Genomic DNA, 70,458 nt, shown 5'->3' on the forward strand with positions numbered 1-70,458 from the left:
GCCAAGTGCTACGGATAAGCTGGAAGTGTCCCCAGCTTTGACTTGGTGTGCACTGAATCTTTGTTGCTCAATCCCTTAGTTACACTGGAGAGCGCAACAGCTCCAACATGGTGATTGTTGATGTGAAGATGCTGTCAGGATTCATTCCCTTGAAGTCCTCAGTGAGGAAGGTAGGATGCTGTTTGTCATACAAACAACATTGAATCATAGAATGATCAAATTAATAAGGTTGGAAAAAACCTCCAAATCCAATGTTTGACTGAGTCCCACCATACCTATCATTACCATATCACAAAGTCTACTCTTTTTTTGAACACTTCCATGGATGGTAACTCCACCACTTCCCTGGGCAGTTCCAGTGCTTAACCACTCTTTCAGTGAAGAAATTTCTCCTAATATCCGACATAAACCTTCTGTTGCAAAACTTCAGGCCATTTCCCCTTGTCCTCTTGCTATTTGCCTGTGAGAAGAGACCAAACCCCACCTGGCTACAACCTCCTGTCGGTAGTTGTAGAGAGGAATAATGTCCCCCTGAGCCTTCTTGTCTTCAAACTAAACAATCCCAGTACTCTCAGGCAATCCTTGTAAGACTTACATTCCAATTCCTTCTCCAGCATCTCTGCCGTTCTCTGAACCTCATTGTCTTAAGTGAGGGGCCTAAAATGAACACAGGATTTGATGTGCGGCCTGACCAGTACTGAGTATGGGGGGAAAACATCCGCCTTCTTATTTTCAAGACCCTTTCAAATGTTTGTAGCAAACTGCAGGCTGTCAGCTTGATTTTGCCATTGTCAGCTGCACGTTTGACACGCACAGTGTTCTCTTTTCATACATGGCTTAAGGCCAGTGCAAGTGGAGATGATGTTATCTAGGAAAAATAGACTAAATAACTTTTTCTTTAGACTGGTGATGGGAACTTTTATTTTCACTGTTTCCCAACAGCTCCCTATTAACAGTGTCTGTGTATAGTACATTTAAAGTAATGCTGTTTCCTTTTTCCCTCAGCTGATCTAAAAACATCTTATAACATTGTAACTTTTTAGGTGTTGGGTAACTATTGGAGATGCTGAGTACAGGCATGAACTAGAAAATAAAGACTATAATAATATAGTGCAGAACTAGCAAGCCAGAAGGAACATATTTTCAATTAATTGTTCCATCACTGTGCTTGAACCAGTGCTAAGTCTCTTCTGAAGCCAGGTTGTACTTCATCAGCCAGACTGGCGAATGGAAGGCCTGGGGACCATGATACCTATGTGGCACAAAAAGGAGGCAGTTCTGTGCTGCTGACTTAGTTCCCTGAGTGCTACAGTATTTCATCCAGAGTGCATCACGTTCACAGGACTGTGCAAGTGGCACAGGGAGACCACCATCAGTGCAGTAACATCTTGGTCTTCTTCCTTCAGCTGGAAGGCCACCCTGTTATTGAGCGCACAGAGTTAAGTACCAACCATGTCCTAATATATCTGGAAAAGGTGAGTATCCATCTGGGGTGAGGATGAGTCAGAAACACAAGCATTGGGACTCTTGGCCACATAGGGCAAAATATCTGGGACTCAAAACTACCATGGCTCTGATAAGAATGGGACCAAATCCTGTACTGACTTCTTCTAACATTTTAGACTTACTGCCACTTTCTTCCCAGCCCTTAGCAGGCTTTCCTTCCAACCTGTGCACAGATCAGGCCCAGACCTCGCCACCAGGCAGAGCTTCCCCCAGGGTTTCCCCTTGCCCTAAGCCAGGCCTGCAGGCCCCATGTTCCCCCAGGGCCAGGGACGGGTGGCAGAGTAGAGTGAGGGGACATGGGCATAGAGGAGCCTGGGACAATGTGGAGCCCCCCCTGACCCTCTACCGCTTCCCTTTCCCAGCTGAGCAGTGAGACCCTCAGCTTCTCCTTCACGGTGGAGCGGGACATCCCCGTGCAGGGCCTGAAGCCAGCCCAGGTGAAGGTCTATGACTACTACGAGACAGGTGAGTGGGGATTGGTAGCGCCCATGGGAGCAAGGGTGGGCAGTGGGATACGTGGAGTGGCACGGGAGCTGTGCAGACCCACAGCTGCTGCTGGCCTGGGCCATCACCTTGAGCTCTCTGAGTGCAGAGGAGCCCAGGGTAGAGCCATGGCTGCCAAAGGTCCTGTGCTCAGGTCTGGCCCCAGAGCACAGCTGTGCCTGTGCTTGCAGGCAGACCTGCTGCTCCTTGTGTTTCTGCTGTCCTGGCTGCTGCACCAGGCTGGCAGCAACAGAGTTCTTTGTCCCCACCCCAGTGTGCTGGGAGAAGGTGCCTGAGCAGCCCTTGGGCACACTGGGGTAGAGACCTGCTGGAACTGCTTGGGGGTGGCTCTGCCTTGCTGCCACTGCCCCCAGACAGGGCTGTGACTTGGGCTCCTCCCACCCCAGTTGAGATCTGTGGAGGGAAGCTGGGGATGGTGTCAGCAGCCTGCTGTGGAGCCTGGGAAAAGCATCTCTGGCACATGTCCCTCTGTCAGCAGTGCCAGGGGTCACGGCAGTTCACTCTCTCCTTTTCCTTGCTTTCCAGATGAGTTTGCCACCCAGGAGTACAGTGCTCCCTGCGCCACAGGTAGGTGCCCATGAACAACTGAGAAGCTCCAGCATGGGCTATTGTAGGTTCTCTTGAATTAAAGTCTTTGTAGACCTTGTGTTTCCCCAGCCTGTGTATACTCAGCCTGTGTATACTGCATTTATCTTCACTGTGCCTACTGCAGTCTCTTGGCATGCCTCAGTACAGAAACCAAAAGCACTGCTGCCACTCAATTTCCTGTGTAAGATCAGATACAGCTTTTATTTTCATTCAGTGAGAATAGCAGTCTCAGTGTCACTGCCTTCATTTGCACAGTGGCAATCATCTTTTCCTCTGTGTTTGTGTCACATTATGCAAATAAGATTGAAGTCGCCCTTGGGATGGAACACTGACACCCAGCATTTTGTGTCTCTGCCCTTTTCTGGGCCACATCTGCTATGCTGCAGACACTGAAATGTACTGAGGAATTGTCTCCCAAATATCTTGGTGAAATTTTCATGTTATCCACATGTCTTTGCTGAGGACCCTTCAAACTCTGCTCGGTGTTATTTTTTGCCTTCCCTTGGGAAATCCAATTGTTGAGAGTGAATGTGTATTGGGATAGCTCATGTATCTCCAGGATAAATCTGCCTCCCCTCCCCTCTCTGTAGCATAGATATTTTGAACATGTCCAGCCACTCCCATTCTGTTATCTGTCTGCAACTGGACATTTTTAGGTGAAGCAGTTTCCCAGAGTTGAACAGGGCTTGAACTCACATAGCCACCAGAACACAGAGATGTCCAGGGCTCTGGACACTGCTCACCAGAATACTTATCTCACTCTGTCCTTTTCCGACCTCCAGTCAAGGCTGAACAGGGAAATTCCTGAAGAATGCATCTTGTCTGAGTCTTGCTGTATCAGCTCATACGTCTCTGCCCCTAGAAGATCTTCTTGTTGAGGGTGGGGTATTGAAACATTAGAGGAGGACACCTCAAAAACACAAAGGAAGTAACACTGTAAATAAATTAAGTCTTGATTCTCATCAGATGTGTCTGGTTTTGTTTTCTGTTACTGTGTCTTGTCTCTCCTCCCATCCATAGCTCTGACTGTGTAATGGCCTGAGATTTCAATCCAGAGCCATCCATGGCAAGGTGGTGTTTGGAAATATCAGAAGGCAGACAGCTTTTAGCAGTTGGGAGATTTGTGTCCATACTTGCCAGTTCTCTAGGAAGAAAGGAAATCCTACCAGATCCATTCTGCAGTAGAAGTTTGTCTCTTTGACTCTAAAAGGATGTTTTCTGCAAGATGATCCTTGGACAAAAACCTCTGATCACATATCACCTTTGATCTCACTGTGAAATCACTGCTATGAGATGGAAGGGCAGTGTGATCTTTCACAGCAGACTAGATAGAAGTGAAGGAAAGACCTGTGGATTTTTCCATTCTAGCAGTGAAGACATTGTCTGCTTGCTTCTAAACAGCTAAAGTGAAAACAGAGAGGAATGGGGATCTTAACAGTGTCATTCATAGAATTGTTTAGGTTGGTGAAGACCTTTAAGGTCATCAAGTCCTACAGTTAACTCAGCACTGCGAAGTCCACTGCTAAATCATGTAGGGTTGCATGGGGTTGTTGTGACCCAACTGTAGGACCCAGCATTAGGCCTCATATCATTGGCCTAGGCTCATTGATCTAGGCTGTCCAAATCCCGCTGCAGAGCCTTCCTATCCTCCAGCAGGTCAACTCTCCCACCCAAATTGGTGTCTTCTGCAAATTTGCTGAGAGTGCACTTGATCCCCTCATCCAGATCATTGATAAAGGTATTAAACAGGACTGGCCCCAACACTGAGCCCTAGGAGACACCACTGGACACAGAGGCCAACTGGATGTAGCACTATTCACCACCACTCCCTGGGCCCAACCATCCAGCCAGGTTTTTACCCACTGAAAAGTGTACCTGTCCAAGCCATGGGCAGTCAGTTTCTCCAGGTCAGTGCTGTGGCAAATTGTGTCAAAGGCTTTACTAAAATCGAGGTAACATCCATGGCCTTTCCCCCATCCACTAAGTGGGTCACCCTGTCACAGAAGGAGAACAAGTTGGTCAAGGAGGACCTGCCTTTCCTGCTTGATTGCCTGGTTCTCCTGTACATGCCAAGTGATGGCACTCAAGATAATCTTAGAATTTCAACCAAGAACCACACTATGAGCCAAACCCCTTGCATTTTTCATGAGAACCTTATCTTCTACCCCTCACTGGAGGCCTGTAGCTGTCTTCTAGTTTTTTTGAATAATTTTAATACTTTTTTTTTTCTCCCTTGCAACTAGGCTTACAGTGCTTCAGCAGAATTCAGAGGAGAAGCCATGGATTCTGATAGTTTGGGTTAAACATTAGGCATGTCAGTTTTTTGTAAGATCACATTTTCTCTAGTCTAGATCTCTCACAGGGACACAAGGGCAATCAACCTCAGTTCAAGAGGTCATATGGAACCATGTGTATTTTATTTACATGTTTATATGTGCAGAGGTGCCTTTCACCCTCCCAATGTAAGCTGAAGAAAACACACCTGTAGGAGTCCCTCTTGTATCTTCTTTCATGTACACAAACTCAGATTGTCAAAAATTTAAGTCACTGATGCAGTAAAGGACCTGTATTTGCTTCAGTGACACTGATGTTCTTAGCATTATTATCATCCATGTGGATGTCTAAAGACTCTCTTTCCCCTTCTTAAGCCAGAATTCCTCACTGTGTGAGGACTGCAGTTTGCTCTGGCCCCTTTTATATCGGTCCTTTTGCTATGGGTCATGAGAAACTGACTGTGCTGAAGTGATATAGCTGACACTGTTATTTAGGGGCAAGCAGGTTCAGAAGTGACAGGTCAACAAACTTGTGCATTCACACACAGGTTTGCAAATACAGACCATCCTCTACTGCAGACTGTAGATGGATGGCAATGGCTCCTTCGTCCTAGTTTGGTTTCTGGTAAGTAAATGAACTCTGCATGGTTATGACATTAGATCTTTACTGCCTCAAAAGAAACAAAGTGATCATCATGACAATTTAATTTAAAAGTCTGTAAAATTACTGGAGTATGTTCCGTGTTTTGCTGCTGCCTGGTTTTAAATTAATCAACACCTGCTGCCCATGGGCAGCCACACACTTGGCATTTGGAGCTCCCTGGCCATTCTGTATCTGTGAAGCAGTTTGATATTTCTCTGCTCAACCAGATTGTGAATCATCAGTCACATTCTTGAATGTCCTCCATAGTATACCATTAGGAAACTTTAGCAAGGTTAAAGGAAGTACTGGAATGTTGGAATATTGAATTTCTATCCCCATGGAGCTTGCATGGCATGCTTCAAAGGCAAATCACAGTGGTCTAAAATTCAAACAGTTTAATTCAGCAACCAAAGCCTATGTTGTTTTCAGAACTTGGAAAAGTAATTGCCTAATGGTAAAAAAATAGATGGCTTTACTCTTTCTAAATCAAAACAAAATGCAATTAGCTGGACTGGAAATAGTGTTCAGCTTTCACTGAAGGTGGTTCATTCCATAGACTTCTCTGAATATGAGGTGTGTAAAGGTCTTGAATGTGTAAATGCCAAACACCACAGAAGACAAAGTGACATAATATTAATATCTAGCAAAATAGATGAAGAATTTTATTTATTCTCAATTACATTTTTTTTGTACAGGCTCACTAAAACAAATCAGATGGAACATACTTTGGATACACAGTGTGCCATGATACCTAACAATAAGCATTTCATGAGAATAAACAAGTCACGTAAGATCTTTCGGCATTCAAAAAGTTAAACCCACAAATTAATGAGACAAAACCAAGAAAAGGGGAGCATTCCTGGAGATATATAAGAGGCCTATAGAGAGTTTCATCAAAGCAACTCTATGATTTAAATAAATGTGCCATTTAGACTAGACTTAGGCAGGTAGGTTACAGGCAAATGCCATTAGCTTCTCCTTGGGAATCTCCCAGAAGCAGCAGACACAAGGTATGGAAGTTTCCACAAGAAGGCCCAAGCTCCAGCTGGAGAACAGGCTAAGTTAGCAGCTGAAGGCATAATGCATGCACACATTCCTCCTGCCACCATACACTCTAATCTTAGAAAAAGGCAGACTGTATCTCTTTCCATTCTTCTACAAACAAGAAACAATCCCAGAAGGGCTGTCTACAGGTAAGATCACAGAGGTTGAATTTCTTTTAACATTAGCTGATCATCCAGGCTGCCAACTTGTGGGAGACATGGACAGCCATCAGCAGAGACCAATTCTATCAAGGTTATGGTTTCTAAGCCAGGGAGAGAAATTGTTCCCAAGAAGTACCTGTCCTTCTCCATTGATTATACAGGATCACAGATGACAAGTTCAAAGAACATAGCACAGATAGAGATACATTAGAAAGGCTGACCCCAACTTAAATCATTTGGTCCTCTTTTTTTTCTTTCTCACTTGTCAGTCTTACTACCCTGCATACAGGCATTCCTGGATGGTATACTCTTCAACTTAAGAAGCCAGGGAGATTAAAGCTGTGACTGAAAGCTGAGCAGGAAAAATCAGAATTGGGAATAAATTGTTCAAAAATCATTGGTGAGTACAGTTAATTTATTTGTAAAGTTAATTTCCCACTCCTTGCAGGCATTATTCATCTGTCACTCTATGGGGTGGTGGTGGTAGTGAGGCAGGTGGGTTCCAGCATCTGGGAGTATTCTTCATGCATTGCCCTGGTCTACTTCCTCTGCAAGAATGAAAGAAGATGGGAGGGGAGATAAGTTAGAGAGATATGTCAGTTCCCCCTCTCAGGACGAACGACAGAGAGAGCAAGATGTGGATATGGAAGCCAGGTTGTGTGAGAAGCACAGAACAGGAGAGTGAGTTGCTGTTTCACCAGGGTTGACAGTTATCCACAGCACTCAATACTCATGTCACCTTCAGGGCTATGTGAGGTTGAGAGAGAGCTGAAATTCATTCTGACCCACTGGGAGAGATAAACAGAGTAGGATTTGTCACAACTGAGATGTACACAGGAGCACAGTGCAAACAGGCAAGGATGTTCCGTGCAACAGTGAGACATACTCTATTTCTTTCTCTGCCAAGAGTGGAAGGAACCTATGGCACTCTACTGCCCTACTATTCAGAGCAGAGAAGGAAACTTTGCGATTGAGATTTGCCTTTTAAGTCAGTGCAGACTACCTTTGTACACCTAGACCAGGGGATGAACTTCTTAAGTAGCAGTTTCCCATTACCCTTTTCAAGGAAGATAAAAACTCTGCCTTTTAACAGAAATGAGGAGGAGTAGCCTAAAATCTAAAGCCTCCCCACCAGTCTCAGACTGAATGACCAGACCACACCAATACATCCTTTGGAAATGCTTTACTATCCGCTCAAGGTCCATCAGGACTTATGTGCATTTTTCCATGAACTGAGGCTATAGGTCCAAAATCAACAGAACACATCTGTACCTATGGACACAGCCCAGGTTAGCAAGCAGTATGGAGTAAAAGTGTGGGAGTTCAGGCTCTTTTCCAAGATACCAGGTAAGAACATGAAAAGAGATAAATTTCACCATTTACCACCAGCAAGTGACAAAGCTTTTGCCTTCCCCAAGTCCAGATCATTTTTTCGCTTCCCTCAGATGGCACAGTCAGGCCCTGTGAAAAACCACTTCCCAGGAACTCTGCTTTACAGAAGCCTCCATATTCCAAACACGTGAAACTGAGCAACTGGGGGGAAGCAAGACCTGTCATTCTTCATATTGGAAGACTCCACATAAGATGAGAGAAATATCCTTGGTCAGGGCCTTTTACAGAAGCTCCCACATTATCTGAGCTCCGAAGCTAAACACATGCCGCCTTGTGTTGCAGAGAACCCTCCCCCCAAAGACCACAGTATTTCTGTCCTGCCAGCTCAGTCTCCAAACCAAGACTGAGGAGTGGCTGCCTAGGGTAACGAGGCACACCTGCCTCCTGAGAGACAACCCTTCTGCTTGGGCAGGAGGTAGCTGAGCAGGAAGCAGCTGTTGCTCCCAGTAGTGGCTACCAAAGGCAAACTTGGCCATCTCTTGGGAAACAACAACAGTGTAACTCACATGCTCTCAATTTCTATGCAATATCTGTGCCTGTAAGACGGGTAAATGTAATCCAAATTCAAGCATGAAGAGAAAAGCATTGCCTGGAAGACTAAAAAATACAATTAAGAAGATGTAAAGAACTGTGAAGCGAAGGGGTCTCGGTACCCTACCTGTGGCGCAGGGAGCACTGTACTCCTGTGTGGCAAATTCATCTGGAAAGCAAGGGAAAGGAGAGAGTGAACTGCCGTGACCCCTGGCACTGCTGACAGAGGGACATGTGCCAGAGATGCTTTTCCCAGGCTCGTCAGCAGGCTGCTGACACCATCCCCAGCTTCCCTCCACAGATCTCAACTGGGGTGGGAGGAGCCCAAATCACAGCCCCGTCTGGGGGCAGTGGCAGCAAGGCAGAGCCACCCCGCACAAGCAGTTCCAGCAGGTCTCTACCCTGGTGTGCCCAAGGGCTGCTCAGGCACCTTCTCCCAGCACACTAGGGTGGGGTGGGGACAAAGAACTCTGTTGCTGCCAGCCTGGCGCAGCAGCCAGGACAGCAGAGACACAAGGAGCAGCAGGTCTGCCTGCAAACACAGGCACAGCTGCGCTCTGGGGCCAGACCTGAGCACAGGACCTTCAGCACCCACAGCTCTACCCTGGGCCCCTCTGCACTCAGAGAGCTCAAGGTGATGGCCCAGGCCAGCAGCAGCTGTGGGTCTGCACAGCTCCCGTGCCACTCCACGTATCCCACTGCCCACCCTTGCTCCCATGGGCGCTACCAATCCCCACTCACCTGTCTCGTAGTAGTCATAGACCTTCACCTGGGCTGGCTTCAGGCCCTGCACGGGGATGTCCCGCTCCACCGTGAAGGAGAAGCTGAGGGTCTCACTGCTCAGCTGGGAAAGGGAAGCGGTAGAGGGTCAGGGGGGGCTCCACATTGTCCCAGGCTCCTCTTTGTCTCCACACTGCCCCAGGCCCTCTCACTCTCCCCTGCCACCTGTGCCTTGGCCCTGATGGCACACAGGGGCTGTGGGCCTGGCTGAAGGGCAAGGGGAAACCTTTCCCCATAATGGGGAGAAATCACAGGGCCTGATCTGTGGAGGGAAAGCCTGCTGAGGGCTGGGACAGAGTTTGTCTCCTATGAGACATACAAGGTTGGTGACAAAGAGGTTTATGATCTGTGTTTATAAGCCTGGAGATGGTTAGCAATTCTCTCCATCACTGTTGATGCTATTGCTGGTGTGCTGCAGAGCTCACTCTGTGCCCCATGGCAGCCCTGAGTTAGTCCTCACCTGCTCTATGTACAGCAAGACATGATTTGAGTTCACCTCCGTCCGCTGGATCAGGTGAAACCAGGTGTTTGAGAGCTGGAAAGAGGAGACAGAAAAGGTTGCTAATCTGATGGAGGTTAGACAATCCTTCTAAGTTTCCTCACACCAGTAGAATCCCACCAATTGGGTGCTGAGAAGTAAAGCACAGGGTACTTCCCAAGGGACTTCTGAAACACTCTCATATGAAGCCCCACACACTAAGTGTTCCCCCAGTTCCCATCATCTCAAGCTCTTGTACTTCCTTGACACAAAAATGGAATGAGGGACCAGCATTGTCATGGCTCTCGTCTATCTCCAAAGGCTTTTGAGCTCCTGAAATTAAACCTAATGGTCTCCTTCCAGCTCTCTTTCTCAGGGCCAAACTCCACATATATTTGAATAATTGCAAGCTACCACAAATGCTTGAGGAGTGGGAAAGCAATGCTGCAGATGGCATCCCTCATTCACCCCTACTTCACAGCTGAGGGTTGAAGGACCTGGAGGAAAAGTTGGACAGGTCCAAGAGGGACGAATATACCAGGAAAAGAACTAAAATCTCCTTTAAATAAGGAAATTGATGCCCTGGATTAAGGACAGGTATACTCCAAAAAATGCTTCACATATGATCCTACCTTCCTCACTGAGGACTTCAAGGGAATGAATCCCGACAGCATCTTCACATCAACAATCACCATGTTGGAGCTGTTGCGCTCTCCAGTGTAACTAAGGAATTGAGCAACAAAGATTCAGTGCACATCAAGTCAAAGCTGGGGACACTTCCAGCTTATCCGTAGCACTTGGCACCACACCAAGTCCTGGCAGTCCAGCACCTTCTTCTCCAGCTAGGCCAGGTTCTCCTAGTCATCTAGGCAGCCTCTCGCTAGCCCAGCTCTAGGCTGCCCACACAATTTCACCACTGCAGGGCCCAGCCCAGCTGCTTCTTGCCCACCGTCCCAGGAATTCATTGTACCTCCAGGGCTTCCGGACTGGCTCACCCTGGGGACAACCAGACCTCCTCCAGCCCCCATGGCTGGACAGGAAGGCTCAGACCAAAACATAGACTCACCTGACATTTATGCCAATGTCAAAGACCTTGTGAGCCTTGGAGTCCACACATGTCTCTGGGACAGTGTACACACGAAGCATGAAAGGTGCATCCTCCCGTGTGGGCTGCACGTTGTACCTCAGGCTTGTCTAGGGGACAGGCAGCAGCCATGTGTGAGCATGTGAGCATGTGTGCGTGATGCCCAATGTTGGAGAGAGGGGATGCTCTCCCCCACCCAGCCTCCCCACTTCTCCCATTCTCACAGCTCCTCCACACTGCAGGTCTTTCCCTCCTTCCCTCCCACTCGTTCTTTCCACATAACTCTGCTCTTCTCCTCTTCCCTTTACCCAGAGCCTTCCCTCCCACTTCTCCCCTCTCTCCTGTCCCTTCTTCTCCAGGTGGAGATGGACTCAATGACCTTTAGGGTCTTTTCCAGCCTAGATGATTTTATAATTCTGCCCTCTCCATGGCTCCAGCCTGGCAAGGGGCTCCCCTCCCAGGATGCCACCTATCTGTATTTCTCTCACCTGCAGGTAGACACATCCTTCACCAGACACCTCCACACTGTACTCCCCTGGCACCCGGGGAAGGGACATGCGCTGGAGTAGCAGCCGGTTGGTGGGATCCACTTGGAAGTCTTGCTGGAAGTTCCCTCCAGATTGCAGGGTCACTTTGGAAGCTGCCCCGCTCTTGGCATAAGTGAGAGCTCCATACAGGGACAAGGCTTGGAGAGCCACCACTGTGTCCTGAAAGAGACAGATCCCAGCACCCAGGGGGGTGCAGTCAGCCTTGCCATAGCCTGCCCTCCCACAGGTCTGCCCTTTCTGTTGGCACCCCCCCATCCATCCTTCACTTTCTCCAGTGTTAAGTAGAAAAGACAGAGGCAAAGATCAGCTTTTGCATGTTCCCATTCCATTCCTGTGTCCTCTGGATAGCAGTTGTAGGTTCCATGACCTCCTTGGTGTGGAGCTGTGCACAGCCTTCCCTTGCACTTTACAGGACAAAGCAGCAATTTTATATGCACAAACAAAGTGCAGCATGAGCCCTCTCCAACGGCACAAACACACATTCCTTGTGTCCCTATCATTCTGCCCCACCGTGTCAAGAAAATCAGGTCATTCATCAAAGTTTCAGTCATTCCCAAGGACACTACCTGACATACTTGCCTCTAGCATTTCAAGCACTTGGCATGGTGGGTACTGCATGGATATACTGCAGGTCTAATGTTCCCACCTTCCTGGCAAACCTTGCTGGGCTCCCACCTGGCTCTCTGACATGTCCCATCCTTAGACATTGATGTGCGAAGTCGCAGGAGGGAATGGGAAGCAGCTCACCTGGGTGGAGGAGAAGCCTCCATTGGGATTCTGCTGACCACTGATCCACTTTGCAATATGAGATGCAAATGACAGCTCCTCCTGGGAAGGTGCTGGCTGAGAGGTGAGGTAAGCAAGGAGCACATAGGCTGTCATCTCCACTTCAGCAGAGGGGGCTCGGTAGCGATAGTAGGGGAGATCAACTTCTGGCTCTTTCCCAGGTCGCTGCCAATGAACAGACCCATCTTCGCAGGAGGCAGGGAGCGTGGAGACAAGACAACAAGCAATTACTACTAGTTATTGCAGGGGACTTCTTGATCTGCTGCAACTCCAGGTGGGAGGATGCAGCCTCCAGGATGCACCTATCATGCAGGATGAAGGGGGAAGGGTTAGGGTTACACATTTTGTGGGTTTACAGCTACTATGAGAATGCTGAGCCTCATGCCTAGATAACACTTTGTTCTAGACTCCAGATTCACATAGATGCTTATGGGCTTAGGCACCTCAGGGAACCAGAGATCTAGGAAGGATACTGCTCTTTCCCTTTTTGAGTAGAGATGCCAGGGTTGGGCAGTGACAGAATCTGTGAGACAAAATGGCTCAAAGAATGTGACCAGGGCTTGACAGTCACTTGCAGGGGGGGATACTTCCCTCAATACCCTGCTACCCAACATTTGAGCAAATCCACTGTCTGGTCTGATTTAAGTAGAACGCTTCTGAATTGTTACATGAATTCCTAGAAGACTCTGAGCTAATGCTGTGGCCTCCACAGTGACCTGTATATTCATTTTCTCCCTCAGCACATCCAGTACTTCTCTGATTTACATGCCTTGTGCTGTGCAAGGTCAACTTTGTTCTATGTTGAGCCCATGCCCTGGAAGGAATGCCCATAAACATTATTAAGCCTTTGCTAAGTGATGCCTGGTGTGGCAAGAGGAGTGGACTAAGGAGAGATGCCAGCAGAGCTATTCTTTAGTTCATTACTGAGGGGATGGTACCTGGTGCTTCCCAGTGAACTCCCTCAAAGCAGAGATTTAGGACTTTGGACTGAGAGGGAGTTCTCAGAAAGGTAATCCCTTTGCACAAATCTTTCTTCTCCCTCCACCTTTTCGTACTCACAGAAGCCAGTTCCTACATTAACAATTACCCCACCAACAAAAGCCATTTTATCAAGGGAAGATGTAAGGCCAATAAAAGAGATGTCCCACCAGGAGTACTCACCCTCTTTCACAGCTTCCTTTTCAAGTGAGTCAAGCAATGTCTTCCGTTTATCTGTTTTCCCTGCCAGGGTAAATGCATATGCTAGCAGTGCCTTGGTGTACACATGGTTTTCTTTCTGATCTGCCGCCGTTTCCAGGCAGAACAGAGCATTCCGCACCACCGAGTCCTGGGAGGAGAGAGAGACTGAGCTGGAGCAGCCAGAGATCACACTGAGGCCCATCTTAGAACATCAGGAATCGGATGGTACCTATGGACCCTTGGCAACCCCACTGTCTGCTCTGACAAATATTGTACTACTGCGTATCCCTTCCCTTCCAGGCCCAATAATCCCTAGAACAAATGGGCAGCCAAAGGCTGTTCCTTATCTTGTATCAATGTTTCTCTAATATGTCTTGTTAATGGTTTTTCCCAGTTTGATTTAAAGACTGAGAAGCAGGGCTCTGATCCTTCTGTCTTGAGAAGAATTACTTCCTTTCTGTAGATGTCCTGAATACTTGCTTTCCTCCTTCAGCTATCGCCCTGAGACTCTTCTGTGCTTTCACCCTCTGCTCTGTCCTTTTCTTTTCATTGGTTAGCTCCCCTTTTTTAGGACCTTCTGAAAAAAAATTAATTTTGTTGGAAGCCGATAATGTAGATTCTAGTTTGGCAGGAAACTATCTCTGCATAAGAAAGAATATTATTTTTTGTATTTTCTGAAATGTTTTTTTGTGAGACATTAACATTAACAATGTATGTCTTTTCCAAGCCAGAATCTCAAGTATGGTTTGAGAGTGCAATTATAAAAAATGTAACTCCTTTACACAGTGTTAAGTAACGGACTAACAGATGATGTGACTCCATGACCTTGCAGCCAGATGCATGACTATTTCTCATTTGTGATGGAAAACTGCTATAAAATTGAAACAATAATACTGCAGAGACAGCATGTCATGATCAGAATCCCAACAGCACATTTACAGCTTAATCTAGAAGTAAACCATGTATTTTTTCAGTGGCTTTGTCCTTTGCCTTCACTGGGTGTCTACTGGAAGATGAAATCTTTTGTGATCATTTTTGGAGATGTAATTCAACTGTGTTTGAGAAAACAAAGAATAAAACCAAAATCAGTTGTGTCTATGCCTCACCTAAGGTTTCATATGCTTACTACTATTTGTAAGGTAAGTGTTGGGGAGGAGTTCAGCCTAATGACAGGATGTGGCATTAGACACACATGGTCAGAACAGTGCTAATAAGATTTTTATGAGGGTTTAATATAGCTTACTTATAGAAATATTCTGTATGATTGTCAATAGCCTTAATGACTTAAGGGCTGTGTTAAATTTAGGATTTCATGCAGCTTAACTTGAAATGCACCTATATCTCACTCAAATTCTGACAAATCCCTTCCTTCACATTCAATGGTGGTTTTAGGCTCAGACAGGGAGTTGAAAAACTTCTTTGTTATCCAATACAGTTTCTGCCTGAGAACTTGTCTTCTAAACACAACACATACCAAAGAAAGAATACTTTTCTGATGAAGTTAATGCCATCCATGTCATCTTACTGACAAAATAATTCCTTCTATTGGTTCTTGCTACATAGGAAAAAACTTGGAAAACAAAACAGTCCCTACCACATTTGAAGTACAGGAATTACAGCAGCCTGGCAACCACCCTGGTTCAGCAGGCCTTCTGCTGCAATTCATACCCCAATTTTACCTGCACCACAGCCTTGTCTCAAAGTGAGGGGATCAGAATCACCAAACCCTCATTGTTCTTAAATAGGCCTCGGGCTTTTCACAGAGTGACATTATGGTACTCTCTATAGCTATACTTTATTACCTATAGGTATACCTTTTTCTTCAAGCATTAAGGATGGGGATTTCCCATAAAAAAATCTAGAAGAGGCAGAGAAAATAAGAATGAACCCTGAGTGTGCGACTCTTTTTTACATGCCTATGCTGTTGTGTCTTCACAACAGAAGCGGTTCAGCAGGAATGTACCATTCCAAGAAACAAAAGGAGATTTTTGTAGGAGTAGAAAACTTTTTGGCTCACTTCAGAGAATTAAATCTTATTTAACTAATTTTTAATCCAATCTGTATGGAACCAATCAGTTATTGTCCACAAAAGAACTCAGAAGAATGTTAAGTAAAATGTTTGTACGGGAGAAAGGATTGGACAGGGAAGGAAAATGGAGGAAAAGTGTTAGTTTAGTCTAGGCTTAAACAGAAAGACTATTCAGGTGGGATTTCTTCTTTCAAAAGCTAAAGAGACCTGATAATCTGGTGGGAAGGAACACTAGTAAGTTAGGTTAGTACCATCTATGGCTCAGGTTGGGGTGCGGACACATACAGTTACAGGCAGAGGAATCTCCAGCAATGCAATAGTGATATAGGCTGTCAGTGTGACCTCGTCATTCACTCCACCCTGCAGGGAAACACAAAAGTAGTTGTTGATCCTACACAGCACCACTGGCTTCTCTCTATGCAACGTATTTACATCCTGCAGAGACAAATCCTTCCTAGTCTCCTGCTCATGGCAAGTCCTTCAGAAGATGCTGCTGACTTCTTCATGTTTCTGTGATAGCTCCTCACTCTTCTCCAACCCCCAAGTGACAAAATAGCTTCATTGATCCCAGATTGACTTATGGTCAAGTTGCAGCCTGACAAAAGCCATATGGAGCCAACCAGGCAGACACATTACCTTCATAGCATTGTTCAGGAGTGTCCCAGAACTGCGGAAACAGCCATTATCCTTCTGCTTTTGAGTAAGCCAGATCAAAGCATCCTGGATGTGCTTCTCATCTATGAAGATGTGAGGCCGGGCCTGGGCAAAAGACTTGAGGACAAAGGCTGTGAGCCTGAAAGTGACAGAGGGAACCAAGACATTCTGAGCAGGTCCTGTATCCATCAGAGGTCATAGGGCCCATACTGTCATAGGGCATTACTGTTCTGGAGGAAAGCAGTAGAGGCTACAAGACTTGATCACAGGGGGTTGGTTGGAAACTGAGATAGCTTAGCAACTCAGTGAGATAGGGACTAATGCTAAATGGAAGCTGTTATTCATAGCCCTGAGGACTGCAGGCAATGGCACTGGGTAATGGCACTGTGGGGATTCATCATCATCTTCTGCTAACAAGAACTAGCTATACCATCTTTCAGGCCACCCTCACTTGAGCTGAAGAAGGGTGTCAGAGGAGGTAAGTAGCTATCAGTGCAGCACTGCAAGCCTAAAAGGCACCTCCCTTAACATCCTTTCTTCCCCCATTATCTCACATGATTATTCTGTGATGTCATGATAATAACTTCATCTCCAACTCCATTTCAACCTCAACAATGGCCAAGCACAAGAGAACACTGAGGAAAGGGAAGGCACGAAAAGCAGTAATGAAAAGCCAGTGGTACTGAAGTCTTACCAGGTATTTCCAACTTGCCCATAATGTGGCCCAAAGGTACTATAAGAACCATCCCAGTGTTTGTACTTCAATTGCCTTTGATACCCTGAAATGGAGAGTGAAAAAATATTTCAGTTGCCACTGTACTTTTCAAGGAGCCATGCAAAGGAAATGTAGCAGATATGGGACAAAATGTCCCCCTTAACTAATGGCAGAAGTGTGAGCTATGTTGCTAAGTATCACAATGGAAGTTCAGGCAAACCCACAGCTCTGAGTATCTCCATTTTTGTGCTGTTCCACTCTCCTAAAACACCTGGAAACTGAGTATCTGTGGTCATTGCTGATCTCTGCCTTAGACTAGATGAGGAGAGGTAAATGAATCTCAGACTTGAGAGAAATGAGAGAATGGTTCCCAAAGGAGAACTGATAAAAAATGTGAGCCCTACACAGGATAGGGATGCAGAAAACAGGGTAATTTTCATTGGAGGAAGTGCAATATTCCTGAAAAAATAACTGAGTCAAACCAGCCCCTTTCTAGTAGCATATACCCATCATGTGTGTATGTGCAGGGGTTATGTCTATCAATATGCCCGAGATATGCTCAAATTCTGCCCTGGTCAAAGGTGAGCAATACTTTCTAAATCTCAATCCTAAGGAGGGTTCGAGATCTACATAAGCAGCTGCCATGATTAGTGGCTATAATCTGATTTATGTCTTTCATATAACCTTTTTCTTACAGAAAGAAATCTTGAGTTATTGCCAGTTCTGGACTTTTCCTGTGTTCCTGTTTGGATGCTGTTATCTCTCATGCTGTACCTTCACTTGAACATAGGATTCTTTCGTACAGGTACTGTATTATATACATCTCACCTACCAGTATCATGTTCCCTTCTAGAGACAGCCTCCAACAGATCATACATGCCAGTGGACAATAGTGTCTTTATCCAGTTGCCAAGGGAAGGGATGAACAGAAAAGCAAAAGCTGTGTCCCGTCTCACCGCTCACTAAGTATCCAATGGCCTTGGATTTGACTTCTTCACTCAGCTGCCCTGTCCTGTTCAGATAGTCCAGGACATAGATGTTGGGTGCAAAGAGGACCATGTTCTGCTCTCCACAGCCAAATGGCATCTGGAGGAGCTGGTGCAGGTTCTGCATGGCGGTGCCCATGATGTCACCTGGGGAATGAGACAATTTACAGTGTAAATCAGCCATTAGACTGAGCACAGCCTGAAGTCACCGTGTTTCAAAATAGCGCGTGACACTTAAAGGATGCTTCACTTACCTAGCACTGAGAAATACGCTCTGGCTGAGCCATCCACCACAGTTTCTGGAAGAACCAAGGAGACTGTCTCTGTCATTGACTTTTCTGGGATAAAAAACCAGATTAATTTGGTTACAATTCCAGATATATGTATATGCATGGGTAGCAGCTATCTCCTGAACAGGGTTTTCCTGCCTTCAAGAAATCCATTTATCTGTAATTTTGTTGATGATGCTTCCCATCCTGAAAATTTTGTGTTGGGCCTTCAATACCCTCACACACAGATTGTCATGGACATCTACATGGCACTATCAGCTGGCCTTGACTGACAAATACACTTTCCAACCTATTTTTCTGGCCTCTTCTGCTTCGGTGAGCTGACCCGGCTTACTGCAGAGTCTGGTTTGTGATTTTACACCTGTTGAATGAAAGGCATTAGAGATAACCTTATTAAATACCAAATATTCTCTCCCTGCAGGGACCTGGCCAGCCTCAGTTCCTAAGAGATAAGCTTCTGTCTCTGTAATTGTTGACACTATTACATCCTCAGGTCTCCTCCTCTAGGAGGAACTGATTTCACTAACAGTTGGACATACATCTAATTTGCTTAATTTTATCACTTTCCTACACCTTTCTTCTCATAGTGGAGCATTCACAAACCTTTTCTTCTCTCTTTGTCTTTAGTCTCTACCATAGCAAAGAAAGTCTTAGAAAGCAGATGGCTCTTACCAGGTGCACAGAGCACAGAGTTGTATGTAGTTTCCACTTCAGTCCCTTCCGGCTTGGGGAAAAGGGCAAGAAGAAAAAGCAAAAAATGAGAAACAACAGCAACAACAACAAAGAAAAGGAAGACATATCAAAAGGGAAACTAAAAGGGACTTTTTGGAAATGACTTAAAAGGTTTTCTCCTCCATGTGCTAAACTGAGGATAATTGAGGACTATAACATACCAGCTAATTACAAGTATGAAATGTAGTACATGTTCTTTCCTTTCTTATTATTGAGAGAGGCCCTGCAGATTCACAGGTTATGATGCAGATAGCATGCAAGGTGCTGTTACCAACAGTGCTAACAGAGCCACAGGACCCTCTTTTCCAAGGTGCTACCCACTATGGCCCAGTGTAGCTGCAGTGATGGCTGAATGCTGGGGACACTGGTAGGATATGTATGCAAGAGCTTTTACAGGTGGTAAAGCACTCCAATGCACCCATATGTGACATGTTGCAACAACAAAAATCTAAATATATGCCATAGACAATTGGTGATTCTATCCTGCTGTTTCAAAAACTCCTAGCCTATTTTTTGAAGTCAGTAAAGAATCCCTCTTTTCTGTTGAGATAGGTGAAAATATTTTGCAAAAAACTCAGGAATTAAATGTTTACTATAAACTATTTTTTGTCAGAATTTATTTTAGGGAGATCCCGGCATCATTTTTTAACCTCCAAATAGGAGAGTTCCCATTGCTTCATTACTATTTTCCAACTTTTGCCCATTGAAAATTTTTTCCAGCATGCAAACAATGGTGTTATTGTCTTTACCTTCTCACATAGTTAAAATTCATTGTCTCTCATCCTTCAATAGGAAAAGACAGAAAAGTATTAAAAGAGAAGGAGAAAAAAGAAAAAGCTTTTTGGATAAAGTATGACAGAACTAAATGCTTCTGTTTGCAAAGGTACCTTCATGTTTATTTCAGTATATCCTTGTGACATGCAACTAAATGAGAAATCCATTGTTTTGTTTGATTTTGAACATTTCAACAGGAAATTAAAACACACACTGTAATTATTTGAAAGATTTTCCTTTCCAGATGAGAAATTCCTGGGTGAAAAAACATCCTATTTCCCAAAGACCTCTCAGCAAGGCTTGGTTTCTGGATGGGCAAAAGGATGCCCCAGAGCCTTTGGCACAGTCCCTTCTCTCTCTAGGATACACTGCCTACTGCAGGGAATATTGTCATCCATATGTTCATGACAATGCAGCTTCACCCCAAGCATGTTTCACTGTATCCACCCCTACTAATTAATTGTTGAGCCTTGGATGCTAATCTCTGACTCCATCCAGTCAGAGCTTGCTGTAGATTAATTACCGCATAAAAAAAATAGGATAGGATGAGCAATCTCTCAGACACCCTGACAGAAGCATCTTTAATACTTGTTCAGTAATTTTCATTCGCCTGCCATCTGGGAGAAAAGACTTTACAGTGCTGATCTTCTAGTAACTTCAAAGAAAAAAATAAAGTGTTTTTTCCTGAAGGTATTTATGAAATCAGGAAATTTTCCTGAAATGTTAAACAGTTATTCATGTATTATATGTACAAACCTATCTGTAAATATTTAAAAAAAAAGTGACTAGCAGATAGGATTGTTGTTCCATCATTACATTCAGGTTAGCAAAACGTTTTCTGAGGTTACATGAGTCCTAGCTCTGCCTTACTGCAAACAGGAATGTCTGCAATGTAAGGAGTTATTATCATTATATAGATTTCACTACACAACAAGCTAGTACCCTTTGTTTGCTAATAGCATCACAGGGAGTCATGCTGTGGATTAATTTTATGACTGGCAATTTATCACGTGAAAAGCTGTGCTTTTATCATGGCAAAACACTGCTTAAGAAAAAAGTGTACAAAAGAATGAAAAGAATAAAAGGTTAGTTACACTGTTTTGAACATTCTTAAAAGTGTAATAAAACCAGTTTGAAACAGCGATGGCAGTTTTGTTTAGAAATATTTGTTGGTTGTGGTGACTGTTCCATATTTCAAAGTCCTAGCCACGTGCTGGAGGAGAAGCATAAGGTTTCTGACTAGTGTTCCATTTACAACCTATCCCTGTTATTTATTACAGGTAAAACCAAGGAGTTCTTACTTATCTCTGATAGGATGTCTCAGAAAACCTGTCATTATGGCCTGCCTTATTATTTCTGTCCCACTGTGTAACGTCAAACCCTGATTTTACTATGAGATAGCAACATTATGAGTTATGGGCTCTACTGGCCTGGGCTAGATTTGTCAATGCTTCTTTTATAACAGCTTGCATAATTAGAGTCCTACAAGCCTTTATTTCTGCTCTCATAGCTAAAAGAGAAAACCTTTATCATACAGCAACTGTTGCTGTTGCTACTTTTCTGTGTCACCAAAATTAGCATCACACATACCTCCACCAGCAGCTGTCTGATGACTGTGTCCTTCCACCCTTTCTCAGGGGTCTCCACAATTGCATTCCCACAGGGTTGCTGGTTCTGTAGAGCCTCAGTGCTCACCGAGAACTCCACCTGCCCTGGAGAAAACAGGGGTCAGTCAGCCCTGCCTGGTAGAGCCATGGAAATGTGGATTTGTGTTTGTGCTAGGCACTTCCTGATACATTACAGAGCTTTTCCAAGAGGAGAACTAAATTTGAGACAGTGTTTTATCTTGATCTTCATGCAGCCTTTCAGGGCACCTCCTTCAAGATGGCCATACAAGCAGGTGGTCCATCAGCCAGAAGAGAAATGATGGGGCGGGTCTTGTAAATCAAATGGTCTTGTTCTGGGACCATCAAAGCAAGCTTTGATTAAAAAATTTCAGACCCAGAAACATTAAGCCAAGGCATTCTTAATTCCACAACTGGAATATCTGAGTACTTTGCATGCATTAAGGGAATTTGTGATTTCTATTTACATGTTAGGAAAGCAATGGCCTGCAACACTTACACGGTTTGTTTAGGACTAGAAATATTACACCCAGTGTAGTGTCTCAACCTCAGGGTTGGACTTCTCCCTTCTGACATAGAGAAGATCCTTCCAAACAGGTTTTGAATTACCCAGCTCCTCACACCAAAGATCTAATGCCCTACACAGATATCTGATCTCAGTATGTTCTTGTTGTCCAGCTTCTTACCTAGAGATCTTGGTGTTACTGCCCAAGCCACAGTTATTCTTTCATTCATGCAGATGCAGTAGGATTCTTCCTGTTTCTCTGCTGGTATAGCCAGGAAATGAGTAGATTCAGCCAGGGACACATTGACCTGTTGGTTGCACAGACAGGTGACATGAAGTTTGGACTTGCAGAGAAGCTGAAGTTATTGGAGGCGATGCAGTACATGGAAATGGGGAGTGGAGCTTGTTATACTGTGAGAACCTTATGGATATTGCAGAGAAAGAACTGCCTGATAAAGAGGGAAATGACTGAGATGTGTAAAATCATAAGGTAAGTGTAGGGAACAGGATCTTTGGAAAGAAAATCAATTCTGGTAAAATTAATAGTACAGACCACTTGTGCCATGAATTAAAGACCCTGCTCATGATTAGTTAGGTGAAAAGATAAAACACTAGTGGTGGGAAACTAAGTAAGGGAACAAGGAAAAGTGGATTAGAGGAACCTGAAAACAGCAAACAAAACAGGAAAGACAGGGAAATAAATGAGAGGGCATTGGAATGACTGGATCAGTGTCCCTCCTTTTTTCAGCTTCATTCCTTTTAGAATAAAAATCTGTATTTATGAAAAGCTTAGCAAAGGTGGTTGAGATTTCATACCAATCATTTTCCAAATTCTCTTGACTTTTTCATTGGTGAAAAAATGCAGACAAGAATAGTGAAGCTGTATAGCTCTGCTCTGTGCCTTAGGGACAGATGCAACAAACCAAAGGAAGTCTGCATATTCCAGCAAATCTGCTGTGATATTTTGTGAGATGAGACTAAAGGCTGAACACAGGTATCCACCCTGGTGAACTTGGAATTTCCATGTGCAATGATGCTATGGTCTGTAAATAACCCAAGTCTCATATTTCTATAGGACAGTGACATAAATTTGTAATGACAAAGGTGGGAGTCTCACTAGCAGAGCTTTAGGTTCTGAATCTAATGGGGCTTTCTAAACTTTGGCAGGAAAACATACTCCTTCTTTACTGATACCACAAGGATTCCTACATATGTACACTTGTATGAAATTATAGTTAGAGATCAGTCATCTGGCTTGGGAAACCATGCTGTAAGTGACCCACTGTAGTCTTCCCTAAGCTGCTGGACTGAGCAAAGTTGTGCAAGTCTCTTACCCTGATGCAGGTGGTCAGGTAGTTGAAAATGGTGGCTTTCAGCGTGAAGGACTCGCCACGCACTACAGAGTAGGGCATGGTGAGCTCAACAAAGAAGGGCTGGAAGGCCTTGAGGGACACTGTTGGAGACAGGCCAAAGCCTGTGTCTGCTGAAGTGCAGAATGCATTGGCTTTCCACTCGGTGATGGTGTCAGGGATGGTCACATCTAGATCAGCATTTCCCTCAGAGCTGGTTAGGGACAGAGAACAAGATTTCAGTTATATTCTGGTGATCGTTCTTCTTAGCCTACTGCATAATATCTGCTGACAGCAAACTCCTGGCCAGCTGGGATATGGGCATTGGCTTTTGCATGTTCCCCCAAAGAATCCTATACTTACTGACCTTAAAAAATCCCTCTGTCTACTAGAAATACCGCTCTCACTGAAATACTGATACTTCCTTTGAGGCTTTAACATATAGGTTAGTAAAAAAAGTAAGGTTTTGGCCTAGTGACCACACTCTACATTCCCTTAAACACTTACTTCACTGAAACTATGTCCCAGATCCATGTCTCAGGAAAGTACTTCCGGACAGTCTCCACAGTATTTTCACCAACCATACCTTCTTCCATCTCATACTCCAAATCTTCAAGCAGATTCATTGCAGTGACTAGGAAATTTTTCCATGACAGGAAAAAAGGAAAAGATGTGTCAAATTCTAATCTAAATCAGGAAGATACTTTCCTTCCAGGTAGTGGTTATTCTTAGATAAAATTTTAAAATTGAAAGCACAGCTTTGAAATCTTGGCCACTGAAAACAAATGCATTTCTCTGTTGCCATCTCAGTATTTAATTTTTCCTAATGTTGCTGCTCTTACAGAGATTAGATGTAGTGGAGCACTATTCCCTCACTGCCAGCAAACAAAGCAGTGCCAAAAGAACCACGTATGATGATGTTATTGAGGGTATATTTCTGTTGCAATACAGAGTCAAACATGAAACTTATTGTCTCCAGATATTAATGTGCCACATAGTTTAATAATCTGGATGAAGAATTGATTGAGTTTATAGATAACCCGAAACCTAAGCCACACTTAGCCCTCCATCTAGGATTTTTTTTTAGATGAATATGGGTCTTTACATCTTTGACCATTTGCAACCAAACGGGAGGATGCTTTCTCACAGTGCTGCATACTTTTGTGCCTTATTGAAAGGTTTTCCATCAGCCTTAGAAGATTTTACATCTTCTCAAAGGAGACAGTTGTCTTGGGCCATACTCTGATGACAAATCCTTCATCTCAAAACCAAAGATCTGATCTGTTATAAATAGAAGGCTAGAAGTTATCACTGGATCAAAAGCTATCCTTTTTAAATCAGAACTGTGATACTGCACTGGAAAAGTCAGTAACTGGAAGTGTCAAAGGTAGGAGTCTTATATAGCCTTTCTAGTCTGAGAACTACTCAAGAAAACAAACATACAAACAAACAAAAGTAGTATCATTGTTATGTCTTCATAGTCACTGAATCTGCAGCAAAGTGATGTGACACACCCAGCCCCTTCTAGTCATGTGAGTGGGAGAGCTGGGAACAGAACTAAATTTCTCATCTTCCAGTGGTAAAATATCGACCATTTGTCTTGGCCCACTGTTGCCCTAGTTGTTCCTCTAGTTATTGCTAGAATGTGGCTGCCTAGAAGAAGAGACTCCTTTTTTAGGTTTCCACAGTTGAACTCAAGTCTGATGAAAAAAAAAAAGCCACTACTTTGTGCTGAAAGACTCTTTTAGTGCCTACAAGATCCCTGCTGTAGGGGCTGGCATGGGAGTCACCAAGCACACACAGTTCTAGCCAGACATATCTGTCTAGCTGGGAAGATGCAGGTAGAGGTAGAGCAGTTTCATATTTCAGGACTGAGTCCAGAAGGGATCGATCCTGAATTAGGTTAGCATATCTGAACAGAATCAGATCTGACTGGTGTAATTAATATTCAAAGATGTAAAGGGAAGGAAAGAAGCAGGGTAGTAAATTTTAGGAAGTTGTGTGGGAGGTGAAATCAAGAAGGTACTAGAACCACTGTAACTCCTTTCCATCATGTGTCCTGGGTAATGCTGGCAGACTTCAGGCTTATGGATCTTGCTGCTAGTGAAGACTTTTAAGCCCAATTCCTAGTAAACAAAGAGAAAGAAGAAAAAAAATATGAAAAAACTGGTTTGGATATAAACTTTATTTAGTATGTCAAGAACAGATGTACTTAAGTCTGGTAGTGATCAGAATAACAAAGGCTTGTATATAAATTCCAGATAGGCAGGTTTAACCCAGATGCTGAGGCTCTATCATGTTACACTCATACTATGGTTAAATTCTGGCATGATCAATGGAATACTAAGGCCATAGGTCTACTTTGAGCACAGCTGCCTGTATGAAAATGACTTGTGAAACACATGGGATTGAAGGAATCCAAAAAGTCTTGTGCAAGACACTTTAGATGGGTATAGGTGGATTTTTGGGTTATCAAAGTAACTGACACTTTATTGAAGACATTGTTAAAGCAGAGAGAGAAAACATGAAAGAATGAGGAAGAGTTTCTAATATTATGGCACTAGAAATAATTTCTCAGGACTGTTTCCTTACTCGAGCCCATTTGCAGGTATCTCTATTAGCAATGAGGAGACCTTTCAAAGTTTTAATGGTTCAGAGAAACACTCAGGTACCAGTGATGGGCTAAGTATGAAGGGCCTGGGCTTGGTTATTTTCTTGCATACAAAAGTTAGCAAGTTTACAGCAAATGAGCTTTTCTGTTTTGTTTTGTTTTGTTTTCATTAAAAAACGCTTGAAGACAGATGAGGAGAGCAGACAATTCCAAAAAGGGACCAAAAAGAAAAATGAAAGGCTGATGCTTACTTTGAGAATGTCATAGGCATCACCTTCACCATCAGGAGAAATGGGTACGTAGACAAATCCATTTACTAACATATTCTCAAGTGACACACAAGGGTTTACATTGTCTTCTTCCAGGTAGTAGCCCTTGAAGCTATAACCCCGGATTTCCTTCAGTGGAAGAAGATCATACACCTAGGTAAATGCAAAAAAAACAGGGGAAAATGTTGCAGATCAGCACTTATAGGGGGAGATACTATCTAACACTCCATTGGTAAATGCCAGCTTCTGAAAAACAAGTGCAGTGAGTGTACCTGTAAAAATACATAGCCCCATTCCTATAGTTGTGTTAATAGGTATTTAGTTGGTTCTTGTACTTGCTCATTACCAGAAGTAGCCAAGACTTACAGAACTGAGAGAGAGCTCATTTTCAGGCTTCATAAGGAGAACACTCTTGTCCACAGCACGAAGGGCACACAGGGACCCTGGTGTGGCATGGAGTTTTAGGTGTGTGTTGGAGGCAGGAAGACCTTCCTTGGGTACAAAATTCAATCTCACCTGCAAATCCAAAAAGAAGTTCAAACAGCCACTTTTCCAGACACTGTTACATGCTATTATACTGATGCTTCTAGCCTTGTGAACTAAGCTCTGCTAGTGTCTTGCAATTCTCATAATATATATTCAGCTTTGACCAATGTAATTAATAATGATGACTGATTTGCTTTTTTATTCTGTCTTGCCCCACTTTTTATAGTTATAGCTTTGTAATTTATTCTGGTCAACAATCCTCAGTCAATATCTGCTCAGGTCACTTAATTAACACATTGTGAATGAATTCTGCCTCCGTTCTGGAACTCATAACTGAACTACTGGTCACAAGACAAACATGGGTTGCATAAACTGTGACATATACTCACTTTATTAGGGAGGCAACTTTCAACCTGGAAATCTGCTGAACTGGCAATGACTTCCCCACTGGGCGAAGTGGTATAAACAAGCATCCGTGCCAGGGGAGCGATTGCTGCCTCAACAGAGAGGGTCAGCTGAAATGTCCCATGAGCTAACAGAGAGAAAAAAAGGCTGATCAACACACAAGAAGTCCCAGTACATGCATTTTCCTTTCCTAGATAAAACAGTCAAGTTCACTCATGCTGAACATTTTTAGTCAGCAGGGGTAGGAATACTGATACATGATTGAAGCCTATGGCTGCTGCTGAAGATACCTGCATTCAAAAACGATTCAAAGAGTGATCATGAATAGCCAAATGGAGTGAGTTGGAGAGCTTTTAGATTCTCCCCAGTTAACATCTGGCATAATTTCTTGATGTTCTCAACCACTGTTTCCCTCAAGCTTCAAGATCTACCAAGAACAGATGAGGGAAAAAAAGGTAACAGACTATTGTAAAGGGAGGCAGCAGTCAAGGTTGCAGAGTGGCTGAAAGAATAACTGGCAAAGTTACTGCTAAGCAAGCATTTAGCTGGAACACTAAACTCTTGCTCCAAGCACAATAGAAAATGCCCCTCTGTGCTCTAAAACTCTTTTTATCTGGGCCTGAATTTTATGTCACAATCTGGACAAGGCGACAGAACATCTCTTGATATTAGCCATGGTGTTAGTTTAGTAACTGCTACTAGTTAGTTTAGTGAGGATGCAGAACTTTGTACGAACATACAGCACCCAAGACCTTTTACTTCCATAAACTGTTTATAGCCACTGCAGCGCAACTCCTTCTCATAGACTTACAAAATATCTCCTGGTCTTATTGTCCAAAGACATTTAAAGTTGCATTACAGCCAGTCTCAGTTACTGAAATGTGTAACCCTCAGACATTTATATGAATAAAATTAAATGTATTGGTTAGAATATAGGTATGTTTGGGTTTGCATGCTTACAAGACAGGAACAATATCAAAAAAATGAAGGAAAGAGAGAGAAAGAAAAAGAGACACACTTCTTTCTGTTCACTGTACATGTGATCCCACAACACTGGTAAGCATCAGCAGTCAGAATAGGGTAGAGTGGTCATCAGAAAGTGCTGGTTTTAGGAAATGGCCAAAACATTATGCTTATTTTTTGTGAAATTTTTTAACATTTTATCATTAAAAAAATAGCACCTAACAGAACTCGGAGAAAACAAAACTAATCCAAGACACTTCATCAAAAAGATCTAATTTTGAAAATTCAAACATTACATTTAATGTTTGAATTGAACATTAAATTAAATGCTTAAATCTAAATAATTTATCTATGTCCCCCCTGCCCCCAAATTATCATTAGAAATACTGAAAATGCATAGTACTGCTCACCATCTCCAGGATTCACAGTCAGATCATGGGTGTCTGCTAATATAATTTCTCCCTTGGCCATCACCTGTGTGACAGAGAAACCATCTGTAATTGTTGCTACTGGTGTTGAAAGGAAGGAGAAGGAACAGTCAGTGGGTTATCTGTAGATTGTTAGTATAAATAGCATTGCCAACTGTGAGCAACACCAAGAAGGTATTAAGCAAGTGCCAGACTAGAATTCACTGGGTCTTGGGAGACAAGTATTCAATCCTAGGAGGACCAGTATTTTCTCACTGATCAGACCTCTCTTGCTTTTGTACATATTACAGGTTTGAATGCATTTTATCTCTGACCCCACATAAGTTAGGGGATCATATGCACATTTCTAACAATCTGGAACAGATTGAGGGTCAAAATTTCTCCTAATTGCATTCTCAGTTGCATTGTGAAATAGTCCGAAGAAAAATTTAATCAGGATTAGTTTCATAACTCCACAGAGTTGGGACAGAAGAGTACAGGCTGCAAATAATAAGAGCTTGGATAAGGTACCTGAATTCAGGCAGTAAGCAACAGCCTGAATGCTACCTGTAATTTCTTCATTTCTAGAAGATGATTCCGTTTTCACAGTCAAAAATGGTTTCTATACAATTACTCTCCAGAGCAAATATATATATTCCATAGCACCATATTTGAATTTTGAGGTGTAGGATCCACTCCTATAAAAATTGAAGGTATCTCACTGTTTGTTTACCTGCTGTATGTGCATACTTAAGACCAGCTTTCCCAGGCTCTAAGGAGAAGCAGGTCTGTTGTCCTTCAATTAGCTGTTAGCAGTCTTGAAAATAAGCACATAGGCGTCTCTAGCAAAGGTTTCTATAGATTCTCTTTTTTGAATCTCAGCCTAAGTCCCCCAGTGTTCTGTACAATCCATCAGAACGGAATTGTCTTTTCCACTGATTTCTTCTGGTCCTCCAAAGGTACTCTTATCATTCTGCTAGTGTCATTAAATGGGAGAACCAGAAAAACAAAGAGAGAAAGAAATCCTATTTGAATTTTCACCTGATTCTTCCTGTTCTTCCAAGCAAAACTGGGATATTATTTTTTGGTTACAGTTCAATTAATCTCTCTTCTCTGACCTCCAAATTGAACAAATTCATAGTTCTCAATGCCAGCGTGCTATAGTCTATTCTGACCACTGTGGTATCCCGAACTTTCCATGATTGCTTGATGTTCATCCTAAGCTCTAAGTTTATTGGGTTTTTCTGGTAGTGTAGTTAGAGGTGTTGCTTTAGTTTCATCAGTCAGATGACTACCAACAGGTAAAATGGAGCAGAAGATATTTTTCCTTCTCATCTTTTATCTTCTTATTGTAGGGTGCTGGTTTCTAACTAGTGGCCATATGTGAACTGGAATTTGGAACGGGGGAAACTGGGAGTGGATTATCATGAAATGAGAGTCTTGGGCGGCTGTGCCAAAGACAGTGCTCTCTTCATCAGTATTCTGTCTCTCTTCTGTTCTTAGTAAAACATGTACACCCTACCTATATCTGCTCACAGAAGACAGAGAAATGAGAAATATTAAGGAAATGTGTTTAGATTGCACTGCAGCAGGTCACACTTTCCATTTCAAACCCTCTCTACCATTAATGGCTATATAGCAGTGCAGTAGTTCCTCATCATGGGACATAGCTATAGATGACACAGTACTTTCTGTGGCCATAGATCAAAGTAGCCACAAATACTTCTTACCAGGTAGTAAATGACAATTTTCTTCTGCTCCCCTATGGCCTCCCGTGTGAAGATATAGTGCACCTGGATCTCTGCAAGGGAGCCACAACTCAATGTCTCATGCTTTGGCTCAATTTTGAGGAAGCTCTTACTGGGGGAGTAAAACCGACTTATTCTACGCATGGCATGCTCATATGATGGTGTGATCCAGTTGCTGTCATAACAGTTCAGTTCAGGTTTATGATCTGCCTGAGAAAGAGGAAAAAAATGTTCATAGCTAAAAAAAACAGGTAACAAGTCACATAAAAGTCCACAGAAAAACTGGATATGTTCTGTATTTCCCATTCTTAGAAGATGGTAGAGAACATGCACAGAAGACACAGAGAAGAGAGGTCACCTGCCAAGAAAATTGCCTTATTTTCCAGCTGGCAGAAAGACTGATGACCCATGGATAGATATTTCCCTGTTGATGAGAAAGACAGAGGCTTACCCCTGTCTGTGCCACTCACTCTGATTTCCAAGGAGGCTTGTGTGAAGGTGGTAGTGTCTATGGAAAAAGAGGATTGTCCCTGCTCATCTGTAGTGTAATTCCCTTTGTATCTGTCTCCATCCACAGAAACTGTGATGGTTTCGTTGGCAATTGGAGCATCAGTGCCATCAACCAGCTTCACCTAACAAAGCAATAACAAACTTCAGGTTTTAGACTAGCAACAGAAAATAATACCCAAGTAGTAAAGCCACTTGTCTTTTTCCTTCTTTCCAGGTAGGATGTTTCTTGACAGAGAACAAAAGAAAAGAATGTGGAAATGTGTGAGGCAAGTCCTGAGTTGAGGGAACAACTGAGGAAATTCTCAGTAAAACAGGCTGATTGGCCCATGGAAATAATCTATCAGGACCCTAAGTTCCTCAGTAGTTTTAATTCCCCTGACCAGCTTCATCTGGGACTTCACTATTTATCATCTACCTCTTGGTTCAGGAACTCTATGTTCTGGCTTGTGCCTTGTCCCAGTAGACCTACACGTAGCTCTTTCTCCTGCTGTTCCCATCTGGTTAAGTGGACTTTCTCGTCTGGGCTCAGTCCTGACTCATCATCTCACATTGTCAAGTGGTCACTAGACTGTTGGTGGAACCTGTTATTGTCACCACTCCTGCTCTGCTCAGTTTGGCTGAGTAGTTGGGACTGCGCTCTTGTTGATGAGATCACTATGCCTACCTGTGTTGTGGTCACCCTTTGCACCTGGATAACATTCCCTTGTGGAATAGTCCATGCTTGTTGCTCCCTGTCAGAACAATGGGCCTTCTCTTCTGTACTGGGCTGACTGCCTGGAGTGTCAGGGTCATGTGCCTCTTAGAGTGCCCCAACTATCAATAATTCATCTGCCTGTGCAAAGGCACAGGAAGGTGGGCCATGTAACCTGCACTCACTGCTCCTCCATCTAATGGGATTACACTCTTGTGTATTTGCTATGCCATTTGTTGTCCATGGTCTCAGAAGTTCCTTACCCTCCCGAAGAGTGGAATCCCTGGTCTGTACTGAGAGTCCAGCAGGTCAAAGCTGATTTTGCTCATGATGGGTGTGATACCACAGGAGCCTGTTCCAGTCATTTCTATTCCTGAGACAAAGCCCAGTAAAGAGGGATTATTAATGAATTTTTAGTCATGTTGGTCCATCTTTCTTGTCTTTGCCAGGCCCTCCTGTTAGGGCCTGCCACCACTTTGCCATATCCATGTGATACATACCTGTGCCCTCTTCTGTGATCTTGCCTTGTACCTCAATGCTCATCTCATATCCCCTACGCTGGAGTTGAAATACCTTGGTCCTCACTAGACCAGAAACACACCCACGAGCATCTGACTAAGCAAGGCATTGGAGAGAAAATTGAAATTCTGTGAACAAAGTTGGTGCCATAAAAGACTGAAATAGAGACCCCAAACCCAACATGCCTAAATTCTGTCCATGAAATCCCAGACTTATGTCTCCAAGACCAGAACTTGTGTTCGGCCTGTTTCCTAGTGTTTCATCTGTACTTTCTCTGTTCTGTGAGGTACCTGACACACAGTTCTCTAAGGCACACACTGATTTCCCTGTTAACTTCCTCCTACCTTAGTTCTGTTTTTCTTCCTGTTTCTTCCATTGTCTTCACTGCTTTCCTTGTTGCCATTTCTCCTGTATTTGACCCATGTACAATACTACCTCATCTTCTTTGTTCCTTGTTCTCTATACTGCTTTCTCTTTTCGTCCTCATCTTTGCTCCTCACTCCCTGACACTCCCTCTCACAGTCACAAAACTCTTTCACAGATTATTTTCTTGGTTTTTGGAACAATAGCAGGGACCTCATGGCCGATAACTGCAGATTTGTCACTAGTCTCAGTGGGGTCAGGATTCCAGTTGTGGAGTTTTCATCATCAATTCTGTTTCCAGTTTAACGACCCCTCTCTGAAGCTTGCCTTCCTCTGAGATTCTCTGCTTTTCCCTGGACAGAGTGCTATCTCTGATGTTCTACTATCTCCCAACAGTCACAGATTTGGCCTCACTTAAGATAACATTGCCCATTAACCATAAGAAAAAATACTACATGTTAATCTTGGGACTCACCTGCCTAGTGAATTCTTCACACACAGATTCTGCCTCTTTTCCGTAACAACTTGAAGCAGAATGGGAAAATTTACGGCACACTTGGACATTCACCAAACCAGGAACAGGTTTCCCATAGGTGTACCTATAATCATAATGTGTTAATGTATCAGATGAAGAGACAATCAGTCACAGTCACACTCAAATGCATCTCCTTAGAGACCTCTGTGGACGATTTCCTAATACTTCTTCTTAAAGGCTGACTAATCTGATATTTTAATGATTCTAGTGATTATATTTCCAACATTTCCATAGTAAGATTCTGCCATTATACATGGAAGAAACATCCATTCTGTTCTAGGGGGGAGGTCTCTGCAGAAAAAGATTGACTTTAGAAAATTATTTCAGCCAGGAATATTCTTGTATTATAAACTGCTGAGGATTCAGTGAAGAAATGGAAAGGCAACCAGGAGCTCAGAAGGAGCAATTTATGAGCTAAAAATGAGAACACTGGGTTTGCATCACCAGTGTAAATTATGTCTGATCTGATATCTCTGAGTATTTGAGGGTTCAGGATTGGCAGAGAAGCTCTAATTGAAGAAATGCAAGGACAGAAAGAGAAAATATACAATGAACTGGGAAGTGAGAGCTGTGGACCAGTTTGACATCATCTTTAAAGGAACACAGAGAAGACCCTTCACTTTGACTGCTCAGACCAAGTAGCAAGCTCAGGATTGACAGAGTGAAATAAACTTGTAATGGATGCCTGGGAAAAGTATAAAAAGCCTTCACCAGTTCTTCTTTTGGTCCTTGGTAGAAAGGAGGAGTGAAGGATAAGCAAGAGAGATTTACTGGAGCTCTGTAACTCACAGACCACAGACAGTCACTGGAAGCTCGTCATCCTTAATCGTGATCATCCTGGGCAGCTTCACCAGGACCTCAAACTTGGGCAGCACTAAATGAGAGACAGAAAGTCTGATATGAGATGAGTGAATGACAGCTGTGTACTATACAGCAACCCAAACAGAGAGCCAGGATCATCTTAATAGGAACCTCTTCGTGCTCTTTAGCAAGGATCTCCTACCCCTTCCCTAGGTTTTCTCAGCCTTCACCATTGTTTGGGTTCAAAGGCAATTAAGGAAGTTTGTAGTCCTTACCTTCTCTTATTTACAGCACATGCTTAAGTGATCCCACTGGCACCAGACAGCTGTGTAGATCCCTTATGTATGTCCATTGAGAAGGACACATTGGTCCTGTGTGTTGTGTTCACAATTCATAGTTTGCAACTAGGACTTGGAGCAGCACATTCGCCACCTTTGTAATTTAACACATTGAAATGTCTTGAATCATTGATTCTCTTGGTTGATTCTTACTGTTCAGGAGGTCCAAAGTTGCTTTAGGCTCACTAATATGTACCATGGGATACTGTCCTGCATGCGCAGGGAGTTCTAATGAATCTAGCCACAGATTCTCAGGGCTATATTTTCAAGGGGAAGAGGTAGCAATAAAGCTCAATATAAAGGGGTACAAGTAAAAGACATATTTTGCTCCTGAGTATTAAATTACATCCCTCTTCATATATTGCATCCTACAACCCTAAGCCTCCAACTATCATGCCCAGGACTGGACTGAAGCATGTAATGGCCTGCTTCCAGGTGGTGCACCTGAGGTGTTTTTCACACTGCAAGGAAATAACAGCAGAGTGGGTACACATCCAGACCCAGGAAGTGGAAAATAACCTTGGGTTATACAGTTTAGACATAAATTTGTCTCTAAAATGGGAGGCAAGGCTCAATGTTTCAACCCCAGAGCACATTTCCTCAAAAGACTGTAAGAGAAATAGCAATAGGAAAGATTCACAGAAATGACTCAAGAACAAATAAAAGAAAAATTAGCCTAGTGTAAGGCTAGAAAAGGGACATACTTCTTTGATCTTGTGGGGTGTTCAGAATGATCTTTGCGGGAGGAGGAACAGACCATCTGTCACCATGGCACGTTGAAGCCTATAACTTTGTTTGTGGTCAAATTATTCACCATGCCTGACTTTGAACCAAATAAGCCAGCCACTTCTGATACTCAGTACCTTCTGGCTCAGCCCCTATGAATCCCATTGCCTGTATATTCAGTCCCTCTTTTCTACATGCTGTTCCCAGGAAATTCCAGATTGAGAGGTCACAGTAAAAGGCATTGCTGTCAACCCCACTTGCAGCCCATACCTCCTCTCCTTACCGTATTCCTCCACACTGAAAAAATGTTCCACAGGGGATGAGAAGCTCTTCTGCACAACTATTTTGTAGGAGCCCTGGATGGGGTCTGATGTGAGGGGGAAGGAGAGCTGTATAAGGCCTGTTTCTAGTTCCACCCCTTGCCACTGGTACACACGGTTCCTCTGGGGATCCTACAGGTGAGAGTAAAAACATCACAAGACAGGAGACTCCTGGGGACAGAGCAGTGCAGTGCCCAATTTATATGTCCTTGCTGGGATAGGCCTGTCTGTAGTTATTCAATAATCTGTGAGGATCTGTAAGCACTTACCTGTCAATTCTGCATAACTAGCACGCAAGAAAGCTTTTTAACCCTGATGGTCCTGTGTTGTCTCCTCCTCAGCTCTACCTGCATGCTTACGAATGATGGGGCCTGAAATCTAGGAAAGACAGACTGGCAAGGTAGCAAGATAAAGAAATTGATATCAGAAGTGGAACACAGAGAAGGGAAGATCTAGACGTTCCCTCCTAGGAAGGAAGTTTCAGTTTCCTTGACTGGCTATACAGCCTGCAAAAAGGGTTGTTTTTTTCCCTGCCTGGAATGAAGACTGTTGAAGTACCAGTACACAATCTGATGAGGAATCAGATGCCTGATATATCTATGGGACTGAGAAATGTACATGTGTAAGAGTCCAAAGCTACTGGTGGGCTGGTGGAGTGGGAACATGAACAGAGGGAAATGTACCCCACATATGGAGCTCTCTTTTCTTGCTCCTAATGCTGGAATTGAAGTCTCTCCACTACTACAGTTGTGTAATGTTCATTATGAACTATCAATAATTAATTCACTCAGCCCCAAATTTCTTGTAGAAGTCACTGAATTGGCACAGTGGAGCTACGTATTTTGATGCCCCTTTCCAGGCTGCTCAGTAGTATAGTTAATGTTTACAGTCTTTCATTTTCTGCCTGCTCTTTGCTTTGTACCTTGTCTGTCACCAAAAGTTCATTTACTCTAGATAGGTATGTGACTCAAGGTATGTGATTACGTGCATTTACTTCACTGAGATTTTATCTCAGTGCTCAGGGAAAACCAGGATGTGAATGGCATCTCCCAATTGGAGGTCACCAGTCAGGGGGCAGAAGCGAGGGCTGTCTTCCCAAGAAGCACTCTGGGAGGACAGAATAGCCAGTGCTCTGACCAAATTCTCTACATTATCACATTTCAACCCGGCTAAAAAGCTCACCCCTTAATGTGAATGACACCACTGGGCTACCTTGGAAGAGGAACTCAAGAAGATGTTTACAGCTGAGCTTGTGATCTTGTTGCCGTGATGTATCTATAGGGAAGGCCTGAAAGCCAGGGTGTTTTTCCTCAGAAAGGTTTTTTTTTTTTTTTTTTTTTTTTTTTTTTCTTTTAGTTCTAAATGACATAAGCAATAGGTCACGATAACAGTTCAGAAATAGTAGGCTCATTCTAACTTCTGCCTTGGTGGTTGACTAAGATAAATTAGTGACATTAAGGGTCTGGATTGATGGACATTTATTTCTTTAGGAGTGCTGACTTTCAGGTTGTTACCTTTCTTCACTCCTGCCACTCTTTCCTTTGGTCCTTAGCTTATTTGTCACAGTTCTTCTGTTTCAACCACACTTGGCAAATAGAAAATCTTAGTTCTGATTGGAAGGAGGAATAAGCCGTTCTGATACGACCTCTAGGCAAGTGTAATTCTGTTCACAGCATGGCTTGCACTGCTTAACTATTTTGTTCCTACAGCACATTTTGCAATCAAAGAACCATTGTTGGAACTTCTTTTGATGCCCAGCTACTCAGCCTTCTTGTACCCAAAGGAAAACGTTCATAAGTCCTATGTTTTCCTTTGCACCTCAGCCTGAAAACACTGCTGGAGACAAGTACATCTCTGCCTGCACATTATTCTGAAATAATAACATGGTTATCCACTTACCTGAACGTAGACAAATGGAAACTGTGAGGAAAGAGCAAAGAAAAAATCAGTATTAGACATCTTAGTTACATGTGGATGGAAGTAATTTTCAGATTTGAACAGAAGGACAGAAGAACAATCTTCTAAGAAGTCCTTTGGGTTCTTCCCTTTTTGTACTTGCTCTTTTTCCTTGGTTCTTGATGGTTAAGAGAATATTTTCTGTAATATTTTAGAGCCCTGACTTTTCATCTTACCACAGTGTGAAAACGTGATGAAGTAAGAGTTTTCAAAGAACTTGTCTGCATGAGGAACTGATTGTCAAATAAGCTAAAAGGGTGGACTCACAACCCTGACCAGTTCCTTAGAACAAAGTTCTTGTCATTCTGCTCTCTGTCTCTAAGCTCGTGGTTGCACCCACTGCCAGGAACAACTGCACATCTGTCACTTCCAATGGAAACTTGTCCTACCCACATTTTCAGTAAGGAGATCCCTGCCCAGATGCTTAGCCACATACAGGCTTTTGCAAAACTGGCTTTAAACATCTGTATGCTTTTGAAAAAGGGGACATGTTTTTCAGCCAATAGAGACAGTGGAGTGTGTCCCAGGACAGAACACGAAATGGGGGAAGGATGGTGTGAGAGAGTGTCATATGCTTTAAAGGTTGTCTTCAGTGGATCTGGATGATGACAATAATGGTGTTAATTGGGAATCAAAACTCCTGGTTAACAACAAGTAATTAAGACTCTACCTTCTCATTCAGTGGGTAGAAGTCTTTGTCCAGAGAGACGATCCGAAACATAACTGAAGGGTGTAATGGAAAAGAAGGAAATTCCACTGTTAAATTTTTAGCCATTACGAGGAAATGTCAGTGTTTCAATAACTTATAACTCAGATTCATTCCATGGATCAACAGTCTCTGAATTGAGATCTTTCAGTAATGGAAGCAATTACTTCAGGCTCTTTCTTTTTTAGATGGTGAGGGGCAGATAAATTTAGAAGGATAATTAGGTCTTGGCTGAATTGAATTGTCCCTAGGGAGTGCCTGTCCTGCTTTGTTGACTCAGGTGCAGCCAAGGGAGACTATGCTTTGAAGTCATCCCAGTTTTGTGCCACCAGTTAAGTAGAATGAATCTGAGCCTATGTCTACATCTGGCTGAGATGCTGTGCCTGGAGGATGAAAAATAGGAATGATGAAGGTACCACATGCCCTAGATCTCAGCTGACAGATATAAGATTTACTGAGAGTTTTAACTTCCCAAAACTTTTAAAGTATAGTGCCTCTGGGGAATTAAGTCCTTAAGATTTTCTGCTGTCATAGTCAACACCAACCCAATTCCCTGTACCTGTTTGTCCGGGTTTGTAGATGGGTTTGTCTGTCTGGATGAAGACCAAGCTCTCAGAATTCTTGACCAGCACTGACTTGCGGCTCTTGAACTGCAGGGTGTCCCCCTTCACCATCACAGTGAGAAATGCCACTGATGTGCTATTGGATTTTGGTAACTAAGGAAAACGAAGAAGAAAACTGTTTTACAGATTCACCCCATTGCCCTAAGCCTTTGAAGGACGGAGTATTAGCTGGGTCAGAAAGTTCCCTAAAGGGACAAAACAGACTCAATGCATGAAACAAGAGAAAAACATTATTCTCTTCCTTCATTTATGCACTTTTTTTGAGAAATATTGAATCTGATCTTACTCTATTGTATCGGTGATTTATCAAAACAAAAATTAACCCAGATTCATTAATTAGGGGGTGAAACCTGTTGCTTACATTACTCAGCAACCGCTGTCCTGCAGTAAAAATTCGTGAATAAGCTCCAGAAGGACACAAATGACCTCATGAATCTCACTATCTTTAACCATTCCCCAGTTTCTACAGTTTTGATTCCACCTCAATACTTTTCCTCTGAGGGTTATATAGATCAAACAAAAATGGGATACATTCTGTCTGTCAAAGTTCCAAAAGACTTCTCTAAGTCCTGCATGCACAGAAACATCATGTGGGACACAGAATTTGATAATGGTGGAAAATTATTCCTCATAAGGCTACCACAGTTAGATATCCACATCAAACTAAGTTTTTTGTTTGTCTTAGCTTAGAAGGCTGATTGCAGTGTGTCTTACTTTTAATTTCTGGACTGTTTGGATCTACTACATCATGTCAATAAACACAAGAGATCATCCCACAAGGATGAGATACTCACAGAGAAAGGGATGCAGGTGAACACATCTTTCTCTGACACCACATCATCAATCAAGCTCCTGTTCTCCCCTTGATGCTCAAGTGTGGCACTCAGAGTCACAGACTCATTCAGGTGGGTCAGCTGAACACAGACTTTCTCAGGAGAATCCGTGTGTATCACAAAGGGCAGTAGCACCATATACTGCCTAGGAAGAGAGGGAAGCAAGAAAGATCAGAAATGTGCAACAGTTTTAATGGAACAGTATTAAGTGAAAGGAAATTAACAAATCAGCATGTCTAATCCATTACTATCCCTGTGAACTGCAGTGCATATAACATGAGCATTCATTTTATTTTGGGTTTATACATATTAAACGGCCTAACTAATTAGCCTAAAAGCCGGAAAATGCTTGCAGTAGAAGGAACAATTTCTATGCTAATAGAAAGTGCTTTACAAAGGATGTTTTGTTTGGCTTCACAGCAGGGAGAAAGGAAGGTTTGAAAGGTTCCAGGCTGTTAATTGAATTTTGTATATCCTACAATCTCCTACTGAGACTCAAAGGCACTAGCTAAAAACAGTTGAAAAACCCCACCCAGTTGTCTGGCAGCTCCAGTCTTTGCCTATCCAGGTTTCCAAATCTTTCACATGCTGAGCAAAGATGTGAGCAGTTTGGGACCTTATTAAGATGAGCACACAAAGGATTTCAGAGTGTAGTGTTTTATTGCAACTCAAGTGTACTTGTGCCTTCAAAGAGCTTTTGACAAAGGTCCCTCACAAAAGACCCTTAAACTCATCTGTCATTCAATAAAAGGGATCATTTTACTAATAAATCAGAATTATTAATTCTGACCCGGATTAATTGGTTAAAAGATAGGACAGAAAGGGTAGGAACCAATGAAAATCTCTGGAATTTGTGTTGGGATCCTTGTTCTTCAGTACACTTCTAAATGATCTGGGAAGTAAAATTTTCTGATAATTGTCCAGGGTAAGAAAATACCTAAAATTGACTTATGTATTTGTGAAAAAGTGTTGTTATATGGTAGAACTGAGTAGCAAAAATGGCAAATGAACTGTTCATAAATGGAAAATAATATCACTAAGTGGGCTATTACCACGCAGACTTGAGCACTGTTTATCACTCTTGGAAAATTCCCATTCAGTAGTGAGTAACAAAAGGACTGTAGGAAAGTGTTCAGAAAGGAGTAGAGGACAAATACAGCTTTGTCCATCCAGCGCTACATTATTGCCTGGGCTCTGGGCTTTTTGGGAAATCCTAAAGCTACTGTGGAGGCAGTGAAACCCAGGCAGCACCTCAATTTCCTTCACCACCAGGCAATAGGATGAAGTGTGGTGAGGAGCCTGGCAGCAACTCTGCTCAGCCCGTGCTGCTTCAGAAGCAATGAAAGGAGGGAACTCCAACCACCCAAGGAGTGACTTACTACTTGTGACTCTCTGCATTCTCTGGTGTTTCCCTTCTTCCACAGCCTTCTCACCACAGCTTCACCCCATGCCTGTTTCCCCTAATCTCATTTTCCCTGTCCCCTGTCAGTGGCACTGGCAATCTGACAATAACATCCAGTCTACCAAAGGGACAGCGTGACCTAGTTTGTTGGGAATTTGGCCTCATTTCTCTTCCTGTTCACTGTTCTTCTGAAATTTTGGCCAACTTGCAGAACTTCCCCTTGGACTGGTTTCCCTGCCTTTCAAACAAAGATATAAAATATGCTGTTTATAGACCTCTCTTTAGGTGTTTTGGGATGTGCTGGTGAAAAGAGCTAGATTAATTAAAGTACTAGGAGGGCTTTAAGTAACTTGGGTCACAAAATCCACGTGTTGACATTCCAGACAAAAGAAGCTGCCTAAAGAGACCTCAGCATCTTCCCTGCATGCAACAAGCTGTTCTGACAGGAGAGGCAGTGGCTCTGACAGAAGCATGCATCAAAGGAGGAATAGGAGACCCTGGGGAGAGTGGCTGAGGCAAAAATGATGAGTTTGTCTATACAGAGAAGGTAATACTGTAGCTTAAGGTGGAATCATGTCTGTCTGTGTATTGACCCTCAGCTACTTACTAGAACAAGCACCTAATCAAAGAAGGCAGTGAATTTCATCAGCTCCATCAGCCCAAATCCATACTTGCCAATTCAAGTGTCATTATGACCTCACATTTCCGACCATATGCAGTGTATTCCCAAGCATGTACACTGCATTGTAAAACAGCTTACAGAATAGGAGAACAATACCTTCTGTTGCATTCTTCCAGAACGACACAGAGAAAGAAAAGCAATGGAAGAAAAAGAAGCAGAAGAAAACATATCTTGCTCAATATCTTACAGAATGACAAAAGTTTTGTTTGCAAAGGACCTCTGGATGTCTCGAGACCAACTTCTCTCCTGGAACAGCACTGTTGCAAAGGACTCCATACATGGAGTTTCTACCATCTCTGTTCCAGTGTTGCACTCTGTGAATGAGTTTTTTTTCTAATATGTAGTCTGAACCTTGTGTCTCCCGTGCAGCCAGCCACATCTGAAATAGCAACTGCTGCTGCCCAAAGAAGTGATATCACTACTTGCACAGGGTACAGTAAGCAAGTCTTAGCTGAAGTTTAATTTTTGTCTTCAGTTCAAGGATGGCTTCCCGTCTGTGTTGTACACAGCACCTGATCTACCCTGCAGCACTTAAAACCACTTATACTAACTAGCAATTCATAGCTCAGACTCCACTGCCTCCCTGCTGGGCTCCTATCTTCCTTCTGGGGAACACAACAACACTCCTGTCTCTCCCACCTCATCCTTTCCTCCTTCTTCCCTCACAAAATCGGGCTCAGATCCGGGACAAAGAGCAACCTACAAGAAAGATGGAGAGAGACTATTTACAAGGGCACATGGTGACAGGACAAGGGAGAATGGCTTCAAATTTAAAGACAGTAGGTTTAGATTAGATATTAGGAAAAAATTCTTTACTGCGAGGGTGGTGAGGCACTGACACACGTTTCTCAGAGAAGCTGTGGATGCTCCATCCCTGAAGTGTTGAAGGCCAGGTTGAATGGAGCTCTGAGCAACCTGGTCTAGCAAAAGGTGTCCCTGTCCATGTCAGGGACCAGATGATCGTTAAGGTCCCTTTCAACCCAGGCCAGGTTATATGATTCTATGTTGCCCAAAGGTCTTAACAGGATGGTTTTATTCCCTTTCCCCCTGATGTTGAGCAAGGATGAATTAAGATTACTTAATTACTTAGTTACATCAGATTTCTGTAGGGAGACCAGAGACCTCTGTCTGACCTCAAGGCAGACTTGGCTGGCTGATCTATCCTGGAAGCATCCAAACAGGGCAGATGAATGAGGAGTTGATAGTACACTATGATTTAAAGGTCCTAGAGGCTGAGCCAGTCATCACTTCACCTCTGACCACACAGTGGGTGGTAGCAGTAATGCCGCACCTTCTGCCATACCTGTTAGCACTATAGTAGTGCTTCTGGGCATGAAATCTCTGCAGCAAGCATTACAAGACCTGTGTGTGTGAGAGCTGCACTTCTGTCAGCACAGCAAGAGGAACAGTGTGTGACAGCAGCTGGAGTCTGAAGAGGGAGACTGCTCCCACCCAGATTAGAGACTTGAGAGCAACACTCTTTGCTAGGGGAGGCTGGGGTGGGCATGCCAGATTCCAGTCAGCCTGTGCCACCCCAGGCTGCCCCTCTCCTTGGGGCCATCAGCAGAGTGTGTGCTGTTGGTCTGCAAAGCCCTGGCGTGGATGTCCAATGGACGGTGCTGGCACCAGACTCTGCCGGAGGAAGCGAATCTAGGTCACAGATCCTCTTTGAGAACGAGTACATCTGATGCTGCCAAGGGAAACAAACTGGCAGGAGAAAAGGGAACAAACCAGCTTGAAAGCAACAGTAGAATGTGGAGAAGTAACTCAGTGATTGAAACGAGGATACTCTAGGAAGGGAAAGTGTCTGGAATCTGTCATCAGACCCAAAACCCCCAGGCCCTGAGAGGTTCTTAGGCAGAAACATACTTAGGCAAAGATGTTGTGAGGATCCAGGTCTGGACTATCAGGCAGCTGCAGGGCAGGACTGTGGGTGCTGACAGAGATTGGGGAGGGAGGGGGGAAGGGCTCAAAGGGGGGCACTGGCAGAGATGGCAGTGGGGAGGGGTCCAGGACTGGACAACTAGGGGGTTACAGAGTGGGAGTGGGGAGCACTGCCAGAGCTGTGCAGGACACACAGGGCTTGGTTATTAGTGGGATTCAGGGCAGGAATGGAAGAACTGGCAAACAGGAAGGAAGAAAACTGAAGGAAAAGGGGAGCACTAAGACCTCCCTCCCCCCTCCGCCTGTGCAGCTTACGGTTCTGTGCTGGGAGAGGTATTTCCAGGAAGGAAGAAGAGAAGAAGGAGGAAGATGTTTGGTTTGCTGGGCAGCTTGTTCTTCCCCATGGTGCAGAGCAGGTCGTGGTGAGTGAAGCAGACACCCAGTCTGGTCCGGTGCTGCTGTTTTCCTGCACCTTGTAATTCTCCTCCACTCTCTGCTCAGTCAGCCTCTTTATAACTGCTCTCTGCAAACAGCCCAGGGGCTGGAGGAGATAAAGGCTTGGGGCCAGGGCCCATCCGGAAACAGGGAGAGGCGGTAAGGAGGAGCTGGAACAGAGGCACAGTATTTGGCCAGAGACTCTGCAAGTGGGGGAAGGGTATTTATTTGGATAATGCTTATATTATAAATCTTTGAATGATTTGTCCCCTGTTTTCCCTACACCATCAGAAATCTGCAGTGCTGGGGATACAAACTATATTCAACATACAGTAATATTCTCTGTGAGCATCATCAATTCACAGCACTCTGATGTAGGGTGCTCTGATCTTTTAAGCCAAAAGCCAGGCTTATAGGTATTTTAAGAACAAAAGAAAACCCACAGACAGAAACACTGCTCATAACACGTTAACAGAATACCACCATAATTTGCTGACAAAGTTGCTATAGGTTAGATAATTAATTTGTCGGGAATATAGCCCAAAATGTGATGGGCTGCTGCTCTAGATATGGAAGTATGTTCTGTTTTCACTGTGAATATGTACAAATATTACACAATGATGTTGGGAGTCATCCTTGCCTCCCTAGAATGGTGATCATCTTCCATCATTCAGTGTCACCTGGAGCGCAAATGTTCCAGGTGGCTCCTCCTTCCCATTGCCAGTTCAGATCTGTGCTGCTCTGAGTCATGTTTGTAACAGATGTTGCTCAGAAATAGTGCTGCTCACTTGACTTGGTCTTCTGCAAACCTCTGGTTGTAGGAGCTTATCTAGAAGCTGAATCTAGTGAGAAAAAAAGTTAGCTAAATTCCAGCATATCATTAAAGAGAAATATTCAGTTCAAACTATGAGCACTTCCTGACCAGCCTAACTAGGTGGGGTGTTTGCACCAGTCCATGGAAAACTGTTGAAATTGCAGCCATAATGCTATCAGCATGCCTTCCAGCGCTGTGCAGTGAAAGGATTCAGTAACACTCCTTATGGAGATTCATGATCTCTGTGAAGATTTCTGTTGTGTGCGACTAACCCAGCAGAGAAAACGCTGCAGCACAAACTACCTTGAATGTGCCTTTGTGAAACCATGTTAATAGCAGAGGTTCTCTGTTCTGCACAAGAGAGCTTATTAGACCACAACAGCACAGGCAGCCCTATTTGCTCTCTGTCTGAAGATCAAGCTTTGAAAAAGAGTGAATGTTAAGACTAAATGTTAGCTGTAACAGCATGTCTTGACTCTGACATACTAGCCAGAAAAATGCAGGGAAGAGCACTGCAAAGGACCAGGAGAAATGTCTGTAGATAAAAGGAAATTTAAGGATGGTGTTCAAAAATCAGGCACAGACTCTTGTAGAATTAAATTTATCACCTTTTGTAAACTGCAAAAGTTAGGAAAACAGTCAGGAGGTAGCCAATGTCTGCTGGTGGGAAGTGTTACAAATATATGTCATATGGAGAAGGAATGAACACATACTCAGTCAAACCAGAAGATTTAGCAGACTATCAGTTAGAGATGGAAATACTGATAAAAAGACAGGGTTGTGTAACTGCCAAGTAATAAAACCCATACAAATCTTTTTCCAGAAATGCCCCTGTCATTTGTCCTCTCCCATCTTTAATAAATAAATTGTGCAAAATAGTGGCTTTCAAAGAAATAGTGTCCTGGGCATTTGCTGGAAAACATGACTCGTGCCAAGTTGTCTGTTTTCATTTAGACTGCTGAAAACTGAAACCAAAACCCAATCTGAATGGACATATGCAAAGTACACTTTAAAGATGAGTATATAATAATTCAAAATTCATAGATCTACAGAACAGTTGAACCCCGGGATTCAAGGTGATATTTGCTATCATCTTCTTCCATGAATTTACCACTCACAAGGTATAAAATACCTGCTTCTCAGTTCCCCAAGAACCACTTACCAGCTCTCTGACACCCTAATTCCCACTTTGCTCCACAAACACTAACGACCCTATTAGCTCAGGCAGTTGGTGCTTCAGCTGACTCCTCTCTCACAGAGCTCAGAACAAGTGGTCTGAACTTATACTTAGCTTGAAAGCTTTTGGGTGTTTTTTCGGTCCTGAAGGGGAGATTGTGTGTTTGAAAGACTGGTTACTTCTTCCAACAAGGCTATATATATCACTGCTGAAAAAGGCACACAACATCTTTGCTGTACACAGTGGTGGTTTCAATGACCTATCAGTCATAATTTTAACCACAGGAAAGATATTTCCTCACGCAATAATACTTCATATGTGTCTGTGGTCACTGTGCACATGGCAGGTCAAGAGAAAATCTGTACGTGCCTAACATCTTCAGTGACTGGTCCCCATATTAAGCTGATACAAAAGGCAAGTGAATCATTGTACCTATTGTTGATCACAAGGAATTTAAATTATGCCATGTCACAGTAAATCTAACCAAAATGCCTAAATCAAATATCTTATATCCTTCCAAGCAGAGTGGATTTCTATACTAAATGATAGCAATTAATTTTGGTTCTTCCTGCTTTAAAATAAATGATTACATATGTTTACTCTCACTTTTAAAGGTAGCACATCTTTTGGCTGTTTCATAGGAGGTTTTTGAAACATATATTTCTAATGCTAAATTAAAACTATAACATTTTTCTGAAATTTTGTTTTGTTCCAAAGAACACTTGGGAAAATTAGCTTAATTCTAGATAATTCTCATAGAGATTACAGTAAGTGTTATATTCCAGTAAGTTACATGTGCTGATACACTGGATTTCCTTTACAGATATTATTATATTTAAATGGAGCAAGACACCAGGTCAGTAAGTAACAGATGCCATGGAAGCACTTTTCCTGAGTGTATTGTTACGACTATTTTTTATTTTCTGAAGCATTCAAATTTCCACAATATTTCCTTCACAGTTTCTTTTCATCAGCACTTTAAAATTTTTGAGTTGGACTGACTGACACGAAAGTTAATACAGGCCATGATGAATATTGATAAATTCCGGTCACAGCACACTTTATCCTCCAAAGTTTCCTCTAAGCTGTACAGTCTTCAGTGCATTGCTTGGCAAAGATGGCAGAAAAATTTGATGTGCCCTACTCCCAAGTTTAAAACTCAAACCTTTAAACTCCCAAGTTTATGATCACTACGGAAAGCACATTTTCCCTTGAAAATAATGTAAGATATTAAGCTGTGTCATTTTAATCACCTTAATTCTGGCATAGCTTCCTCTGACTTCTTTCTTTAGCTTTGTGGATGACTGCCAATTATCCAGTAACAGAGTGGCTCGCTGGTGACTGCAATTGCAGGAAGAAAAGGTGTCTGTGAGTGGGTGTAAATACTCTCAGTACTATCACAACAGTACTATATGTGGGAATCCTTGTCTGCCACAGAAGTCTTAAGCAATTTTGGAACCACTGTCACTAAAGGTAGATAATCCCAAGAAAGACACTTGCATCTTTAATATGTTCCTCTTCTGTCTCCTGAAGGACTGTAGCACAGTGCTGAACCCTCAAAGCCAAAGCAAAGCAATAAATTGAACTTCAACCTTTGGCTTTGAAGAACAGGCATGTGTTAAGAAACTGAGGAAATGATTCTTGAAAACACTGGTATTGTGCCTAAGGAGGTCCATGTCCTTTCACCTAAGAACCTCTGCTGGAAACCAGCAGGTCTAGTAAAGGAATGTCTCTCGCTAGTACCTACATCCTCTTTGTATGGTGACAGGTGAGAAAAGAATCACTGTAAGACCCGAGACTTATATTAACAGCTCTGGTTAACAAAATTATGCTGGCTGTTCAGCTAAAGGCTGAAAAAATACTCCAGGAGAGAAAAAAAAAAAATTATTTTAAAGGAAGTCCAAATAATGATGTTGGTTCCCCAACCTGTGTATTTAAAGCAAAGAAATCAAAAGCAATGTATTTCAAATGACAAAAAATATGACAAGAAAAGTAATTGTATAAATCAATAGAAGCAACAGCAACACCCAAAGACATAAGAAAGGGTTTATTATTGTGTGGGAGACAAAATATTTCACAGACTATAGTTAAGAGAAGGTCCTTTATCAACAAACCTCAGGAAACAGGAATATTATACAAGTTGCAACAAGCAGAAAAAGGAAGATATGCAATGAAATGAAATGCCATAAAAAGGCTTCATCAGCAAAACTTCAAATGAAACTGAAAATGTCAGAACTAATAAAGATGATCCACTTTGGTTGCTTGTTGAATATCTTAACCTGAGAGAAGGGCCTGGTGGCAGATAAACTGTTTTTCAGACACGGACAGCTGGGCTGCCAGATATAATCCATATATCTGTGGTGTCATATGAACAGATGAGTAAATTCAGGCATGGCAAGTGCATCAATTAATTATTCTCATTTTGATGCACTTTGTAGATTAAATTGCAAACCAGATCGGTGGCTGCATTTTTAAATAGTCCTGTGACCATATTTTATGGGATATAAGGTAGCCCATTTGTAGAGTAAGCCCTACAGAAAGTAGGGTTTATCTGCCATTCTCACTTATATTATAACGAACTTCATAAACTTGGTCTTTTCTTAAAAGAAACCTAGACTGTGTTGCAAAAAAGGCTATAACCAATCTTGTTAACCCTTGGGCATGAGAGACCTATAGTGTGTCTCTCTGATACTTACAGTGCACAGCACACACAGAGTAGGATCAGTTGTTGAAATCCCACTATTAAATCCATTAAAGGCAATTAGTGAGAGATATCTAATAATTTTAAAATATATAAACAAGAAACTCTTTGCATGTTCACAGATATTTTTTGGATATTATAGAGAAATGAAGATACTCCCTGATGTAGTAATGAATGACAAGCTATTTTCATTTTTACTTTTGTGCTGCTCATACTATTGCCAAGGAAGGGGAGAGAAAAAGCCAAAGCATTCACAAATGTGTCTGAGAACAGCACTTGGGACAATTATCTATGCTCTTTTTGAGTCATATGACTGTGCTTTTCAGATAAAGCTTTATAATATAAAAAGACATACTAAATGCACATAAAATTTGTGTTTAGCTTTAGCTGTTATATGCTCCCTTTCTCCCCAAATGGAGTATAGGCATCTCATAAAGATCAGTCTGCTGGCCCTGAGGTTGATGTTCAAGTTAGGTTGAATGGTACTGAAGCCAGACTTTCCTCAGAGATGCACAGTGGCAGGAGCAGAGGCAATGGGCCAAGCTGCATACAGAGAAATTCTGAACAAATGAAAGAAAAAAAGTGCTTCCCCCAAGGGTTATGTAATAACAGAATAGGTACCCACAGGTCTCATGAGATATCCATCCCCAGAGACCATCCAAACTTCATAGCACAACGCCATGAGCAAGAGTGCCAGTACAGAAAAAAAGTACTTAAATTGTGTAGGCATTTCAAAGATCTTTCCTGTTTGGATTTGATGTTCAGTTATAGCTATAAAAAAAAGGTGAAACTTTAATCAATGCCCCCTCTGAATGGCTTGCTAGAAGAAGGGAGCAGAAAGCAGTGGCATAGACCACGCTGTACTTGTCTGGTATAACATCCACTTACTGCAGAGATGTGCAAGGGGTTTCACTCCTCAGCAGTGCTGGATGGGGGTCTTGGCCCCCTCCACAGGGGCCTCAGGCCAGAGCCTGCAGTCTGAGCTGAAGGGGCTGAAGTTTATGCTTAGTTTATGCTTAGTTGAGTTAATGACTTGTTGGGTAACATAGGGCAAGTCCATTGGGCTCTCTCTGCGCTTCAGCTAAGCCAGATGTAATCTGGTACTCAAGACAAGGGTCTTTCCCCAGTGCAGAGAGGAGCTGAGATTCAGCTGCTGTGTTTGTTCAGTTTGAGATGGAGGATGCTACAGGAAAGCCAGATAAGAAAGTCCTAATGGAGCACGAGGCAAGGAAATCAGATATTCTCATGTTTAATCCTTCCCCCTGCACTTCTGCTTTGTTCTGTTGCACCTTGATAGGCAGGGCAGAGCATGTTTGACCTTTCATGTCAGGGAAAGGTGTATGAGCCGTGACACTGCAACACAGCTGGAGAACATACCATTTATCAGGTCCCCTTTGAACACTGTCCTGCTACAGAGCCTGCCCTGGTGGCATTACACCACTGCACTTCCCACCTCTTTTGGGGTACCCTGCACTGGAAACAAGTGGTTGGAAGGCAACAGGACAAGACCTTGCCTAAGCAGCCAAGGGCTCTGAAGAGAGAGCCACCTGTGCATCCCACACTCAACATACAGGACTTTCCAGATGAGCTTTACCATGGCACAGACCTTGGGTAATTGTGTAATGTGGACACACCTTGCCTTGACAAGGAGAACAGCGAGGGGAATCAGTGGGGCCTAAAGCTAGTCACTTCTAGTTAAGTGAAGTAGAAAACACATGGCATGGTTATGCAATTGCTTCCAGGATTAACCCAGCCTTAACCTCCCCATGGGTAGTGAGCCAAAGAGTATGAGGCTGAAAAAAATGTGCAAGGTTAGCACTTTAGTAGCACGCACAGAGAGTCCTGTCAGTACACTGTATGGTGATTTTTATTCCCTCTGCCTCTGACTACCTTGTTTAAGTTTACCCTCCCTTCAATCTCAAATAGGAATTTTTAAATTTCCCAACTGTCAGGTTACATACACAGTCTGACGACATGGAGTCCAGAAGCACTGCTGAAATCACGTTCTCAAGGGAGGTGCTGGTTTGCCCAGCAGGAACATTGCTGTGGCAGAAACAAGGAGCAGAGGACTCCAGAGTAGGATCAAAAGGCATCAGGAGATGAGTGTGCTGAGCTTGTGAGAGTATCAGAAAGGGGAAGAGTAAGAAGTTTCCTTGAAGGAGGCTATTAGGTCCTGTATTCAATACAATGCCTTGCTTTTAGGATTTTCTTGACCCTCAAAAGTTAGCCCTTTAGGAGGTTGAGCAGAAAGAAGTTTTCACTTTCTTTGAGCTGCAGGATTAGCTTACACAACATTGCTTCTTCACTTGAAAATTTTTGAGAAAAATTTTAATTATTGCTCTGAATAAAAAGTTGAAATATACATGAGTGATGTTCTCAAGAAATCCTTCTCTATGTTATGCCCCACAGCCAGTGGGGTCAGAGATGTGACCATGCTTCCCTGCTACCTGCCTGATGAATCAGATGCAGAGGGTCATTTGAGTGCAAACAGAGCCCTACCTCCCTAACTGTCTACCAGGTAGGCTGCAAATGAACTCAAAGAAATAATCAGAGAACAAGGCTGAGTTGTTTCCTCACAGCAATTTGACACATCACCATTTGTTGACTGAAGGTTCCTCTGGCACCTTTCTGGTCTTTGATCACTGAATTGGTTGGTCATGACTCACACTTCGTATTTGACACAGATGGTGAGAAGAACATCTGTAAAATAAAAGAAGTCTTTCAGCTGAGGTCTCTCTGTGCCATTGTTTAATAGCTTGGCACTATTACGTGTTACACTGCAGGGATCACAGAAGATTTGAGCCAAAAGATGGAGCAACTAAATTCCCTGGACCAAGGACTCTTTTGTCTAACAAGAGTGGTAGCTAAGCAATTGAGGGGCCTAAGCAAGAGAATGATGCTACAGTGGAGCTCATCTTTCTGGAGAGATCCATTTTTTTTACAGTAGATTTTGCATCCTGCTGCCTGCACTGTGGGTAAGACTCACCATCTACAGTAAAAAAGCTTATGTTCCCTTTCCAAAGTAAGTATCGTCAATATAAGTCATCTTCTTAACTAGGCCATGACATCAGCCCTTTGCAGATCCTTGAGTGTGAAATCCACATGAACAGTAAAACTCCCATGGCATAAATAAACTCTACAAGAAGTATTTAATACAAAGGGAAGTAAGCTTGAGAGAGCATTATAGTCAAAGATATTATCATGTGATTATACTCTTTGTTAATTCTTTTTATTAAAAAGAATTGAATTTCAGAACAGCTTTTAATGTACTTCTAACAGAGCCATGCACAGACCCACAGGAGATCCAGAAGCTGCAGAGCAGATGTGAGGACACTGACAGACAACCATAGTGAGTTGGGAATTTCCCATTTCTCACAGTGTTGCTGACTCAGTTCAAGGACCTGCACAACAATTTCAGCTCTTTTAAACTTAGATGTGCAATACTGAGCGCAGTAAACCAGTTTCAGTGCCTTTGAGTTGGCAGCAGTATGATAGTCTGTAGCAACTCTTAGGCCAGTGAGCCTGATTTTCTCACATATAGGCAACAGAGTTTGCTTAGCCTGTATGTCTTGCCAAAATTCAAGTGGTTCTGACCTTCTAATGCCTAAAGCACTCCCTCCTCAAATCTCAGATTGAATGATATGACACCTCAGGATTATCAGGAAAAAATTACATTCAGTCTAGTGGGTGTCCCTGTCTTGCTAAGACCACAATTAATATACTTCAGTTTCAAGTGTGTGGCACAAAACCTAGAGCCAAGGTTCCAGAAATCTTGGAGGTGTCAGAATGTGTTTTAAGAATATTGCTGTTGCCTGTGGGAGTGGGAGCCAGGGAGACATGATCTACATGCATATATCTGGAGGAATGGTATGAGCATGGGATGTTTATTAGATTTGACTGCAACCAGCAATTAGCTGAGTCAGAGGATAAAAATGAGTAATAAACATTACATTTTCAGCATGTAGAGGAAGGGATTGCACTGAGAAATGTGCACTTGATGTTTTTATATTCAGGTTTGGCCTTCCAGGAAGAGAGGGCTCCAAAAGAATGATAAAAATGCACACTTCTTTTTTTTTTCCCCAGGACCTTGTTTCTTCCCAGAAAATGATGTTTGGCAGAACAGAATAACATTTGGCCAGACCTTAGGGGATTTTTATGAGTTCCATGTGCAGTGTACTGAAGCCTTAGTTTAATTGGCCTTAAATCCCTCAGAAAGATACACATCCTGCATCCACATCCACTCAGCCTGCTCTCTTTTTTCAACCTTGTTATTGTAACTATAGATTTCTCTTGCTTTAGTCCAGTCTTATGCTCATGTAAATCGAGTCAGTTGCTACAGTTTGGGGTGTGTCAGGAAAGCAAAATTCACAGCCTTTTTTTTAAAAAGGCTTTTCTCCTACTTCCAGAGAAGTTTTAATTTTGGAACTTAGCATGGAAACCAGCACTCTACCCAAAGCTATTTCATGCCCCACAAATTCCTCATCTGTGGAACTTAACGAAATGGTTTTTTATAACATCAATATCATGCATATCCTAGGTGGTCAGTCCTGCGCAATTCTAAAACTAAAATTGCTTAGTACGTTTTTCAAAAGAAATTGACTCAGGAAGAGGGATATTCTGCGTTGACATGATTAATTTTCACTGGGGGAGAAAAAATAACCAAGTCCGAGCGTGGCTTTAGCAAATCGCCCGGTGAGATGGATCCTTTCAAAACACATGCTAGCTCTCAGCACTTGAGCAGTTTGCACTGAAATTCTCGTTCGGGCCCTTGCACGGCAGGATCCGTGCCCGGTCCCTCCCCGTCTCCCCCCAGATCCGTGCCCGCTCCATGCCTGTCTGTTCCTGGATCCGTGCCCAGTCGGTCCACATCTTCCCCCAGATCCAGGCCCAGTTCCCATCTCTCCCTGGATCCGTGCCCGATCCATCCCTCCCCGCTATCGAGAGGCGCGGAGCCAGAGCTCCGCCTGGCGAGTGAGGGAGGAGCCGCGACCATGAGAGCTCGGCTCGGATGGGCGAGCGCTGCCGGCGTCGCGGTGGCCCCCGATAAGAGGAGCATCATCCATGTTTCTTTCCAGAGCTCTGCTGCCTCGTCTCCAGCCATGCCTCCCTGTGCTTTTGTCCTCCCTGCTCCGGTAGTGCCTGGCTCACGCTGTTCCCATCCATCCACCAGCTCTGGCATGCTGCAGCCCAATAGTGCTTTGTGTTTGCAGAAATCATCGTGACTCCAAGTGTAACGAAGCAGGGATTAACAAGGGGTTCAGGAAAACGGAGAGGCTTGTTGCTAGTGGCTGTGGCAGGGCATCTTGATCCATCGTGATCTCTTTTGGACAAACTCTGGCCAGACTTGTGGACTGGAGGGCCCGGAACGCTGAGATCGAGGATATGGGACCAGGCGCTTACCAGGCCTGGACTGCAACTGGCCCCTTTCTTCACCCTCTCCTGTACTAAGCATGATGCAGTGTCACTCCTTTATGTCCATATGTAAACCCCTACGCTTATGCTGCAGAGGCAGAGGAAGCGCCCTCTCAGGGCTGGGGAAATGTGAAGGGCTGTTCAGCAGCCATGAGCAATGGGTGCCAACCTCTGGATGTGGGAGGGACTGAACATGCTACATTTTGTGGTAGTTACCAGCAGTTGTCAGGTGTAGCTTAGAGAGGAGGTGAGTGCTTGCAGGCAGGACAGGTATGTTCCTCTCTTCATCCTCCTCTAGCCAGCAATCATAGTATGTGGACTATCATTAAAATGTCTGTTCTGTGACACTCAAAAAAGGCCAATGCCCAATGTAAGAGGGTGGTTTATTGATGGAAAGATATACATGATTATGCTACATATCTGGAGAGATGTGCCGTGAAAGGAAACAGCGAATGCGACACTCACTCAAATGACCATAGAATCCCACTGTGATTTGTAACGTGAAATGGCTCTTTCCAGGACTTCATGACAGAAGCAAATAGGGTGCTTGACCACTTGTTCAATGTTTATGGTGGTCCTGCAGAGGAAAATCCAAAAGAAAATAGCCTCAATGAAAACAAACCAATGGCTGCAGGATACAAAATACAGGTATTTTACTTCGAGATACAGGGTAGTCAGTTCCTTCTGTGGAAACTGGACCAAGGTCTGGCAGCAAGCTATGCCTGTACCCCTTGGAAACTGCTCAGCAAATAACCACCAGCATAACCGCTGTGCTGAGTGGGTTGCAGACTGGACCTGCTCTATAGCAAGGCAGTATTGTGCCTCTGACTATTTAACACACTGCTTCCGTGATTCATGCCACCTCATGATCTCCTCAGATAACTGTCCATGAGAAGGTTTCTATAAGTCCATGTGAAACACCTTGCCTATGCCTCTGAAGCACAGGCTTCAGGGGGGGAGAATTTCAAAGATGGCTACAGGTAGACTGTTCCTTGCTATGTGTCCATGCTTTTGAGGAAACTTAGAAGGTATTTCCCAATCTCTCCATTATTCTACACTTTGGCTTTCATTCTAGAAGCTAAGCTTTTCCTATGAACAGCAACCTGGTCTCAACTTGGAGTCCCACTGCCATGGTACAGGACCTGGCTACTGTCTCTCTCTGCTCCCTGAGAAGCCTCATGGAGACCTTATATCTTTGAGAACAGTGATGTTTTACCCACTCTTTCAATCCCCCTGCTCTTGCTACTTTATATTTCACTTCCTTACCTGCTTGGATTTTTTTCTGGCTTTCGCTTACCTTTTAAAATCATTAGTCCATTTCTTCAACAATCTCTTTGCAAGGTGATGTATATTGAGCAACAGCATACTCTTCTGGAGAAGAAGGAAATAAATGTTCCAATTAGCCACCTCCTGTGCCTTTCCCTGGAAGCGGATATACCTTACGCATGCCTAAGCTGGAGATCCTTGAAATGTCCTTCATTCTGACACATGCATTTTTGTTTTCTAGTCATGCTCACTCGACACCTTGGGCATGAGACCAAACTCACTGAACTGAAATGACTCTCTCCCCTGGCCCTAGATTCAAATACTGATGGAGTTCAGAGGAGTGTTGGTTCCAGCAGGGCTGGGTCTGGGTCTCCCTTAATGCACACAGTGTTTCTACTGTCCCTTCTCCAAACTTCAGACTGGTTAAAATCAAAGACCTACCTGTTTCATAGTAATCATAGATCTGCACAGGAGCTGGCTTGGAGTGGGTCACTATAAAGTTCTGCTCAACTGAGAAAATGATTTCTTTCCTTTTCTTCTGTGAGATCTGGAAATGAAGGGACAGAGACCACGTCTTCTTATTTGTACAACACCATCTGGAGCAGACGAGGGGGGTAACATTGCATATTCCAAATCCCACTGATGCTGCACGTAGAGTATGGTACAGAAATTATCTGAAACATGTTTGGAGACTCCAAAGTGAACCTGAGCTGAAGAGCTATGCGTTTGTTATCTTGCTTATATTATCTGATTCTATAATTATTACAGATCCTACTGTTGGAGAAGGAAAAATTATCCAAAGGGATTGAGTTTAATTCTCCATGATTTCTTCAATGGTCGGGATGATAAAGTCTGGTATTCCAATACCTCCCATTTCGGACATGAACATTATGTTCCACCAAGAAATTGGGAATCAATTTAATGTACATCACTGGGATATTGGCTTCTTTTGTTAGTTCTACAGGGCCATGAGCAAATTTACTTTGACATTTACTATGTAAATTCTGATTCAGGGATTAGATTACAGGTTAAATTTTGTAGTAAACTAGTGCAAGAGAAGTAATGGAAATCTTTCCAGAGGAGAACAAAAGCAGTGTTGGAAGGACTGGGGTTTATGAGAAACCTACCAAGGAGACGTATACACAAGGGAACCTCTTTTCTTTTGTTTATCTACTTTTGACTGGAAGGAGAAAGAGTTTTGATTCATTTCTTTGTGCTTTTTTGGATTAACTTTGTTTTCTAGTGGCTAGTAGGGCAGGTGTCAGTTTGAAGCTGTTTGGAAAGTTGGAAAATTGGAAAGTTACATGCAGTTTGGGAAGTAATCTGCTTAGTGATTATGGGGGGAAACTGATGAGGAAGACAACATGATAAATGCCTTTTATAGAGTTTAATCATGTTGTAGTTGTATCTATTACATGCTGTTTCCATTCTTTGTGGTAATCAAATAGACAGTGACCAGAACTTACATTTTGCAGATAAAGAAGAAAGTGATTTTTCTTGTTTTCTACTTGCATCACTGTATTACTGCCAATGAGCTTTAAAACAAGAAAATGAAGACAAATATATTTATAAAACATTAAAAAACAAGTGCTACCTCAGCCCTTATCACTGCATGGCTGTGGGATTCATTCTTCTCCTAGCCAAGTATCAAGGGCTGGAAACTGGTTTTTAGAGTCGTTGTTGAATAGATGGAAAGGATAGAGAAAAACCTACCACTTGACTTAGTCTTGAGTATGAACACTTCCCAAATGCACAAGTCACTGCAATTCATTTGGGGAATACTGCCTGACTCCAGTGTGATATATTTTTCAGGGCTAGTCTGACAGGTTTCCCAACAGTTCCCTACCTGGGCAGTGTCAGCTCCCTGTTGCAGCTACCTGCTGGTCAGTCTTGAGCAGGAACTTTTCCTAGGTTTTAATGTGGGAAGGTCTGTGTGTTTGAAGCTCCCTGTAGGGCATTCCCTCCACCCAGTAATAAAGACAGTGCAGCCATGCAAACACCTCGCAGGGTTTGTGGCTGAATGATTCTTAACCACACCTCTGTTTCTGTCATGACCAGTCTTCTCCTCTGTCCCTGCAGGGAGTAATTTAATCTTGTTCCTTTAATTTACCTTATCCAGGGAAGACTTAACAGGAACAAAGCCAGAGAGCATCTCCACATCAATAATGAGCATGTTGGAGCTGCTGTGCTTCCCTATGTAACTGAAACAACAGAGGCCCCTGTCAGTGTGGATCATGCCTGGGGAAGCAAACCTCAGCTCCCTTCTGGTTTCATACAGCATGGAGAGGTTGGTGTGAATCACACACACTTGCTGACTGACTCAGGTGGGAGACACTGGTGAGGCCCCCAGCATGAAGGGGGCCAAGTATGTGCTACCACCAACAGTTACTGTCACAAGGTCTTTTGGGATATTGTGTCTTACAGGCTGATATCATCAACATATTGATCAGCTCACGTTTCTTGACTTCATAAGCAGAACTGAAAACGCACAGCAATGTTCTCTGTGTGTTGTGTCATCTGTGCGACTGGTTTGTTGATGGTGCATTACCTGCTTATGGGGACAATATAAAATTTTGCTGGTCGATCTAGTGGGCAGGATGCATTTGATATCTCTACTGAAAGCAGAAATCCAAAGGCCCCCTGTGGAAGGTGAATGTTGTATCTCAGTGCTGTCTGGAAGAGGAAAAAACCTTTTGTTCAAGCATGCCAAGGATATTTCTTTGTATTCCAAAAAAAACAGGTGTGTCAGACTTATGAACTTTTCTGGCAATCTTGCTCTTGGTTTTATGTGGAAGATCCTTGCTTACATCTGTGACGAACACATCAGACTTCTGCTCTTTGACAATGAAGGTATTTGTATCCAGAGTCACCTCTGAGAAAGAAACTAGATGCTGATTAGAAAGGACTCTTTTTCCATGCTGTAACTCCATAGGAGTCAAAATATGGGATGGAGAAAGGAATATTTAAATAGTTTAGGGAAGTCAAGTAATTAGGAAAAATAAAGAGAAGTCACCTAGAAAATCATCAAAACTGTGGCTAAAATCATCAAAATTGTGTGCAGAAAGTGAGACACAATGAAGAGAAGAGCAGACATTTACTTGCATAAATACACATCCACTGCCATTCATGGTTAGGCTGTATTTCCCAGGGACCTCAGGAAGGGGAGTCTGTTGCACCAGGAGCCTGTTCTCATTGTTGACAATAAATACCTTCTCAAAAGGCTTTTTGGAAGTGATCTTGACTCCATTTTGTGTAGCAGAGTTGTAGGTGGCCTCACCATAAGCAGCAAGGGCTTGAAGAGCAATGACTGTGTCCTGAAGAAAAAGAAAATAATAAAACACAGTTAGCTACGCAGTGTGACCAGTGCAGAGGAGATCAAAGTCACAATTCCAATATGAATCACAGTCACTTTATCCTGGCTAAAAAAAGCCTAAATCTGTGTATAGTTCTATGGTTCCCATACAGAAGGAGCCATTTCATTCTGTCATGTGTGTTTTAGGGTGGAAGAAATCTCACTCCCCATACAAAGGTCTCGGAACATAAAATCTGAGCACTAGAACACACTTCTAGAGTTTTTCATTGTGGTGAATCCTGTGTTTTCTGGGGAACTGCAGAGAACTTCTTGGTCATATAACAGCTGGGACTTGGTGTTTTCTAGGCTTGTCACTGATATAAATATCTGTATTTGTTGCTAGTCAAATTACTCTTGTGTGGCTTTAACCATTTTATAATTAAGAAGAGGGGGAAAAGTAGTATTTTGGTCTCTCTAAGAGAGAGGTGTTTGGTCTCTGTGTGTTTTAGATGGCAGATGGAAAAGTGAAATAAGACTAGGTAGTCAAAGCCTTGCTGGAACCCTGAAACAGTGTCCCAATTCCTAGGACTGAGTGGAGAGTGGAAGGTAGTTTTGGCACCTGCGTAGAAGAGAAACCTCCATAAGGATTCTGCTGCCTTATGATCCACTGCACAATCCCTGAGGCCTTTATGAGATCCTTGTTATTCCAGCTGGGTTTGTAGAGCAATGCCAACAACACGTAACTGGTGATCTCAACTTCAGCTGATGGGGCATGGTCAAGGAAGGAGGGAGATTCTTCTGATGGAGACCTCTCCTCCTGCTCCCAGTGCTGTGAGCCATCTGAATAAGCAAAGAGAGGCTGAGTAGCAACCAAAATTGATTACAGGTGCCACTGCTCTGTGCTGCCTCAGAGGCTTAACTGTGTCCTGGCCTCTTCCTCAAAAGTACACTCTGAAAACCAGTGGATGTACCATAGATTAACTCTGTAGGTTATTTGCCGAGTTTGGTTCATGTGCTCATACTCTCAATATTGTCGAGGTTAGACCGTCAGTAAGATCTGTTCCACCTTCCCAATTCCCAAATTCCCAAAAGGGCTGAAACTCACCGATTTCTTTTGCTGATTTCTGTAACTCTTCAAGGAATGATTCACATTTTTCTGTCTTGCCAGCTAAGCAGAAAGCGTAGACCATGAGTGCCTGAGTGTAAACATCACTGAAACTCTTCTCAGATGCAGTCTCCAGACAAAAAAAGGCATTTCGGATTACAGGATCCTTAAAAACAAGAAAGCACGTGGGTCTAATTCAGGACAGTAGTTTTCACCTGGTCAAAAATTCATTTTCTTTAAAACTGTTGTTCATCCTGTCACTATCACAGCAATGAGAATGGAACTTCAGCTTGTATAATGACTTCAGGAGAGAGAATACAGAAGTCTTCAAGGAGGGTTTTCACAGGAAACATCAGACAAATCAAGTAGCTTTTAATCATGTTCTTGAAGACATTGGTCTATAACCAGAAGACTGTTATGTTTCTTTCACAGCTAATTCCTGCTGCTTACCTCCATGATAATAATTTAGTCTGCACTTCTATTGTCGAGAGTTTGTTTTCTTGAACAAATCTAGCCTAGTAGTCTCTATCCTCAATGATTCTGTTATAACTTTAATTTAATTTAATTGTGAGGTTGCACTCGGTTTATACCCAGTAAAAAATGCACAGTTTGACCCTGTGTCCTCACTAATGCAATAATCAAGAAGGTCTTCAGAAAAGATATGACAAATTGGAGGCTAACGCATACATCGAAGTCTAACATCTGCTCTGTAGTCTCCTTTGTATTAGCAACTTTTTGAAAAGGACAGATAAGCTTTTGCTAGACCTTTGTTTTTCCAATGTAGCTTTTAGTTACATCTATAGACTTTATAGATTTACCTGCAATAAATTACTTTCTTGACTGGACCATGTTTGAGGCTAAGCCATAGTGTGTAGTTTGCTACCTGTCATGTGTGTTACTAACTGTCAAGTTTTTTTATTGGAAAATAAAAGGTGTTACTAAATGTTTTGCAGGTCTCAAACAGAAAATCTAACACCACTGGTTTGTACAATCTCTGCTTGAACAGTGGTGGCTTAAGAGGTCTAGAAACAGGGACCTTCTCTATCACAGCAACCAGTGCAGATACAGAGCATGGTCATGTACTCTGGGAGGTCTGTCCCTCTCTTTCTCTCTCTTTACTACTTAGACAGACACTGGAGCCAAGTCAACAACTGGGGACCAATTCCAGATGAATACCAGCAGCTGAAGGTCTCCTTACCAAGCTGGAGTGCCCAGCTTCTAGCATGGCGATGGTGGTGTAGGCAGAAAGCAACAGCTCGTCATCTACTCCTCCCTGAAAAGGACGCGGAGAGGGAAATAATCAGTGAATGCCACAAGTGAGAAGTCTTTAAAATATGAATTGCCACATACCAGCTGTGAGAGTGTGGCAAAATCTGGAGACAGCCCAAAAGGAAGGAGAACATTTGCATAGCTCTTAAATAGCTCATGAATCAAGAGAAGCCCATTGCTATCAAATCAAGATATGATTTGATACTCCTTCAAGCTTACAGTCCTTTAACCCCTATCACAGGTGCTCATGAGATGTAAAATATATTGTAGGAAAGCTGACTGACCTGAAAATAGTTGTTGTAAGATGTGGAGAGTTAGCTCTGGGAAGAGGGCAGGCATTAGGAGTGAGATATAGTATTTGGCAGTAATGGGAGAGAAAAAGTATAAATTTGACAAAGAAGTTATTCTCTACTACCTTCAAGGCATTGTTGAAGAGTGTCCCAACACTTCGGAAACAGCCATCTGGCTTCTGTTTGCTTGCCAGCCACACAAAGGTTTGAAACTGGGCATTGTCATCAGTATAGATGAAGTGACTAGCTTGTGCAAATGATCTGTACACAAAGGCAGTGAGCCTGCAAGGGAAAGATGAAGCTCTGAGATGAGCACTGGAAGTAGAAACAGAAAAAGTCAGCCCTCCCATTCATGCTGTTCCTAAGCATGAAGAGTTACAGCCAGGATGTTGGTGACTTACTTTCTCTTTGTGTGCTCATCTGTGAGAGAACAGTTAAAGGAGTAGTAGCTAAATGGGACATGGGAAGGATGTCCAGCACACTCTGAGGTTGATCCTGTCTACAGAGCACTTCAGTGCAATGGGTTTCATGAGAGGCAGCAGGAGTAGAAATCAGAAAGCCAGCTGGGTCTTTAGGGATCAACTTAGGGATAAAGTCTTTGTGCATCCTGCCTGGCAGGGGGTGGAGAGACATCTTTCTTAGTACTTACTGAGTCTCGGTCCTAGACAGCTCTGTAGATCTGATTTAGCTAGTGAAGCTGCCTCTTACCTGCATCATGTGAATTGAATACAAATTCAGCTCTGAGCCATTTCTGCTCCTAGTCACTCACCAGGTATTCCCTTCTTTATCTCTGGTGCCAAAGATGCTGTAGGAACCATCAGGATGTTTGTATGACAGCTGGCTGGGGTCAGTACACCACTGTATGTTATCAAAATGGCTTAAATTTTGTAGACCTGAGGCCAGAGATATATGGCTTGAAAGGCAGAGTACCTGCATGGGAGCATGATTTTCTCTAATATCCTGATCTGTTGTATGACTGTCTCTTCTAGTTTTTGGTTAGTGTGTAATGCAGAGAATTGGGCAGCACTGAACTTTCTTCAATAGAAACATAGGGCATAGGGTGACTATGAAATGTTTTTCACGTATACCTTCAAAATTTTCACAGAAGTATCAAACCATATGAAACTGGAACAGGCAGAAGCAATAGGTGGTTCTCCAGAGGTCTCTCTGTGGCATGCTGTGGCTGCTCAGAACACAGACAACCGTCTGATGTTCTGTTTTGAAAACCCACCTCACTGTCATTTCTGTTGAAGAGGATCTCTACAGATTCTACAGTTAAGGAGATTCACTAAGAATCAGGCTTTATTTTCTCTGCAATGGGATACCCATACCAGGAGCAGTTGAGAAATTCACTGACAAAGGCTTGAACTTGAGTTGACATGGTGAAAAAAGGAGACGATCAGCATTGCATGTTCTTGCTTTTCGTGGCTTTCTCAGATAGTTACAAATTTATTGCAACATAATAAAGTATTCATTCCGAATAAGTCAATTTGATAATCATCACAGTCCATATCCTTATGCTGCAGGAAGGTTTCTAAGGCTACTTTTGAAAGTTTAATCTAAAGGTCAAGTGGGTTAAGTGACATTCGACGGTTGTAGAGATGGAGGAGAGTAGTTGTGTATAACTTACTGTTATAAGGAGCAGAGATTTGGCACCAAATATAAAGTTGATTGTGACTTTAGTCAGAAAGTCCACCCTTGTATTTCCAAGATCTGGCACTAGTCACAATGTCTGCTGTGCACACACACCTTCTGAATAGTAACCAAATGAAGGACAAAAATGACTCAGGCTTCCTATATCTAGATAATTCACTGCACTAGTTTAAGCCCTCCACTAACCATAATGAAGAAGGTAATGAAATAAACAAACAAGAAATGCAATTATCTGTAATAGAGAAGTTATTGCATTAATATGATTGCAATCAAATACCCTGGGTGAAAAAAAGCTACCATACCTTATCACAACAAAGGAAACTAGAAGGCATCCCATCTTCTTGTCTATAACATATAATAACTTGTCTTTCACAGGAAAAATAACATACCACTTGATATAACAAAAAGATTGTTTTCAGGGCAAATATTTACAAAGCGACTGACATTTGGGGTTTATGATTTTTTAACCATAAGACTACATCTCATTGTTCTTCAAATCCTAGCATTCTGTTTAACTGAACCGTATATGTGTAAGAAGCTTGTGGAGATTGCTCTATAGGGAAACTAGAGATGCTACTTCATCACCAGGTCAAAAGACTGTATTTCATAGAATTGCAGAATGGCCTGGGTTGGAAGGGACCTTAAAGATCATTTAGTTCCAAATCCCCTGCCATGGGCAGGAACACCTTCCACTAGACCAGGTTGCTCAGAGCCCCATCCAACCTGGCCTTGAACACTTCCAGGGATGGGGCATCCACAGCTTTTCTGGGTAACCTGTTCCAGTGCATCACCACCCTCACAAGGAAAAGTTTCTTCCTGTTATCTAATCTAAACCTTCCCTCCTTCAGTCTGAAGCCATTCCCCCTTGACATACCACTGCATTCCCTTGTAAATAACCTCTCTTCATCTTTCTTGTAGTCAGGTACTAGAAAGTGTACTTTTTGGGGGTTCATTTTCTTCCTCATAGAAGAATTAATTCAGATGACTGGCGTCTAAGTTAACCTAAACCTCCTAACCACACACCCACACACCCAGAAGATGTGTAAGACTCTCCTTATTCCTCTGTCACTGAGGTTTCTTGGAGGTAAGTCTCAAGGCTGATGTGTTTGCAATACTATGATTCCTTTGCAGGAGATTTTTAGAAGAACTTGCTGATCTTTCTGTGTGTATATGAGAAACTGTAAAGTAATGTTGGAGAAATATCTATATACAGATGGATTATCTTGTGTTCTTGACTCAAAATGGGTTGTTTACCAGCCTAACTTTGAATATTGTCAAAACCATAACTTCAGACCTCAGGTACCTTTGTTTAGTAATAGCATACAGAGAGATATCTGTGTGTTTGCAGATGGAGAGCAATGAGAGAGTGTCTTTGCGATAGTAGAATAAGCTGATTGATTTAGTTTCTTTGTTAAGAAATGACCCACTAGCCTAGTATAGATAGCATTCTGCCACTGAAACAGCCCTGCTGCAGGCATAGTTAGACTGTAAAAATTGTGCCTTTATGGTTGTGGTTTGGTTTATTTGGGGCAGTAAGTACAGTCTATCAGTAAAAGCTTATATTTACAAATAAAATCTGTCCTGTTGTGAAGACTATAGTAATACTACTCAGGTGCAATTTTTTTTTTTCATAGAGAATTGGCCACAGTGATTTCTGTCTCTAGGAATTACCTGACCTCAAATTTCACTCACAATCACTGAAAAGAGCTCTACTTCTTTCCTGTGGGAATCATAAAATGGCATTTTATGATGTAGTACTGTCTAGAGCTCCATGGTTTTTCTTGTTTTTGCAGTATTTGTACTCACATTTCTCTTCATTCTGGTACTCCTTCTCACTCATTGTCATCACCCAAGCATCATTTTTGCTTGATGGCAGCAGTGAAGGGGTGGTAATTCTGTGTGTTTGCACAGCCTGGCAGAACAGCTTTGAACCATCCAGCTTAGCATTGCAGTGGGTAGTGGCATGACCTCTGGCAAAGCCCATATGAGAATTTTCATTATTACCCTCCTGCCAGCACCCCAGCTGGCACTCTAAAGCCAACCTGGATGTGTCTGCAAGACTGTAGCTATGTATTTGTGGTGTAGACACCATCACCTTTCTTGTGAATGGGTTAATTGCTGCATTCAGAAGAGGATCAACACAAAGGAACTTGGTCATTACAGCTGCAAAAATTAGTTGAAAAGCACTGAAGCAATCTGTGACTTTGACTATGACTGCTTCCTATAAAACCTTCTTTAAGTAGATTAGATTGTAACAATATGTTTAGGCATAGTAAAGGTCGAAATGCTTGGTTTGGCCCAGGTGGTTGGGGAACAATGCTGAAACATGGTAACCACAGATAAAGTCCAGCTTGGTCAATAGGGTCTCCAGTCAAGCATGCAAGATTTCTTTCATTGTTCTAAGATATGTGAACCTTGTCAAAGTCCTCTAGCAGCTCTGCAAGCTAAAAGGATGGTGAGGTCATTAAAGCAAAAAAGTATATCCCTAGCAGAATAGTCACGGCTTGTAGTGATTTCAATGAGTGATGAAATTTTTTTTCAATGAAATGTGGTGGTGGGGAGAACTGTATATTTTGGTGGTCTATGATGTTTTCAGTCCTGGAGAAGGCAATTGTATAAAAAGTCAACCAGTTGCAAGGATTCTGTTATGCCAGTGACTCTGGTGAGTGTGGATGGGTCATCCATAACCTGTTTTCAAAATTGAGACCTTTATCCATATATGTGTAGAGGCTGAGGTCTGAGCAAGAATAACTGTGTGAACTAAAGTATTAAGACTGTCTTTGCTGTGCAGTTTTGGTGACAAATGTGCCAGTCAAAGGTGAGTGAAGCAGGAATTTGACTGCTGTTGCTGCACTTGCATAAGCCTTAGAGTGGATACTGTTACACTATTGAAATTATCTTTCCTAGTTATACACAGGTTACCTGGCAGTTTTCAGGCTAAGGTACAAATCCAGTGCTACACTTAGGCTATTAAGATAGTCTGCACTTCTTTTGGGAGAGCTTTGCAGTTTTTCTGTCCTTGCATGGACAGGAACAAGGGTTATTTGACCCTCCTTTCTTTGTGGTCTTGATAGACAGCAGCAAGGGTTCCATTCAATGTGAAGAACTCAGTAATAAAATATCTGAATAAGGCCTCGAAAAATCTCTGGTACTTAGTAGGTTCATTCTTCATACTTGTAAATATAAATCAAGTTTTTATTAAAGGGGGAAAAGAAAATACTTAATAATGAGTATCAAGGGGGAACATTTGACATGTAATTAAAAAAATATAACTATTTAAGCCCTCTCCTCTAGTGGGACAACTAGTCTGACTGTGTGTTTTCTCCCTAAACCTCCCATGCCAGCAATCAACTTACATCTGGTGCTGAGAAATCATCTTGTGTACCAAAAGCTGACACAAGCTGTACATGATGTTGCCATGTATTTGCTCTCCTGGCTACCAGAAACGTACTTCAGGCTGGCATCTCTTGCATGTTGAAGGATGCCCAACTCATTTGTTGACCTTTTAGCCTCTAAGCAAATCCTTAACCTTTGTTTCTATTCCACAGCTGCACACAACTCTTTTCTCTTCAGACCTGTAAAGTCTGCTCCCTGTAGGTAGAAGCATTTGCTTTAATTTCGGTAACAACACATGACAATCACATGCAAAAAAAAGTAGCTCTCTGAGGATTTCATATTGCAATTTACTCTGCTATATGGAAAACCTGTTTTTTTAATTTCATTCTGCAGAAATGCCCCATAAATGCATTGTAACAACAGATTTATAGGTGTTCAAAGCACCATAGATCACTCTTGTTTTCCTCTCCTTCCCTCCACTAGTTTCCAGTGCAGTAGCTGGTTCCCCTTCTTTTCTGGAGTGATTTGGGAGGGGTCATACAGGAGTTCTGCTTCCCCTTGGAATTTCAGCCATCGGACTACAGATCTCACAAGGGTAATTGTAAGGACCTGTAAGGTCCTTTCATGGAGTTGAAGTCTCTGATGACATAACAGATCCAAAGATCTGTCTAAAGTGCAGGTCAGTCTGCAAGAAGGGAACTATGGAGCAGCAACGTCTTTACACAGTTCTTCTGATGTAGTTACATGAGTGCAGCTTTGTGGGCCAAACAAAATTTCTTGCATATAGTTTTTGGGGAAATGCAATATGCCTAATCAAACTGCCCTGAGAAAGGAAGTGTGGATCTCGCTTCAAGGTTGTAAAATGATGTTAACAGAACCAAGAGTTCATAGGAGTTAAATCTGAGAAATGAGCAGGTGCTACCTTTTCTCATTTTTTTCAAGTCTGTCTTCAATGTAGGCATGGTATTGCTAGGGCTCTATTGTGAGAAAGAGTATGGGCTTAAGAGTTTCTCGCAACTGGTTAAAACCACCACTCATCTCTTTATGAGTACTTTGATCTTTTTGCCATTGACCAACATCTAGCTTCTAAATCCATTTTTTGAGGTTGCAAAGGCTTTTTCTTTCCACCATGACATACCAGGAATTGAACTTGTTCCAGACACTTTAGGGAAGGCATACAAATGCTATTCAGAGCATGCAGCTTTCTCTCCCTTTATCTGTTATTATTATCTACTTGGCAGCACAACAATACTTTTGTGTTACCCGATATATTAATTGTGCTACTTTAAGGATGCCCCCCAGGGAGAGCCTGTTTGTGCCTTCAACCCCTGACCTTATGCCTGAAACGTTTTTTTGATTTATTCCTCTCACATAAAGGCTATTTCTGCTTTGTCTCCAGTGAAAATATATTCTGCAGCTATATATTGGACTACTGAGCACTGTACAGAACAGGTTGGAGCATGTGTCCTTGATGAAGACCTGCCATTATTTATTATCTTCTATTATCTTTCTTAACAGTTGATGTTCCCAAGTTGTTGCAGGTCAAGCAAGCTGGCCTCAGACAAACAGGGAGCTAGAGAAAGTCCTTATTGCATAGTTTTCTCTTTTGAAGAACTTATATTTTTAAGACTGCCAACTCACATACAACCAGTGCTAGGCAAAACTCTCAGCTGGAGAGCACTGTGTGGCAATGAGGGAATGACTGGAGTATCCCATCCATGCCTAATGTCACACATAGTTGATAGTTCAAAGGTAAGACAAGTGCTCTGTTATAACACAAAGTGGCAGAGTCCTGGCTGTTCACACCTGAGCAAAGCCTTCCGAGTCTATTCTGTCACATTCCCATGGACTGCAGCAGATGGGTCCCATAGGAGCTGCTGAAAGAACTGGAGCAGCTGAATGACCTTTTTGCACACGGAAAATTAAAGAAAAGGTTGATTCACAGTAGTTTTAGGGTTCTTGAGTACCTTTCTAACTATAGCAGAGTAGGAACACTTGATGCAGGTGATTTTTTTAAGATGGAGCAGGTCACCTGGGAACAAAACTTGATGGCACATTTAGCTATGACAGCAAAACCATAAGTCCTACCTGTTCTGCATAGGGGCTCAGCAGACTTTGAATCCTGATAAAACCCAGGGAAATGGAAAGGAAGGCTTTGGTAGGAATCAGATTTTGGAAATGTGTGGAAAAGCAACACTGAAGCCCATGACAGGCAACTCCTTGGAGCTATACTGAACAGACAGAGTCTATATGATTTACACTGCTGCTACATCTGTGGCTATTCCCCAGGAATGGCTCTGAGTTCAGAATGCTCTGCTTCACTTTGTTAAATACACAGTGCAGATTAAAAGGTAAAGTCATGGTGAATCTTCTTGCTTTATCTAACAAAAATAAAGTGCAGTAGCATCTAGGCACTGTAGGATCCCACATATGTGCTCTCTTTAAAGCCTCCAACATGCAAGGCCTAAGCCTCAGCATAACACTTCACTGGCTTCTTGGGCATTTTGTTGTTTTCTTGATTCTCTGGGTCCCTTTTGCTCTGGCTTTCAGTAAGTCTTTTTTTCTTATGATACATACCAAAGACTTATAGTTCTCTAAGCTATTTTGTGAGTCCTCCACTGGCAGCACTGATAAAGAGGTTCCACAAGGTGCTGAAAGTTTCATACTGCTGGCCACTGAGTTGGAGGCATTTCTTCTCTTACCTGGCAATCAGAAATATTTCTGCTAAAAGGATCAGACTATCATTCTTTTCAGGTGATTTCAAGGACTTGTTTTAATAGGAAAATATACGTACACAGCAGACTAGTATCTGTGTTAACTAAAGAACTGAGTGTAAATGTATTGTATTTGGCATTTTTGGAGATGGGAGGCAGCCCTTACAATTTTATGATTGATGCACATGATTCTAAAAACTCAGTATCTGAAATTCCTGTCAGTTGTTATATCTTTTTATCTGACTTGCATTGAGGTTCACATGATGCAACCTTCATAAGAAAAAAAAAAGGTCACTAGTTGTGCAGGAGTTAAGAGTTATAGAGGCAAAAGAAGGCTATAAAATGCAGATTTGGCTAGGTACTTCTGGCATTGTTCCAGCCACTCCCTCTCAGCCTAGTGTTTTGAAAATTTGTAGCAAAATTTAAATGCTGTGATCTTGAAAGAATCTGCATTTCGTATCAGTTTCCATCTGACCAGACTCGCAGTTGGCCATTCATTGGAATGGCATTAAACAAAGGCTTTTGTTTAACAGTAGGCTGAGTTTACACAGCTGAAGAAGGTGAAGTAGCCTGATTGACCCCTCTTGAAGCTCACACAATCTTTTTTGCTGACAGGAATGGAAGAGCAAAGGGGAGATTGGGGTCAGTGAAAAACAATGTGGCCCTTTAACTTCTTTAGAGTCATAACTTATTTCTCAGCATGTGTCTGTCTGTAGCAAAAGTCACCACAGGTCTCATGCAAACATGAAAACGTTGCTTTTGGGTCAAGGATTGTGTTCAGGGGTTGCTGCTGATGGGAAGAGAAATGCTAGGGATAGGAACTCTAGGTTTTGAGCTGAATTGAGAGAATTGAAAACTACTCCTCTCACAACATTTTCTCAAAATGTCCTTTTTTCACAAGATAGAAATTCCATCAGAATTGTCAGGGACAAAAAATTCGCTCATAACTTGTAATATAAACATACCCTCCCTTAGTTTAAAACCATTCCCTTTTGTCCTATCACTATCTTCCCATGCAAAAAGTCACTCCCTCTTTTTTATAAGCCCCCTTTAAGTAACAGAAGGCTGCACTAAACTGTCCCTGGATTATTCTCCATGCTGAGCAACCCCAACTCCCTCTGGTTATCTTAAGAAGAAATTCTAAGTTCCTACTGGGTGATTCAGGAGGTTTCAGTTGATGTCCTCCACAGGTCCCTTCCAAACCAACATTTAGGTGCTTCTACAGCTTCCAAACTTGTTTTGCATCTTTCTGGGTTTACACTGAGCCTGTAGATTTCTGCCATGACTGCCCCTTATCACGAAGGTTCCTGCACTGCTCAGTGAGACAGGATTTGTTTCATCTGAGCCATCTCTGTGCAAGGCTGACACCTTACTAAACAGTGCTCTCAGGGTGTACAATGGACTGCTCCTCTCCTACCGTGTCCTTTGCTGTTGCGTGGTCTGTCTCACATCAGGCACATTGCTGTTGAGTAAAGTGTTTGTAGGAAACAAAATTCGCTTTGAGCAGACCAGTTTCATGATAAATAAATCTCTTCCAAGACTATAACTGTGACTGTGTCTTAACACCCCAATTAAAGAAGCAACAGCTCGGTGATATGATTCAGTTGGTAAATGTCTGCTCAGATTATTATGGATATGTAGTCGGTTTCTGTCTCCTTCCACCAGTGTAATCTGGTCAGCATGAAGGTCATGTCAGGTTACTGCAGGCTGTGAGGGACAGTGGCCACAGTGTCTGGCTGTCTGCTGTACCTGTTCATTAAATGAAGAAAGCACAGTAGGAAATTTCTTGTACTTTGTCTCTCCATCACAAGATCCTTGTGGCTCTGTTTTTCAACCCCTCCACACCTTTTCCATTTTCTCACTGCAAGGGCTCCATGGGATCTACCATTCCTCTCTAACCCCTTTTTTAAGAGTTTTTGTGTTACAGCTCTCTCATTTCTCTCACCATTAGGTTTTGGGTGGAAAGCTTTCATCACATTGGCCAGGGTCCCCCATTCTGCCTGTGCCACAAGACGTCACTGATGTCAAGATGTCACTGATTGACCTGTCCACGGTATGAA

General features: G+C 42.8%; 2 protein-coding genes across 4 annotated transcripts in view; one reads left to right on the forward strand and one right to left on the reverse strand.

The window, feature by feature from the left end:
• Window positions 1-3,563, forward strand: part of A2M (alpha-2-macroglobulin) — a 29,862-nt gene extending 26,299 nt beyond the window's left edge. Inside the window, exons 32-36 of the mRNA XM_018085570.2 lie at window positions 80-170; window positions 1,407-1,475; window positions 1,869-1,971; window positions 2,536-2,577; window positions 3,381-3,563. Coding sequence (XP_017941059.2) covers window positions 80-170; window positions 1,407-1,475; window positions 1,869-1,971; window positions 2,536-2,577; window positions 3,381-3,406 — 331 coding nt within the window. The 3' untranslated portion in view covers window positions 3,407-3,563. The remainder of the gene's footprint in view (window positions 1-79; window positions 171-1,406; window positions 1,476-1,868; window positions 1,972-2,535; window positions 2,578-3,380) is intronic.
• A 3,553-nt stretch (window positions 3,564-7,116) lies between these two features.
• On the reverse strand, window positions 7,117-43,459 carry LOC103755233 (alpha-2-macroglobulin). Of its 3 annotated transcripts, none has more exons than XM_018085578.2 (36): window positions 43,250-43,459; window positions 38,928-39,111; window positions 38,070-38,226; window positions 37,475-37,527; window positions 36,748-36,768; window positions 34,812-34,980; window positions 33,453-33,537; window positions 32,604-32,727; window positions 31,747-31,861; window positions 31,510-31,619; window positions 30,516-30,677; window positions 30,028-30,255; window positions 28,301-28,364; window positions 26,912-27,054; window positions 26,403-26,552; window positions 26,019-26,189; window positions 25,192-25,282; window positions 23,664-23,790; window positions 23,142-23,370; window positions 21,989-22,115; window positions 21,268-21,389; window positions 18,844-18,895; window positions 18,136-18,219; window positions 17,852-18,028; window positions 16,875-16,959; window positions 16,163-16,319; window positions 15,812-15,886; window positions 13,480-13,645; window positions 12,280-12,503; window positions 11,473-11,691; window positions 10,967-11,094; window positions 10,533-10,623; window positions 9,883-9,957; window positions 9,384-9,486; window positions 8,770-8,811; window positions 7,117-7,267 (listed from the first exon to the last, which is right to left on the reverse strand). In XM_018085578.2, exons 1-36 carry the CDS (start codon window positions 43,336-43,338, stop codon window positions 7,242-7,244), a joined length of 4,425 nt encoding a protein of 1,474 aa, XP_017941067.1. In that variant the 5' UTR covers window positions 43,339-43,459; the 3' UTR covers window positions 7,117-7,241. The 3 variants fall into 3 exon arrangements, with proteins under 3 accessions (XP_017941067.1, XP_017941066.1, XP_017941065.1); XM_018085577.2 differs by having other exon boundaries at window positions 25,189-25,282; XM_018085576.2 differs by having other exon boundaries at window positions 25,183-25,282.
• Between the last annotated feature and the right edge of the window lie 26,999 nt (window positions 43,460-70,458).

This window comes from Manacus vitellinus, unplaced genomic scaffold (genome assembly GCF_001715985.3).
Source record: "Manacus vitellinus isolate BGI_N305 unplaced genomic scaffold, ASM171598v3 scaffold_83_pilon, whole genome shotgun sequence".
Lineage (NCBI taxonomy): Eukaryota > Metazoa > Chordata > Aves > Passeriformes > Pipridae > Manacus > Manacus vitellinus.

Coding starts and splice junctions, on each gene's coding strand:
- LOC103755233 (XM_018085576.2), bottom strand. CDS start 43,338: ATGGGGAAGAACAAGCTGCCCAGCAAACCAAACATCTTCCTCCTTCTT. Junction 39,112..43,249: donor ACCTCTCCCAGCACAGAACC/GTAAGCTGCACA, acceptor CTCTCTTCCTAG/GCAGTATATGGTGCTACTGC. Junction 16,960..17,851: donor CATTGGATACTTAGTGAGCG/GTGAGACGGGAC, acceptor TCTCCATTTCAG/GGTATCAAAGGCAATTGAAG.